Source organism: Dromiciops gliroides, chromosome 2, assembly GCF_019393635.1.
Source record: "Dromiciops gliroides isolate mDroGli1 chromosome 2, mDroGli1.pri, whole genome shotgun sequence".
In the NCBI taxonomy this organism is placed as follows: domain Eukaryota; kingdom Metazoa; phylum Chordata; class Mammalia; order Microbiotheria; family Microbiotheriidae; genus Dromiciops; species Dromiciops gliroides.
In genome coordinates, this window is record NC_057862.1 from 134,792,030 (window position 1) to 134,864,118 (window position 72,089).

The window sequence follows — 72,089 nt, forward strand, 5'->3', positions numbered from 1 at the left end:
AGAAAAAGGAACATAGGTCAGCACTGCTGTAACACAATCTACTAGTTGGGGACCCTAAGCTAACAATTGGCTTATGTCTACACACACAAATGGTTTTAACTATATTCTTGTATTTATTTTAATTTATTTGAATATTGAATAGGTACTCAATAAATATTTGTCGAGTTGATTGAACTATCTGATTAACCTACACTTTTATGTATCTGTACATTATTCAAATGAAATATAGATGTAGTCTTAATATATTTAAGTGCAAACCGCTGTTGATCTCATTCACCCTCTATTCCTACCTGTAAGTAATTTAGTGGTAGCAATAAGTGTTTCTCTTGTGACTGGAGAAATCATTGCAGAATGCATGCCCTCTACTTCCTTATATCTCTGTGAGATCCTGGGCAAATTACATAATTTTTCATTGACCTAGACAGCCTTATAAGACCATAAATTGCAATCACTCAGTTAACTAGTATTTATTAAGTGCCTACTGTGAGAAAATAATGGGATTCTGGGGGACCCAGAGGCTCTACCCCCCCACTTGAGGACCTAACTCCAGAGCCTTGCCTGACCTTTCTTAAGGCCAGCCCAGAGTCAATAGAATTTCAAAGGAAGTTAATTCACCTTAAGACCACCCTCAAGTCATGTAAATCAATGGACTTGAATGTTACTGGCCAATTAGCTTGGAACAAGGTGGAGTGACCCACCTCTACCTGAGATAGGTTAAAAACCCTTGAGAGGGATCTGTCACTCTGTTCTCTCCTTTGGCACACTTCCCTCTCCCAGGCTGTCCTCTGGCTTTTGCTCTCTATCCTAGGTATGTACCATGTACTCTCATTTTCTCTAACATTTAGTATGCTTTAATAAATGCTTAATGTCCAAAACTGGTGCAGTAGCCTCTAATTTCTAAGTAACAATATATTGGAAACCCCAGCTAAATTCCCTAAAACTTGGGACAGAGATAGACACTCCCATAAAATTTCAAACAACATACTACTGTGTGTCAGGTACCATGGACACTGGGGCTACAAAGAAAAGGTAATTTTTTTGAGGGGGGGGGGCAATGAGGGTTAAGTTACTTGCCCAGAGTCACACATCTAGTAAGTGTCAAGTGTCTGAGACAAGATTTGAACTCAGGTCCTCCTGAATCCAGGGCTGTTGCTTTATCGACTGTGAGAAAAGAGAATTTAAAAATATGGTGACTGATCTGCATTTGTCAAGGCATTTCTTTACTAGGAATAATCTATATCAATGAAATCACAGGTTCAGACTTCAACAAAAAGGAAAATACGAGTTGATATTTATAGAATGTTTCTCTCTACTCACACAGCTAGCACCTTAGTTCAGGGCCCTAATCGCTTCTTTCTTAGATTACTACAATGGCTTGCTAATTGGTTTCTCTGCCCTGTGTCTTACCAAGCCAGGCCAGGTCATCCTAAACACTGTTGCCAAAATGGTTTTAAATGCAGATCTGACCATGTCACTACATTACCCAATAAATTCCAATGGCTCCCTATTGTTTCTAGGATCAAATATAAACTCCTTAGACATTTAAACTCTTCCCAACCTGGTCTCAATCTATTTTTTCTAGCCTCCTCATATGTTGCCCCTATACTATTCCCTCACCCTTACTCTGCCATCCAGATAATGTGACCTTCTCTCTGTTTCTCATACAGGACACTCTATTTCAGGTTTCCACCCCTTCACAACAAAGGGCCTCGATGCTTGGAATGCACTCGCTCCTCACCACACCTCATAGAATCCTTTTCTTTTAAGGCACAGCACAAGCATCTGCTCTATTATTCTTCTTTTCCCATGGATGAGTTCTCTCCAGGGCCTTCATTCTGGAAAAGACCCAGACTGGCCCAGCCTCATTCCCCTTCTGGCTGTGTTCCTGACTTTAAAGACTTTAACAGCCTGCTTCTGCTACAGCCTCATTCTGGAACCCTCTGTAGTACTTGGGTGCTCCTAATCTTGAAACATTCACCTTCCATGACAGCCCCCTACTCCCCTTGGCAAGTTCCTCTGCGAGTCTCCATTTCTGAGAGGTGCCCAAGCTGGCTAATCTTTATAATTTTCCTGGCTATGCTTCTGACTTTCTGCACTTCAACCCCCTGGCCCCACACTGGGGTACCTTCATCCTCTCTACCTCCTTCTCTCTCTCTCTCTCTCTCTCTCTCTCTCTCTCTCTCTCTCTCTCTCTCTCTCTCTCTCTCTCTCTCTCTCTCTCTCTCTGTGATACCCAAAGGCCCCACCTGAGATTAATTTAGAACTGATTGAATTAAGTGAGACTGTTTGAGAGTGATTGACTTAGCCAATTAACCTACTTAAAGTTAATTCAATTAAATCCACACCTGGCTGACTCCCAGGAGGGAGTGTTCTCAGACGCTATGCACCATCACATCAAATAGGACCACCCTCAAGTCCAGTGAACCAATGGATTTGGATGACACTATCCAATCAGCCTAAAGCAGAGTGTAAGGACTGACTCTCCTCCAGACCTATAAAAAGCTTCCACACTTAGTTTCCTCAGGCATTTTGTGGTTGAAGCAGGCTTGTGGTAGAGGACTTGAGGAAGAACCCTGGAACTCTAGGCTAGATATGACTTTTCTTAACTTTCTGAACTGCACATATTCTCTTTTTACTAATACCTAGTAGTAGTAGTAGTTGGCCTCCACTAGTTCTGGACGACCATGGATCAGCGCCTTGAAGAGCCACAGGCCAAGTGTGGCTGTGCAGTCCAATATGGGAGCCACAGCTCCTGAATGACTTATAACCAGTAACTGCCACATCCCGTGTTGTATCTACCCCATGAGGAGTAGCTGGAGTGACCTCTCCAGGGTGCTGGCCTGGGCGAATCAATATGGAAAACAAGCTGTTGCCCATGTAGCAGGTTTTCCTTCTCTGTGACATTGGTGGATCCAAAGGAGAGGTAGAGCCAATACAGTTTGGCACCAGTGCCACCGCAGGAGTTGCCAGAGGGATGTAATATCCAACATCCAACTGCCTAAGGGACTCCGACTCCTGATTTTTCCTCAGGGTTAACTCCTGAAGTCTTTCCCATATATGGGTATAGCTGCAAGACAGCAGAGGTTTAAAATCAGGGTTTCCTTCCCCTAGGTGGGTTGCCTGCCAAGGCTATTGAGCCCCACCTGCCTAGTATGCTTTAATAAATACTTAATGCCCAAAGACTGATGCAAAGCTTCTAATTTAAGACAACCACACATTTAGATTTTAAACATCACTATATCTGTGTGTTTATGTGTGTGTGTATTATACAATACAGATGTTGTATATATGTGTATACTTACATGTTATATGTATATTGTAAGGGGATAAAATTCTGGCTATACTATCTAAAATCTAATGAGTGGTCGCCAATAAATTATAAGCTTTAGCAAGAGTACTTAAGTGTTTAAGTATTTATTAAAGAGCATTAGAACCAGAAAGAAAGGTAAAAATCTAACTATTTCTAAGAGATCCCATCATCTGACCCACCATGGTGAGGTCAGGAACCAAAAGAGGAAATAGCCCTCTGCCAGCGTCCACTTCCTACTTCGTGTCCTCCTCCCAGACATGGGAGGCTCCTCAAGTTGATTGGCTGGTAGCCTTGATAGATAGTACCCATGAGTAAACATCACTTCCTGACGTCAAGGACCTTGACCACATGGCTTGCCCTCAGACACCTTCTCCTCATGGCAGAGCTTTCCTACAGTAGCTCTCCAGCAGGTGGCATCATTCTAATCATTACAATATACATATTGTATATGTTCATTACATACTGTATGTCTATACATACATGTGTACATACACATGTATATGTGTGTATGTGTTATTTGAAGACAGAAACAGTCTTTCTTTTTGCTTGTTTTTGTAATGCCAGCACTTAGCATAATGCCTGGCACTTACTGCTTAATAAATGATTGTTAGCTAGCTACCTACCTCAAGTATCCTTTGCTACATGAAGCCCTTCCTGATCCCTCTAGCTGTCAGCACCCTCCTTCCTTTTATCTCTCTTATGCCTTCCTTCTACCTTATATTTAACTATATTCTATTCATTTGTATTCATTCCCCCTATATTTATTCTATGATATCACCTCAACCCCTTAAAATGTAAACACCTTGCAAGTCGCCATTGTTTTATTCTAATCTGTCTCCATAGTGCCTAGCACAATGTTGGAACATTAAGTGATGTTTCCTGACTAACTGATTAGGTTAGAAAAGATATGAGTTCATTAAAAACTAATACAATAGCTAACATTTGTATAGTGCTTACTCTGTGTCAGGAACTGTGCTAAGCATTTTACAAATACAGTATTATCTAATTTTATCCTCAAGATGACCCTGTGAGGTAGTGTCTGATACTATCTCCATTTTGTAGATAAGGAAACTGAGGCAAACAGAGGTTAAGTGCCCCAGGTCACATATTTAGTAAGTGTCTGAAACTGGATTTGAACTCAGGTATTCCTGATTGCAGATGAAGAGCTCTATCCACTGAACTATCAAAATAATCATACAGTTCAAGCTTTAATATATTCATGGATCTGTGGTCTCATTAATACAAGTGTGCCTTCCAAAGGTACATTCTCATCTTATACACTTCTTGTCCATGTCCTCCAATAAAACCTCAATAGAGGATGTACCTAATAACCTAAAAACCTAGCTCTGGGTCTTTTAGCATTCATCAAGTACTACTGCAACCCATGGGCTTTTCAAAGGATGACATAGTAAATTAGAAAGTTGCACCTGTAGTCAAGAAGACCTGGACTCCAATCCCACCTTAAACATTAATATTCTGTGTCTGTGGGCACCATTTACTTGCCCTATATCTCAATGTCCTCATTTGTAAAATGGAAACAATAGCACTCATCTCACAAAATTATTGTGAGTCTTAAATGAAGTAATGTATGCAAAGCATCTTTCAAATTTTAAAGTGAATAAAATAGATAAATCTCCCTCACTTTTGATCCATGACCGGCCCACTTTCTTTTCCACCTGTACATCACCTGAGTGGTATCTTTTTTGTCACTCATACATAAGTCATCATTAGGGGTACCCAACCCACAGCCTACTCATACTTGTCAAGTGTCTTTCCATTTCCCTTTGAGTCATCTTCAACTGTGTGCTGTGTTGTTCCATAATTCAAAAGCTGTAGAGCATCCCTTGAATATTTTTAATTAATAGTATAAAATTTAAAATTAAATCATATAAGATGGAATAGCAAGAAATAGTCCAGGAAGGATTTGTTTTTCCTAATTAATCTGTTCCCTCTTCCCACTAGATTGTGAGTTTCTTGAAGGCAGCAACCTCATCTCAAACCTCTTTATATCTAACTTAATAGCAATACAGTGCTTGAATATATAAGTGCTCATTCAATATCCTCTATTATTGCCAGCTAAATTTGAACTTTGTAAGATCTATTAGTTTTATTGCAATATACAAACCAACCAATTAATAGTTTCTTTAAAAATCAACCTTATCCCCCATAATTGTGGACCTTTCAGTCTATGAGTTACCACTTATGTTCTTTTCTTTCTTTCTTTCTTTCTTTCTTTCTTTCTTTCTTTCTTTCTTTCTTTCTTTCTTTCTAGTGGGGTAATGAGGGTTAAGTGACCTGCCCAAGGTCACACAGCTAGTAAGTGTCAAGTGTCTGAGGCCAGATTTGAACTCAAGTCCTCCTGAATACAGGGCCGGTGCTTTATGCCCTGCACCACCTAGCTGCCCCACTGTTTATGTTCTTTTAAGGTAGAACAGGAGTCAGAAAATTTTTCAAAAATGGGATGCCAAGGATCTGACCTTTATTTATATACCTTGGTAAATAGGAGAAGAGCATTCATTGAAACAGACCAGTTCTCAAAGATAACTAGAAGGGGAAAGAAAGGAAATACACCAACTTTCCTGAGACTATAGCAATGGCTTGATTTTTGAGAACAGCAGGAGGGAGATTGTGGGATGGAGATCAGTTTATATGATACTTACCTTTCCTGGAACAAACATCCCCCCAAAACAAAAAGAAATCAAACAGAACAAATCCCATGGGCTGTTGACCTATATGCAATAAAATGGTTTTTGCAAACTAGCAGCAGTTTTTTACAAATAGAAAATTTTATGTTGAATTATTAGTTTGCAAGGTGGAGTGGTAGAATGGATGTAAAGAATGCTATTCCTGGGGGCAGCTAGGTGGCACAGTAGATAAAGGAGGATCTGATTCAGGAGGACCTGAGTTCAAATCTGGCCTCAGACACTTGACACTTACTAGCTGTGTGACCTTGGGCAAGTCACTTAACCCTCAAAAAATGCTATTCCTCGAGACAGGGGACATGGGTTCAAATTCCGTCCCTGAAATTAGCTTATATTTTTAATTAAGCAAGTCACAATCACCTTGAAATTCAGTTTTTTAAACTGTTAAATGAAGATGAAAGTAAAAAATACCTGGGTTTGAGTCTTGCTTCAACAGATACTAGACATGACCCTAGGTAAGTGAGTTAATCTATCAGTGATCCAGCCATCTCTTTGAAGTCTTAACTTGTACAGCACTGACCTGCATTGGTAGAAATGTTTTTTTTTTTCCTTTGAGAGTTCCCTACACTGATGAAATTGCAGAAACAGTTTTGTAAAAGTGATAATAATAGCTGACATGTATAGAATGCTTTAAGAGTCATCAAATCTTCACAAGAACTTTGTAAGTTAGATACTATACAGTTATCCCTTCTACATCACAACTTTTCCCACTGAGGTTTTGCTATAATTTAAGAAAGTAAAAGGAAATTTGAGGGGAGTTTTGTGGGATCCAGAGACAATATGCAAAAGCTAGCAGACAACACAGAAAAAGTATTTTTACTTAACATTGACTTATATATAGCCTATGATCAAATACTTAATCCCAATTTTACAATAAAGTATTATAAATACCCCATAAAAGAAAAAGAAAAAAATTCAGACTTCTCTAGTACAAAGGGAGGGCCAAAAAATTTTACACAGATTTTACAGATCTCAGGGTACCATGCTCCTAATCTCCACAGTCTGGGGAGGATAATTGTATTTATTTTATTCTCATCTTACAGATAAGAAATCTGAGGTTGAAAGAGGTTAATGACTTGTCCATAGTCATGCAGCCAATAAGTAATACTTGCAATCTCTGCTTCAGAGGATTATTATGGAGAAAGTGCTTTATGAACCTGAAAGAATTGTATCAATATTAATTATCCAGATTCACATTGATATTACTACAATAAATAGTTATTTAATCTCCATTTGACTCCAAATTTGCTCCATCTGCCCCCTTTACATATCAACAGCTCACCACCATTATAAAAAGGATACCATCCTATTTCCTTCCTACTCTGACCATAAATTTGAATACACGTGAGAAGATAAAGTAGAGTTCATAGTTATTCCATTTCAAAGTGAGAGTGGACTTTACAGATCATGTAGTCCAACCCTTTTTGCAGGTGAGAAAAATGAAGTCCAGACTTGTGTAAGGTTATAGAAATGGTGAGTAGCCAAGCCAAAATTCAAGCTTAGCTTCTGTGATGCAAATTCAAAGTTGACTACTAGAAACAAAGATATCCTTGGGTAAGACAGTCCACAAAAGTAAGACTCCCAAATATTAGCCATGGAAGAAGTGAAGATTTGTAATGTTCAGCAAAATGATATGGTTATACATCAGACAGGTAGGCAAATATCCCAGGTATATTTTCTGTTGTGTTGAAATTGAGGCATCCAAAATTTTGACTACACTAAATTTTACCCTTTCCTTACTGTATACCACTAGACTGTCCTTAAGGTATCTGCTGAACATGTGAAAATTGTTTGTGTCTTTTATTCAATCACCTATTGGTATGAATGCAAAGGATAATTTGCAAGAGTATGGTTTGGCAAGAGATACCTGCTTAGACCTTCCTTCTAGATCACAATTCTAGGAAAGAACACCCTAATGGAGAGGGTAATTTAGCCTGAATTGCTCTTTAATCCCAGGGCATCTTTTGACTGCCTGACTGTCAAATGAAAATGTGTTTTTTCAGCTGCATGGTCTGTTGGGCTTTCATTAATCTACCATGTTTTAATATCCATTAGTGTGCATTAATCTAAAAGGATGGATTTGGGGCAGAGATCCCATTTCTCTTGTCTTTTCTAATTTTCCATTCTCAAAGGAAGTTTATATTTTCCCCTAGAATACTCCAAAGGGGATAAAGTTACTGAAACAGTGGTTGTCTGTCTATCTGATAGATTTGCCTCCCCACCCCCATCCCTTAGCTAGATGTGAAGAATTTCTTATTTTGGTGTCCCTGAAGAGTGTGCACATCTGTGCAACATAAAGCTGGGATATTCTCATCCTTTGTTGTCCATCAACAAAGCTTCCTACATCTAGTCTTGTGGTAATATTGGCAAGGTGGGCTATTTGTATATTGTCATTCTCCTGCTGTTATTCTGGGAACATTTATGCTTGTGCTCAGTACTAAGATCTGACCCATTTAAATAAGATAGTGCTCAGAATACAGCTTGGGAAGGCAAAATATTACATTTGGAAACTGCCTTGGACAATTAGAAAATTAAATATGATGATGATCAAAGAATGATTCCAATAAGATAATGCTCCATGGGAACTCCTAAATTCTCTGATCTGATTCATATATGCTTAAAGTCACATTTCACCAACTATTGAAAGAACATTACAACCTGGTGAGTCTCAACTTGCCTAAATAGAGAACAATTTCTCTGTTGGGTATTTCTCTCTCTAGAACTTACCCTGATTGTTAGAGGCTGAAAAAATCCATTCACAAAACTTCCTTTTTGGCAGAATTCAGAAATGGAATTCTTCCAGCCTATCTGCATATGCTAAACGCCCCCAAATAACTTTAATGCCATTTATTCTGTTTTAGAGTCTTTATCTGAGGAATTATAGGCCTCTATCATACCATAAATCATGTTAAATCTCTCATATTCAGATCACTTTCAGAGCAGATAATGCAGTCTGGCCCGAAAGAGGCCCAATGCACAATGTATTTTGAACATCCTTTCAGAAAACTACTTAACCTCTTGGCGGACATGAATTGCAAAAATATAAATTATCCCTTAGCTCACACTCTTCCCATGAGCATATATGGGAGAGATTCATGGAATACTATGCTTAGACTAATGGAAAAGTACGAGTAAATTTGGCACTGCAAAATGCCCTGTGTATGAGGGATTTTTCCTAGAAGGCTCTCTGACCATCTGAGATGCAGGTCCAATGATGCCATATGTTTTAAATCCACATCCATTTCTTCTGATCAACCTTCTGAGAAACAAAGTACTAAAGACTTGGAGAGATATAACCTTTTGACCTGAATTAGATTCAGGTAATTGCACAACATTGGTTTGACTTTGACCATTTGGCTCATGCATGAAAGCAACTTTCATTCCCATCAGAATTTTCTCTGGATTGGATCCTCTATTGTTCTGGTGGCAGGATCAGAGGGCGTTCCTCATTTTGGAAAAGGCTAGAAAGGCCCTACAAAATCCACACAAATGATGTACCTCACCACCCCATAACTAAGTAAAGTCACAATCACATGAGCATAAATATACCAGCATGACAGTCCCCATTGGTCTCCCCTCCAGGCCTGATTTTTTCAACAAAGTGTATAATTAACTGCTTCTTTCTTGGTTTGCACTGCAACCCTTGAAGGCCCCTCCATCTATGTTCAAAATGATGACATTGCTGTACTAAAAGTCTTTCATCACAATGGTTAAAGCCAAAAAGAAAAAAAAGAAAAAAAGGAAAACATATTGGCATGTTGGCACCTTATGCTGAACAATTTGTATATAAAATGCTGCAGAAAAGAAGCATATGTTCTTGATCCATAGTAACTGTAAAGTAAAACACATTATATTTAAGAACCAGTAAGGAATGTAAATGCTGAATATTAATATGCCCAAAGTCTCTATCATTTAAATTAGAAGCTAATATTCAATATGACTTCATTCTTTCCAAAATATCTGATAATAACATAAATCCAGAGAGGGCCAATTGCAACCCAATGGGGCCTTCCGCTTGTAAAATGAAAAATAATTATTGTTAGTTCATTCTCTGATAAAACCCATGTGTAGCAAGGCTGAAAGTAATCACTACAGCAAAGAATCATGCTGAAAATCATCAGGATGTTTTCTAAAAAGTCTCCTTAGACAATGCATACCAAAGTAGTTAACTGTGATATCTACCACCACTACTCACATTACATGTCAACCTCTAAAAAGTGTTCCCAAAAACAAAAACTTAAAAAAAAAAACACCTTTAGGTTGTGGAGTTTTTCTTTTCCTTTTTCTTTTTTTTTTCTGTTTTGCAAGGACAAAGCTGACAGGAATGTAGGACCTGTGTAGATATTTAAACAACACACATGACAGGGAAAGCCTTCAGCATATCCATGAAGAATAGGCCTTACAGCAACATTCACTATACAGATGAGCCCTCAAATTAGTACAGGAGACATGAGTACTAGAACCGTTGTGGCTGATGAAGAGACACATACACATATATACCTCTGCCACCGATCGCGCTGCAAGGGCATTCATCAAATTAAGTACCAAGAGGAACAACACCTCTGATATCTCTTCATTTGGGGCTCCAGTAAATGAGGCACTAGATTAGGCCTGACAGAGGCGTAATGCAGCCTGAGCTTTTCCTGGTGTAATTAATTGGAACTTCGCCAGCTTGACAAATTGGGATGATGAATCTATCTTGTATGAATAGGAAAAAAAATGCATAATCAGTCAAAGATTTAGTTAAGACAGCTTCTCTCTGACTGCCTGCCATAGCTAAATCCATTAAGGCAAGGAAACATCACTTTAAGAAAGGCAATGTCCTTCATATGTTCAATTTATAACTTTTTGTTCTTGAATTTAATGGAACAGTCAACCCGGATATGTTTGACATGGAGGGAAGAAAAAGGTTTCTTCTGTGATTTTAAAAAATAACCGAAGTTGACAATGACTTTTTGCCTACCATAAGAAATAAGTGTATTTTGGCAGATTTTATGCTTAATTTTAAGATATTCTAATAGGAATCATACTCCAAAATGTGCTTACACTACAGAGATGGTTTTATGATAAAAAGAAATTTATAATTTTTCAAGTTTTTTCACCCTTCCCTATACTTTATACTTTGCAGATTGTGATAGATTAACTAGTAGATGAGTTACCATTGCTTCTATAACTGATAGAATTTATATATATTACACATACACACACACACACACACACACACACACATACAAAACAGAAGTGGATAGCAGAATGGATTAAAAACCAGAATCCAACAATATGTTGTTTATAAGAAACGCACTTGAAACAGAGACACACACACAGAGTAAAAATAAGGGGCTGGAGTAGCATGTATTAGTCTTCATCTGAAGTTATTAGAAAAAAAAAAGCAGGGGAAACAATCATGATCTCAGACAAAGCAAAATCAAAGATAGACCTCCTTAAAAGAGATAGGCAGGGGGGCAGCTAGGTGGCTCAGTGGATAGAGAACTGGCCCTGGATTCAGGAGGTCCTGAGTTCAAATCCAGCCTCAGACACTTGACACTTACTAGCTGTGTGACCCTGGGCAAGTCACTTAACCCCAATTGCCCCACCCAAAAAAAAAAAAGAATCAATACATTAAAAGAGAGAGAGAGAGACAGGCAGGGAAACTACATTTTGCTAAAAGTTACCATCGATGGTGAAGTATTATCAGTACTAAACATATATGTACCAAATGGCATAGCATCCAAATTCTTAAAGGAAAAGTTAAATGAATTACAGGAGTAAATAGACAGTAAAACTATGATTGTGGGTCACCTCAACTTTCTCCTCTTAGAACTAGATAAAGTTAACCATTTAAAAAAAGCAAGAAAGAAGTTAAGGAGATTAACAAAATTTTAGAAAAGTTAGATATGACAAACCTCTGAAGAAAGCAATGGGAATAGAAAGTATATCTTTTTCTCAGATGTATATGGCACCTTCATAAAAATTGAATGTATTAGTGCATAAAAGACTCACAACCAAATGCAGAAAAGCAGAAATATTAAATGTATCCATTTTAGACCACAATGTAATAAAATTATATTCAATAAAGGGCCATGGAAACATAGATTAAAAATTAATTGAAAACTAAGCAGTCTAATTCTAAAGAATGAGTGGGTTAAATGGATAAAGCACCAGCCCTGGATTCAGAAGTACTGGAGTTCAAATCTGTGCTCAGATACTTGAAACTTACTAGCTGTGTGACCCTGGGCAAGTCACTTAACCTTCATTGCCCCGACCCCCCCTCAAAAAGAGTGGGTTAAAGAACAAATCATAGAAAAAATAATTTATTAAGGAGAATGACAACAATGAGAAAACATACTAAAAGTTATGGGATTTGACCAAAGCAGAGAAAAAGTAGATCAGTGAATTGGGCATGAAACTAAAAAAAAGAAAAAAGAAAAAAAACACACACACAAAATTTTAAAACCCTAAAAAAAAAGAAATTTTAAATCCCCAATTAAACACCAAATTGGAAATCCTAAAAATTAAAGTTGAGATTAATTAAATTTAAAGAAAATCATTAAACTAATAAGTAAAACTGGGAGCTGGTTTTATGGGAGCTATGGGGGGAGAACCATTACAATGGCTCATTTGATTTTAAAAGGAGAAAAAAGAAAACCAAATTACCATTATCAAAAATGAAAAAGGTGAATTCACCACCAATGAAGAAGAAATTAAAGAATTATTAGAAGCTATTTTGCCCAGTTATATTCCAATAAATCTGACAATCAGTGAAATAGATGAATATTTAGAAAATATAAATTGCCCACATTAACAGAAGAGAAAATAGAATACTTAAATAATTCCATCTTAGAAAAATAAATTGAACAAGCCATCAGTGAGCTTTCCAAGAAAAAAATCTACAGGCCCAGATGGATTCACAAATGAATTCCACCAAACATTTAAAAAAACAATTAATTCCAATACTATATAAACTGTTGGGGGAAATATACAAAGAATGAGCCCTACTAAATTCCTTTTATTACACAAATATAATGATGATACGTAAACCAAAAAGAGCAAAAACAGAGAAAGAAAACTATGATAAACCAATTTCCCCAATGACTATTCATATAAAAATTTTAAATAAAATCTTATCAAGAAGATTATAGCAATATATCACAAAGATCCCACACTCTGACCAGGAATGCAGGGCTGGTTCAATATTAGGAAAATTATCAACCTAATGGACCATATCAATAACAAAACCAACAAAAATCATATGATTATCTCAATATATGCAGAAAAATTGACAAAATACAACCCTCATTCCTATTAAAAACACGGGAAAGCAAAGGCATAAATAGAGCCTTCCTTAAAATGATAAGTAGTATTGATCTAAAACCAAGAGCAAGCATTATCTGTAAAATGGATAAGTTAGAAGTCTTTCCAGTAAGATCAGACGTGAAGCAAGGCTTACAATTTGGTGTTACTCAAGAAATGCTAGCGATAAATTCTATATCCCAAAGACATCCCCCAAAAGGTGAAAAGTATCTATTTGTACAAAAATATTTATAGCAGCTCTTTTTGTGGTGGCTAAAAATTGGAAATCGAAGGGATGCCCATCAGTTGTGGAATGGTTAAACAAGCTATGGTATATGATTGCAATGGAATATTATTGTGCTACAAGAAATGAGAAGGATGATTTCAGAAAAACCTGGAAAGACTTACATGAACTGATGCATAGTGAAGTGAACAGAACAAGGAGATGATCATACACAGTAACAACAAAATTATTTAAGAATTGTGAATGACTTAGCTATTCTCAGCAATGCAGTGATCCAAGAGAACCCAAAAGACTAATGATGAAGCATAGTATCTGCCTCCAGAAAAAACTGATATTGTTTGAATTTTGATTCAAACATGCTATTTTTCACTCTCTTTTTTTCATTTTTTTGTTTTATTTGAGTCTTTTTGCACAAAATAATGAATATGAAAATGTTTTCCATAGTTACAAATGTATAATCTATATCTAACCATCTCAAAGAAGGGTGAGGAGAGGGAGGGACAGAGAGATAGAATTTGGAACTAGAAATTTTAAATAAAAGTTTTTTAAAAGAAATGCTAGCTATAACAACACAACAAGGAAAACAAATTGAAGTAATTAGAATGGGTAATGAGGAAAGAAAACTACCAGTCTTTGCAGATGATATGATGGTATACTTAGAGAATCAACTAAAAAAACTATCTGAAATAATGAACTTCAGCAGAGTTGCAAGATCATCAGCATTTATATATTACCAACAAAATCCAGCAAGAAGACAGAAAGAGAAATTCCACCTAAAATAACTGAAACAGCATAATAAGTCTACATGCTAAGACAAACCCAGGAACTATATGAACACAATAACTTTTCACACAGATTGTCAGCTCTAAACAAATGGAGAAATATTCATTGCTCATGGGTGTGCTGAACTGATAATAAAATGACAATTCTAACCAAATTAATTTACATATTCAGTATCATAACAATCAAATTACCAAAAATAATTTTATAGTTAGAACAATTAATAACAAAATTCATCTGTAGGAACAAAAGGTCAAGAATATTGAGGGAATTGTTTTTTTTTTAATGTGAAGGAACATGATTTAGCAGTACCAGATCTCAAACTGTATTGCAAAAGCAGCAATTATCAAAACAATCTGCTACTAGCTAAAAAAAAAAAATAGAGTGGTGGATCAGTGAAATAGATTAGATACACAATGCACAGTGGTAAATAACCATAGTAATCTAGTATTTGACAAACACAAAGATCCAAGATTTGGGGACAAAAAATTTCTGGGAACACTAGAAAGCAGTTTGGCAAAACTAGGTATGGATCAAGATCTCACACTGTATACCAAGATAAGGTCAAAATGATTTAGCCATAAAGAGTGACATCATAAGCAAATTAGGGGAGCATGGAATAGTTCACCTGTCGGGTTTATGGAAAAGGGAAGACTTCATGGCCAAACAAGAGATATAGAACATTAAAGAAAAGAAAATGGATAATTTTTTCTATCAAATTTTTAAGTTTTGCAGAAACACAAGCAATGCAGCCAAGATTAGAAGGAAAGCAGGAAAATGGGGGAAATATTTTACAGCAAATTTCTCAGATAAAAGTCTTATTTTTTCAAATATATAGGAAACTAAGTCAAATTTACGAGAATAGGAGTAATTTCTCGTTGATAAATGGTCAAAGGATATGGACAGGCAGTTTTCAGAATAATAAATCAAAGATATCTAGAGTCAAATGCAAAAGTGCTCTAAATCATGATTGATTATAGAAATGCAAATTAAAACAACTTTGAGTTACCATCTCACACCTATCAGATTGGTTAATATGACAAAAATGAAAAATAACAAAACTAATGCACTATTGGTGGAACTGTGAACTGATTCAACTTTTCTAGAGAGCAATTTGGAACTCTGCCCAAAGCATTATAAAGCTGTGCATACCCTTTAGCCAGCAATATAACTTCTTGATCTGTACCCCAAAGAGTTCAAAGAAAAAAGAAAAGGACCTATATGTACAAAAATATTTATAGCACCTCCTTTTATGGTGACAAAGAATTGGAAATAAAGGGGATGTCCATCAATTAAGGAATGGTCAAACAAGTTGTGGTATATGATTGTGATGGAATACTTTTGTGTTATAAGAAATTAAAAGCATGATGCTTTCAGAAAAACCTGGGAAAACTTATATGAACTGGTGCAAAGTAAGATGATCAGAACCAGAAAAACATTGTACACAGAAATAGCAGTATTGTATGATGATCAGCCATGAATTACTTAGTTATTCTCAGCAACACAATGATCTAAGACAATTCCCAAGGACTTGTGGTAAAAAATGCTATCCACTTCCAGAGAAAGAACTAATAAGAGTCTGAATTCAGTTTGAAGCATACTTAAAAAAAAAAAACCTTTTATTATTCTTGGGGGGTTTTTTAGTATATGTTTTCTTTTGCGACATGGCTAATATGGAAGTGTTTTTCATGATTGCACATGTATAATCTAAATCAAATTGCTTGTTCTCTCAAGTAGGAGGAAGGGAGGTAAGGATGGAGAGAATTTGTAACTCAACATTTAAAAAAACAAATTTAAAAATATTTTTCCATGTAATTGAGAAAATACAAATTAAATGAGAAAAAATTTTAAATACACACAAATATATATATATATGTAAATGTTTGATGCTTCCAAGCTATGTCTACATGAAACACAGTTAAATTACTTCATCAATTTAATATATTCTGAGAGTCAAACCTGATAATTTAGACCCCCCAAATCCACTTTGGGATCTGGTTCATTGACACTGACCAAATTCATTAGCTATTTTAATTCTAGCCTATGCATACAGAGTCCCCAAAAAGTCAAGGAAAAGAAGATTTCAAAAAAACATCTGTTTTTACTATGCTATCTGTAGATAGTTTATGTTATTTAATTCTGTGTGTATGCCTACCAATTATCCATATGTGTTCTTTTCTACTTAAGTAACTAAGCTAATCTGTTTATGCCTACTCTTAAGAATGTTTCAAGAATGAAAGCTACCTGCAGCTTTCAAACGGAAAGTGATTTTGGCCATATTTGGGAGAACAGTTATTTCTCCTACCTCTTCAGTTACAGCTGATGGTGAGGGACTCAGTTTCAAACTGTGCACAACTCTCCTTCAGTTCAAGTACATTAAGGCTCTAAGAAATATGGTTAGTTTAAGATGATGCAAATATGAAGACCTTATACCCTATCTCATAGACAATTGGACACAAACCCTGCAATTCATACATTGAGTCATTTGCTCTTGGGCCCTAGCCAGTCTGACAGTTCCATTTAAATAAGCCACCTGCTGAGCTAGGAGTTTATAGAGCTAAGTGCTCTTGAAAGCATTAGCCAAAAAGTATATTGAACTTATTCAGTAAGGCGTGAAGTAAAAGGGTTTTGAAGCCCTGGAAGAGGGGTAGCCATATCGTGATCTGGACCTTTTGTGCAGGGGCAGTTCCTACATGGTTTTAAGTCTGTTGCTCTTTTGCCCCTCTACTTCTACTAGAAATGGCTTATTAAAAAACAACAAAAAAAGATATCTGTGTGAAACTCTGCTAAATACTACCTTGAAAATGGGCACTGCTGTCCTATAATTTGAATCACACCTTAGCTTCAAATAGTGAAATGCTTTTTCTTGCTGCCCATAAAAACTTTTATGCTCAGTGAAACTTAAAAAGTAGAAAGGTACCCAATTTTCCTTTTGACAGTCTTTTTATTGCCTTTTTATAAAGATGTACAGCTTGCCACAGGCACCCTTACTGACCAAGCAACACCTCCTTTACAGGGGGTGGGGCAGGAAAGGAGGGGGCCCTTCTCCACTGTGGAAAGCTATTTAGTTTACTATTAATGAAAGGTAAAACATTTTTTTGCTTGGGGGCCTAGAATTTACACTTAGTAACAATATAAACCTAGGGTTTTGACTTTTTATGATACTTTCAAATATCTGTGTGAATGGGAGACAGTCACAGCATTGGATGGCTAAAGTCCATAGATAGAGAAAATCACTACTAGATCACAAATTCCTTGAGGGCAGGGACTGGCTTTGTATCTTTCAGAGCCTAAAAACAGTGCTCCTAATTTAAAAGGTGTTTGATAAATGATTTCTTTTCATTGAATTGAAGGGTATATTAGGCTATCCTTCCAAGGAATTTGCTCTTAGGTCCCAAGAAAACAACACCTAGTTATTTTAAATCTTATCAAGGTCTCTGAACAGCAGGATTCTAGATTCCTGAGATCCCATAGTCTTCTCAGTATGTTGGACCTCCCTATATATCTGCACTAAACACAGTCTTTTCTATACACCCATCAACAATTATAAAAGGAGGGGCAGCTAGGTGGTACAGTGGCTAAAACACTGGCCCTGGAGTCAGGAGTACATGAGTTCAAATCCAGCCTCAGACACTTAACACTTACTAGCTGTGTGACCCTAGGCAAGTCACTTAACCCCAATTGCCTCACCAAAAAAAAAAAAAACAATTATAGAAGGAGCTAATATAGTTTGAAAAGCTGGATTTTCATTTTCAGTTTTTAGAAACTTAAAATTTAGTGCAAATCTATGATACAAATATATATCTATGCATATACACATATGTGCAGACATGTATTTGTACGTATCACATATGTATATTGCACACATGTGAATGTGTGTACATGTGTGTAGAAAGACCCAGACCAATTTATACTTTATATCTCATCCAACTACCCAAGCAGGCCATCTTGCAATGGCCTATAGAAAGTGATCTAGTACCCTGCTGACACAAGATGCATCCCTCTACTTTCTACCTTTTGCTGCTCAAGGCTTGGTAATCGAAACGATACTATCATTGCTTCAGGAAAATCATCTCACTGACATGCATCAACTTAGCATCCTTGTGACAACCCAAATCAAAAATCTATCTTGCTACACACACACACACACACACACACACACACACACACACACACACACATACACACACACACATACAGTCTCTACACCATAAGTTTCATGCCAGGGACTATCTCACTTTTGTATATGTATTCCCAACACTTATTACATTGCCTGCCACATAGTAAGTACTTTTCCCTTTATTTTATTCATTCATTCATTCTCCCTTCAATCTAGCCTAAACTGTCTAAATTTATCTGCTCTATACTCACCATTATTGCTTTATTTCCCATTCTCCTGTCAGAAGTCACCTATAACCACAACTCTCTCATCCTTTCCTCATTACTTTTCCTCATGCAATGAGCTGTGTGTCGGGAGGAGGGGATGGTTGGCAAAGGGTGTACATGAAGCTCTCTTCATATATCTGAAGAGTTATCATGAAGAAAACTTGCTCTGTTTGGTCCAAGAAGGTAAATCTCATTGCATTGGGGAAAGTACCCAAGAGGCAGTTTAAGTTTGATAGAAGGAAAAACGTTTTAACCATCAGAGCCATCCAGAAATTGAATGGGATACCTATCCCAAAAGTAAGTTCCCACTCACTTGAAGGTCACAAGCAAAGCCTCAATGACCACTTGTCAGGTGAATTGTAGTAGGGATTCTTTGGTGGCTATGGATTTGAGCTTGGGTGTGGATGGGACTAGTTCCTGGTCATTGAGGTTCCTTCCAACTCTGGAATTCCAGAATTCAAGAAGCATTCTACATTGTCACCTCACAGGTGACTTCTTCCCAGGCAAGCAGTATTGAAGGCTCTTAGATAGCCTGAGGATCATGTTGACATCCCCTGTCTTATTGCTTGTGCTTTGATTTAACTAATTCACCTAAATTCTTCACTTGTTATTTACTCAGGATCCTAGGTGTTTTGCCAAACTATGCTTTACCTGGTGTCTGGCCTATTCCTCACCTCTGGTGACCAAAAATTATCCAATTCACAGTGTACCAACCTAGGGTCTACACTAGACCCTAGTCAAGTACAAGATTGTACTTTCCTAGTGAGGTTTACTCTCTCGGTTTCAAACCTCATTGTGACATCTCCAGTCCTTCCATTTGTAAGTCCTAGAGGCCAGCATTTGTGTATTGAAAGTTCTTGGTCTTCCTAGTACTCCCCATCTCAGCCAGTTGGCATCAATCACCTGGCCCTACCTGTACCATTAGCAATGTTTCTTGCCACAGAGGATGCCTCTAAAAAACTTAAAGCTCCAGGAAGGAAGGAGGGAGAAGAAATAAAATAAGAAGATAAAAGGAGGGAGCTGCCTCGATGATGGTGGGGGTTGTACTCATTTTGATTTGTGATTGCCTATGCTTGCCTCCTGTGGTAAAAAAAAGTTTTTAACAGACAGTTAGTGAATACGGAAAGAAGCCAGTTTTTAAAGGACCACCCTTTCGGGGAGGAGACCGACGGCAGTGCATGGGCTACGCACGCCAGTCTGTCTGCTAAGCACTCCACTTCTGGGGCGCGAGCTTAAAAGGCAAGGAGAGAACGGAAGTGAGGTCTTTGATCGGCTCTCCTTGTCTGCTGGATGCACAGCACACACAGATGCTGACAGAGGTTGGACTCGGCCTGGCTCGCAGTAGCAGCACGTGTGCTTGATGCGGCTCTCCCCCTCAAAGGTGGCCTTGGGCTTTTGGTGAGTTTTATATGGAATATAGACTAAGCTTCGATTTAAGACTATTTTTTTTGTATTTATACTTTCCTATCCCTCTAATCAACATCACCTTGTAATCTCCAAACAATAAAGCTCTAACTAGAGATCAGAAGCTTCTTCCATTTACTAGTCTGGGAGATAAATAAGGGAAAGGCTACAAAGGGGAGGTTAATGCTCTAGTATCCAATTTGAAATCTCACACTCCTTACTGTAAGAGCCCTCAGATCTTGGACCTAATTTTGCTATTTTGATTTATCTTGATGATTGCTTGTCTGTCCTGACTCCTGTCACTGGTGCCTCATTCTGTCTTGGGTGCAGTCAAAGAAATCTAGGTGTACTTACAGGTTCTCTTCATCTTAGCTCCTACACTGACCAATGATCTCTCTTTTTGTTGTTGTTGTTGTTGGGTTTTGTAGGGCAATGGGGGTTAAGTGACTTGCCCAGGGTCACACAGCTAGTAAGTGCCAAGTGTCTGAGGCCGGATTTGAACTCAGGTACTCCTGAATCCAGGGCCGGTGCTTTATCCACTATGCCATCTAGCTGCCCCCCCAACCAATGATCTCTTGAAGCCTATGTTCTAGAGCCCAAATTTACATAGAACTTTATGGCTTATAAAATGCTTTCTCCTGCGAGGGAGAAATCATTTTCCCCATTTCACAAATGAAAAAATGAAGACTTGGGTTAAGTGACATCTTCAGTCACATAGTTAAGTATCAGAGCCTAGATTTGAATAAGGTTCCTTTCTGTGTACCTTAGGAAAAAAAAAACATCATATTCACCTCTTCAAACTACTTCGTTAGGTAAATGATTCAGGTTAGCATTCTTATTTTTCAGATAAGTATACTAACTTGAATTTCAATCAATCAACAAACATTTATTAAGCACCTACTATGTGCTAAATGCTGAGGATATGAAAAGAAGAAAAAGACAAGACAGTCCTTGCCCTCAAGGAGCTTACAATCTAATAGGGGAGGATAATGTGCAAACAAATATGTACAAAGCAAGTCATAACAGGATAAATAGGAAATAACAGAAGGAAGATGCTGGAACTGAAGGAATGGAGAAGGCTCCCTGTAGAAGGTGGGATTTTAGTTAAAGAACTTGCCTAAGATCATACAATTTATATTCAAACTTATAAGCCCTCCAATGTTGAACCTAGTTCTATCATCTGCTACATAATTTTTCTTCCCCAGTGGTCCTCTATCAATGTTTCCCCCTCCCAGTTAGCAGTTTTTTCTTTACCATCCTTGTTGATCTCAGGATCAACTTCTACACAGGTTTCAGAATTGTTGTTTTTCTGGTTTTTAGTAGATTTCCAAGATTCAAGAAAACAGTGATAATCTAGTATATGCATTAGTAAAAAAGCTTCATAGCTTTGAACTGCCCTAAGAAGCTACAGAGCAGTAGAGTAAATAAACCTTTCATTCCAATCACCCAATGGGGGTACTGAATTGCAGGCCTGTGGTTATTCACAGTCCTGACCTAGCACTTTTAATAGGGTTATTATGCTTTCCCACCAATACCTTCAAAAACCACTGACTTTTAACTTCCCAGAGCTCTGATCAAGTACACTGCCAAATGAAAAGAAAAAAAAATAGAATTCTCAGGGCCTGATTAGTTTATGAGATTTGCCTCAAAGTTGAGCCACAAAGAAGTTTTCTCACACTTAGAAAGCAGTCTCATGAGCTCACAAGCTGATTTATCTCTCTCCAGTGTATCTGCAAGCCAGAGGTACAATCAAATTGTACAATTTTGCCACTAACAGACTAACTCTGGAAGCTTCTTAAATAGCCCAATAGTCATCCAAGATGCAAATTTAAATCAGAGTTCTATGTAAAAACAGCTGAATTCTGATGCCAAAGCATTGCTTGTATAAATAACATTAATGTAAATTTGATATTCTCTCCAGAAAAAAAAAAGAATTACAATCTGACATCACAAATGCTGATATGGCTATGCACACCATGCTTGATAATATTCAGAGATTAGATCTGCGGAAATGCAAATCTAAAGTCATAATTCATGCTCACAAGGCACCTCTTAGGCAAAGGGGCTCAACATACTCCACAAACAAACAGCCCTGCCCAATTTTATCCAAGAGAACACTGACGCACAGTGTGGCTGAAGGTTCCCAAGCTCCTAGAGCTGATGACTAATGAGTAATAGCCCTAACATTCCTGACCCATGAGCCATGTCTACAGGAAGGAATGTGAAGCATCATTTTGCTCAAACTTTCTTTTCCCAGCTCTCAGTTCCTTCTCAAACCAGGGGAAGGAGAATGGAGGCAAAAAGCCAGAATGGGAAGAGGTTGAGGTCAGTATCTTAATAACAAAACTTAATATGACCCAGTCCATTAGCAAAAGTATTTCCATCAGCAACCACATTAGCGCTATAGCTTTAATATTCCAGTTATTAAACTGCAGAAAAGATTTTCAGGGGTGGGAATGGACAGAGAAAGGAGGCAGCACAGGAAAAGTTTTGGTTGCATTTACCAAATATTTCTTAAGCGTCTACAATGTGCCATGCACTATACTGGGTTCTGGGGAGACAAACATGAAAATGAAACTGTCCCTGTCTTCAAGGGACTTATACTCTCTTTGGGAAGAAGGGGAAGGGAAGGGAGAAATGCAAGGTACACAGCACAGAGACTACAACTCCAAATAACTGGGAACCCCAGCAAAGTCTGAGCTATGGTATTTGTGTATAAAAAGAACTTGAAGGCATGGGGGAAGACCAGTGCAAAGGCATGGAGATGGGAGATGTAGACTCTTGCATGAAGATTAAAGACAAGGCTAGTTTGGCTTGACCATAGAGGGAAGGAAAGGGAGTAATGTAGAATGATGCTAAGTGGGGGTCAAGTTTTTCAGGACTTTTAAAATCCAAACAGAGGAGTTTATATTTTATCCTAGAGGCAACCACCAGAGTTTATTGAGTAAAGGAGTGGCATGGTCAGATCTTCACCTAAGGAAGATTGCTTTGGCAGCTGTGAACAGGACGAACTGCTATATGTAGACACTTGAGTCAAGGAGACACTTTTAAAAAGCCATTGCAATAGTACAGGTGAGAGGTATTGAGTGCTTAAAGTAATGGCTGCTTGAACAAAGAGGGGTTGGACATGAGAGATGTTGTGAAGGTAAAAACATCATTTTTATCCTTATAATAACTCTGTGAGGTAAGTGTTACTGTTGTTGACAAAACTGAGGCAGATCGAGATTAAGTAACTTGTCCAGAGTCACCCAGTTAGTAGTTCTCTGAAGCTAAATTTAAAGTCAGGTCTTCCTGACTCTGAGACCTTATATAGGTAAGATGGTCTTCTGATAATAGATACCCCCTCCATCAAGTGGCAGTCCTTGAAGTACTTCCAGCTTGTGAGAAACTGTCAGAACCGCTCTTTCTCTCATCACCTTTGAGAATCCAGGATTGCCTCCACACCACAATGAGACAGAGTAGAATTTTAACTGATGGAGGCTGACTATAAAACTTGTTGCCCCAGATCTGTTCCATTTCTTACATTCCTTCTTTGCACTATTCCTTATACTTGGAATGGCCTCCTCTTCCCTTGCTTCTACCAGCTGCTCTCTTACCCAGACTCCTCCAGGAAGCTGTCTCTGATCTCATTAAGTAATAAGATATCCTCCCTTAGACCTCACACAGCTCTTGCTTTCTACCTCCTATATTGTATAAGCTTATCATAATCATTATTTTGCATGCATGTGTCATATCCCTTTACCAGATGGTGAATACAATGAAAATAGGGAAACTTGTATTGTTCAATCTGTCTCCCCTGTCAGTCATATCCCAAACTGCACTAGCTAGGGGACTCATCCCAATGAGGTCAAATCCAAGTGTACATTTTCCCATCCAGTCCATATGGATTTGTTGTCTTTAATGTAGTGCTTTGCACAGAGTGTCCGCTTAATAACTTTGTTGGAATTAAAGTTCTAGAAGCTTCTCCCAAAGCTTCTACATAGAATTGCAACTCATTCAGGACCTGGCAATTAGAGATGGGTACACCCATTGGTCCAGGTAGTCTTTCACTAGAAGAAGCAGCTGGGGCAAATCATCATTTATATATTACAGAGTTCCCATTACTGAACACTCCCACAGGATTTTCCTGTGCTGACAAGTTTTTCAGCTAAAATTGAACACCTAATTTTTCATGGCAACACACACACACACACACAAACACAAAGAGTTTGCAAGATCCTACTAGATTCAGTTTCTAAACAAGACCTACAGCCTATCGCCATCTAGAGTCCATGTGCTATGGAGGAAAGAAAACTAGATTTGGAGATAGAAGACCTGGTTCAGCTTTGCTACTTGCTGACTATTCAATTCATCTCTAGAGAGCTTACTTTCCTCATTTGTAAAACGAGATGGGGAATGTAGACTACATACTCTCTTAGGTCCCTTCCAACTCTCAATCTTGAGCTCGACTTCCCCAGAATCCAAGTTGGAAAGGGCCATTTGGTCTAACCAATACCTAAACAAAGATCCTCACTACAACATGTGATAAGTGATCATCTAGATTTTAGTTTATCTAGATTTTTATTGAAGACATAGTGTAAGGGAACCCCTTACTTCTTAAGGTGCCCCCATTCCACTTTTGTCAACTCAAATTGCCTACACTTTTGCATTTGTTCAATAATCCTTTGTGTGGATTTACATATTAAAGATGCTGGAAGGGGCAGCTAGGTGGCACAGTGGATAGAACACTGGCCCTGGAGTCAGGAAGACCTGAGTTCAAATCTGGCCTCAGACATTTGACATGTACTAGCTGCGTGACCCTAGGCAAGTCACTTAACACCAATTGCCTCACCAAAAATAAATAAATATATAAATATATAAATAAATGAATGAATAAAAAGATGCTGGGAAAGTCACTCAACCACTTTGGGTCTCATTGTCTTCATCTATAAAATGGGAGACCTGGACTAAATGATCTCATTTCTGATATTTATTTTCCTTGTTGCCTTGGTAATTCACTCAACCTCCTTGTGTCTCAGTTTCCTCATCTATAAAGGGGGTTGTACTAGACTGTGGAAAGCTTAAAAATCCAAACAGAGGGGTATGAGCGAAAGTGAGCAATTAGAGCTTCTTGAGCAGGGGAGTTACATGCTCATTCCAAGTCAACTATGTAATACCAAACTGCACACTGGCGCAGCATGTTTGAAGGAGAAATTATTGACTATGAATGCTCAATTTGCCTAGTAGGGAACAAAAATGTCACTTGTGTCTGAAACCATCTGAAATGTATTTTGTTTAATATTAACAGAGGCATGACTTTGTTCTCCCATCCCTTGCTATTTCTTTTCAAAATAATTTCACACTTTTGGGAGCTTCCATCTTTGAAAATTCTTGCCTCCTCCAAGAATATGCAGATAAAGCCCAGTTATGTGAGAAACCCCATTCTTTCCCTCCAATATGACTCAACTACTCTATGACCTGAGGAAAATGCATCCATCTCTTCACTATGAACTTTTCTGAATTTTCCATCTGTGGTGTTGGTTTAATCATGTGCTCAGTCTTCTACTAGGAATAGAATTGAGACCATATATTCATCTCACAGGCTGCCAGATAGCAGATGGTAATGTTAAGTCACCAGTAGGTCAGTCTTGCCTTGAACTAGACACCAAAAAAATAAAAGCATCTGGGTTTAATAACCAATCCTCCAAAGTCTCTTCTTTAGTGCCCAACCACCATGCCATCCTTAGATTTTTCTTCCCTACCTTGCTATTTGATTAACATGTCTATCAAATATACTTTTAAAAAACAGTCATTGTAGTTTTGTATATTCTTGGCTATTCTTTAAAAAAATAAGCCATACAAGTAAGACAATGAAATTTTTCTTTCAATTTTCAATGACTTTTCAATGTTTTTTTTATCCTCAAAAAATCTTCCAATGAGAACCAAAAGCTCTAAAAACCCAAACTTTTCAGACTTTCTGCACATAAGATTTAGAGGGCAACAGAACTTTTTTTTAATGGTTGCAACACAGATTGCTTATTTTTCATGGTTCTTTTCCAATGAAAACCAGAAACAAATATCTAGAGAGGAATGCTTTATCATTAAGCATAGGGACTGTTCTTTTTTTTTTTTCTTTAATGAACATTTTTCAATTAAATAATTTACTATGCACTGAACATTAAACAACAAAGCCAATTCAATATACTTTACAACTATTTACATTTGAAAAATGGATTTCTGCATACAAAATGTCCCTAACAGCTTATTAGTTCCTTCCTCTGTGTACCCTTCCCTTTCTTTTTAGTTAGTTGTAGGCTGTGTGTATAGTATCCTGGTTTTGCCTCATATTATTCGTTTCCAAAATTTCTTTATAGCCCTCATATTTATCATTTTAAATTGCATTATGGTATTCTATTACTCAATATACCATGCTTTATTCAGACATCCTATAACTTCTAAACTTTTAAGTTGTTTCCAGTTTTTTTCATCATTCAAAATTACAAATAATGTTCAAGAACTTTTTTGAGACAAAGGTAATGAAATATACAACTAAATGTCAAAAGCAGCTACTGATTTCAAGGTCATTATTTGTGTATTTATGCTTTCCCCCCCCCCAAATCTACTAATCCATGTTAAAAACCCAATGACCTTAGATATAACTATAAACCCCTCTAAATATCTGACCTGAAAAATATGAAATATAGGGAATAAAGTCTGAATTACCCTTTAAAATCCAGAAGTGATGGAGCCCAATAGGCTAAGCAACAGCACCAGAAAAAGAAGCAAAAGTTATTCATCAGACATATATAGGCTGTTATTGTGTCCAGGAAAGAAAATAAAGAGTCCAAAATTGTATAAGTCCAAGTACCGGCTTCATTACTTACCTTTTTGTCCCAGTCAATTATATTCTCTGGTCTTCAATTTCAGCATCTAATAAAGGGAGCAATAATATTTGTGAGTTTAACTCATGTGATTGTTACGAGGACTCCCCAAGCTAATGGATACATAGTACTACAGTTACATTTGTAACTACAGAGTTACATTTGTAACTACAGAGTACTTATAAAGGTCAGGTGTCATACTAGATTTAAAGCTCTATGTGTAAATATGGGCTCTGCTACTTATTTTCAGTGCCCTTAGACAAGTCATGGGGAAGTAGTGTGGTCTGGTGGATAGAGCACTAGCTCTGAATTCAAAGAACCTAGATTCTAATCCCTCCTCTAATTCTTGCTACATGTGTTACTTTGAGTGAATTACTTAATCTCTCTGGTCCTCAGTTTCTTCATCTGTAAAATAAGGAAGCTAAATGAAGTTATCTCTGATATCTCTTCTACCTCTAAATCTCATGATACCATGCCAGCCCCAAAGTGCACTAACCAAATACAGCTTTGTATTTTCCCATTCAACTTCTATGCCTTCAGACTACTTCCCAGGAATCAGGAGAAAAAGAGGCAGTTCTTTGTGCTGAGAATATTCCCATATATACCCTTTCCTTTCATCTTGTCCAGAGACAAGATTTCTTCTTTCTCTGTTTAAATCATCCATTCTATGCAAGGATGATCAATGGTGTGCATCTCACCACAGTCATGTTCCTATTAGAGGAGACCCTGCTCCAATAAATTATTAGTATGTGCAGAATACATTAAAATGAATTATAGTAGCAATCAGATTCCCAGTGGCTTGGCAAGCCCCTTCCATCTTGGGTGACAGCCTAGTTCCCTTGAGCTTGGCAGAAGGGAGTACCAAAAACTTAGCCCACTAACTTTGTAGGAACTGAAGCAACAATTTTGCCATTACAACAAAAGGAAGACACCAAACTACTCAAGGAAATTTCCTTAAGTTCTTGCTACAACAGTTTAACATCCAAAGCATCAGAGATCATTATGCCTTAGATAACACAGTTGTAGTGTCTATCCACCCATGGTACAGTGTTTTATTACAGGCCATTGAAAATAATTAGTTGGTGACCCAGAAAACTGATATATAAAATCATTTTAATCACCAATATGGCTTTCAATTATACAGTGTAAACTTATTAACCTTTTTACTGCTGAGATTTGATTTATGGAATTTAGCTACATTAACATTATGGGAGAAGATAAAAAGTGTATTATATTATGTGTTGGGATTAACAACAGATAGCCGTTTTTCTGCCCATTGTGAAGACTTATAAGGCAGTGACAGACTTCTAGCAATTCCCTGAGGATACATTTGTTTCTTGGATTCATTCAGAAGAGATTCAGTGAGCACTTCCATTGACTATAGCACTTTCCAAGCATACCTTGACAGAGCCCATTAACTGGAAAGGCGGCAAAGAACCATAGAGAGAATATTCTAGAGTCACACACTGAGCTCTGACCCCTGAATAGGACCTTAGCCAATTCATTTCATTTCTGTAGTTTCTTCATCTGCAAAGTGAAAACGCTGGACTAGATAATCCCTGTATTTCCTCCTGGCTCTAAATCTATGATCCTCCAAAAACATGACATTTGATGAAATACTATTAAAACCATAGAATTCCAGAGGAGGGGCATAATATGCCAATTATCCAATATCTCTTATGGAATAAAACAGTACACCCCCTCACAGGGTAGTTGTGAGGATTCAATGAGATCTTGCGTGTAAAATGTGCTTTGTAAATCCTTGGGTGCTATATACATTTTAATGGTTCCATATATCTGTGATCTCACTGATATGAAGATGTGGTACAAATTACACTCCATACGATGCCCTGACCTTCTGGGTATCTCCTACAAATGTTCTCCCACAAATCCTCCATTTGGGCACACCTAGCACAATAGGCTCTAGATCTCTTCACATCATATGGACAGAAGTGTTGCATTGAGCCTGCCTGTAAGTTTTCCTTTGCTCTCACTCTCTGAGCATTCTGAATCCTTTTCTAATCATTTTATTCTGATTATATCCCTTTTTTATGCTTCTCTTGCATAATTCCTTATTTATAATGTGTTATAAACTGTCTACTCCTACCATGCACCTCTCCATTGACCATTAGGTGACCCACAACTTTAATTTTCCGGAGACAGTGGTTTTCTATGATTAAAAACTATGCTGTATCACCCTTAGAATATCAATTTTTTAGAAAATGGGCCTTCATTTCAGGAAGAAATTTGAGGTCATTAAAAGGACTAAGCAATTTCCCAAATAGCATCCAACCCACTATCACCCTCCAATTCAATTGTGGTCCCAGTTCATTATGTGTCCTTAATGCCTGTCCAAAATATATGTGCTGATGAAAAAGCTCTATGGACTATTCACCCAATTGCTTTTCTGAGTTGGGACATTAGGCATCCTTTATCCACTTGGTTTTTGTTGTGTGGCTGGTTAGTCCCAACTCTTTTGAGTCTGCAATGTTCTAGGGCTTAATGCCAACATCATCATTTCATCTGAAGGGAATCTCTCCTTCCTTTGCACACTGCAATGGAACCCTTCCACCACAGTGACAAATACCTTTGTTGATGTTATATCTCCTTGGTTCTTGCCTCACTTGATATTAATAACCGTTGAACTGTTATCTCTCATTGTTTTCTAAGATTTTGATAGATACCAGGAGATAACTTGTTGCGTGAAAAAGCCTTTAAAATAGAATTTTGCTCAAACAAATCCAATGCTTTAAAAATCACTAACAATCAATAAGCCCAGTGGGATATTGTATTGTCTAGATCCTTCAATAAATTTTGTAACTATAATCATGTGGTCTTCTGGATAGTTGCTGTTGTTGAGTAGTTTCAGTCATGTCCAACTCTCCATGACCCCATTTGGGGTTTTCTTGGCAAAGATACTGGAATAGTTTGTCATTTCCTTGTCCAACTCATTTTATAGATGAAGAAACTGAGGCAAACAGGGTTAATTGACTTTCCCAGAGCCACACAGCTAGTAAGAGTTTGTGGTCACATTTGAACTCAGGTTTTCCTGACTCCAGGCCCAGCATTCTATCCACTGTAGTGCCGAGCTGCCATCTGCTACAGAGTAGCATTTGCAAGGAGTTGTCTACTCTTTTATCAACATCCAAGATGCCCTAAGTACATGTACAGAGTATGTTAACAAAATATTTGTAGAGATGGGAAAATAAGTACATGGACTAGTCATTATTTAAGTTATCTTTTCCCATAATAAAAACAAGATCTGTGAGGTTTTCCTAATGTTTGTTTTCTATCTTTCTTTAAGATACTATAAGACTCTATCCCTTAATGCATGCTTTCCACTCATCTGTCTTCTTTCTCTGTGTAGGAAAATGGATATGTATGTGAATAAATGAACAAATAAAAGGAAAAAAGCATTTAATAAGCACTGTGCCAAGTACTATGCTAAGCTGTAGATGTACAAACAGAAAATTAATATAAGACTCACATTTTAATTGGAGGAGAGAATAAAAATAAGAGAGTTCAAAGGCATTGTAGTTGGAAGGACTCATTGATTTTAATGGTGTAGCTGCAGGGTAGATGGCAAGTCCCAGGGGTCATTAGGGAGCATTGGCAAGTAATAGGGCAAGATCTAGGCATCTGAAAAGGTAGAGGGATAGGGAAGTGGCCCTTGTAGCCATAGTCCAGGGAAATAAAACTTCTAGAGATGTGACCTGACAATATTCTCTATAGTTACTGAAAATCCCACCTCCTCAGCAAGCATAAATATTGAAGACTTGGAAAAGAAAGCTCTGGCACTATCAAATAGTTCAGTATAATAAACTGATATGATTTTATTAATGGAAATGATACAAAAAGCACTACTATCTGATTTTCTACTGTATTGTAAGAACCATGGAATTGTGCCATTTTACTTGCCACTGAAATATATGAGTTATCTCCCCAATTTGAATATGAGCTCTTTGAGAGCAGGGTCTCTCTTGTTTTTCTGTAAGTATACCCAGAGCTAAGTACATAATAAATATTTAATAAATGCTTTTTAATATATTCATTCATTTAAGATGTTAAGGGGTGTTATGCCAAAGAGTATAGAAGTGGAGCAGATAGTAAAGCCCAGTGATCTTCCATCTCAAATGAAAGATTTTAATGTTTAACTTCCTGCTCACCCAAGTAACAAAGTTTGGGGAGGGAAAAGTAAAAGAGCCCAAACCTCCACAATGGGGAAAGGAGCACTGGCCAGGAGGATTGAAGTAGAACAATGTAATATTTTATTTGAACCTCATACCAACACTTTATTGTAGATATTTTTTCTCATTTACTGATGCAATGACTAAGGTTTAGAATGGTTGTAACCTGCCCATGTTGGTTGGAGATAGAATCCAAAGGTGGATTTTTATCACTCCAAAATTTGCCTTTTTCTATAAGAACTATGTTGCCATTCTACGAGTAATAAATGACATTTATATAGTACTTTTAAATTTTCAAAGTGTTTTATACATGAATCTCACTTTTTCCTCATAACAACTCTGTGAAGTAGGTAATGACATTATCCCTATTTAATAAATGTTAAAACAGAAGCTGAGAGAGAGTGGGTTACTTGCCCAGAGGGACAGTACTAGGTTTGGGGGTAGGATTTGTACCCAGATCTTTCTGCCATCAAGTCCAATGCTGTACAATACTTCTTATATGTGAAGGAGTTACAATTTCCATCAACAAATGGAGTAACATCACCAAGGCAATAATGGCTGCTTCAATTAGTGGAGGAAAAAGTCAGAATCAACTAAAAGCTAAAGATGGTTACAGAGGAATGGCAAGAAGCATATCGATCCAGGGCATGACAATCCTACATATAAATGGAAAAGGTGTTTGGGGATGGGAGAAGCCAACTTAAAGGCCCTGTCTCACCAAGATGATCACCTTCAGCCTTCATTAGTACATTTAACAACCACAAATAATGCAAAGCACTATTCTACAGAAGGCAAGATGATTACTAAGGTCAAGTTTGGACAGAGAAAGCCTCACCCAGGAGGTCAACATTTTGAAGAAAGAGTAGACTTAAATAATTAGAGTCAAGGTAGAATATTCCAGAGAGGAAAATATAGCCTTAAACTCCCAATCAAAAAGACCTGGGTTCAAGTTCTGCCTCAAACATTTACCTACTCTGTGACCCTAAGCAAGTCATTTAATTTGTCTGGGTCTCAGCTGCCTATCTGTAAAATAAGGAGATTGGATTCAGTGATATTCAAGGTTACTTCCAGATCTAAATTTATGATCTATGATCCTAATTTAAAGATGGATAACTGTCATAAAGAACTAAATAAGTTTTTACTTATAGTTAGATGGACAAATTTTTGGTTAGGGATGGAGTGAGAGCAGGCAGAACATACCCATCTTTTCTAGGTAATACTATTACTGAATGGGTGGGCAACTAGGTGGTACAGTATCTAGAGCACCAGGCCTGGAGTTAGGAAGACTCATTTTTCTGAGTTTAAATCTGGCCTCAGACACTCACAAGATGTGTGACTATGGGTAAGCCAATGTGATAAAATAATGGGATTTAGCAGATGCTCAAAGGCCCACCTGGAAATTAATCTAAACTGATTGAATTAAGTGAGAGTGATTGATTGCTGATTAGCCTACTTCAGGTTAACTAGATTTTAATCACACCTGGCTAGCCCTTAAGTCTTGTTCTCAGAAGCTAAGGACTTTGAACTTAACTCTCAAGACCACCTTCAAGTCCAGTGAACCAATGGATTTTGATGATGCCTACCAATCAGCTTGAAGAAGTGTGTAAGGATCACCTATGCTCCCGACCTATAAAAAGCTTCCGCACTCAGTTTGGGGGGGGGAGTTCGTGATTGAAGCAGGCTTGTGGCATAGGACTTGAGGAAAAACCCAACCCAGCTGGAACTCTAGGCTAGATAGGCCTTTGCTTAACTTTCTGAACTCCATGTGAATGCTTGGTTTGCTTTAATAAATGCTTAATGCCCAAAGACTGGTGCTAAAGCTTCTAATTTAAGGCAACCAAATATTTAAATTTTAAATGACACACCACTTAACCCTGTTCACCTCAGTTTCTTCATCTGTAAAATAAGCTGGAGAAGAAAATGGTAGGTAAACCACTCCAGTATCTTTGCCAGAAAAACCCCAAATGGGACCATGAAGAGTCAGACACAACTGAAATGACTCAACAACAATAACATTACTGAATAAGAGGTCTCAGAACACAGCACTCTCCCCTGGGATATATGGAAGCTTCCCAAAATGACCTTCATAAGAGGAGCTGCTTTAAAGGTCACTGAACTTAAAATACTAACATCTCAAGAATGGCATGGTATAGCGCCAGAGTAATAGGATCATAGATTCAGAGCTAAAAGAAACACCATAGGTTCTCTAGTTGAACCTTCTTATTTTATAGATGAGGAAACTTGAGCCAAGAAAGGCTAAATGATTTGTGCAAGGTCATACAGGGAATAAGGATTTGAATTGAAGTTCTCTGGTACCAAATCTAGTGTCTTCCACAATCCTGCTATTTATCTCTGGTGTTTGATCCATAATAGGGCAGCCAACTTAAATACACTCATTGACTGATACTGAGGAAGAGTATCCCTATTAATTTAGTGTATGACTATTTTTGTGAATGGTTGAGGTAGACCAGAGACAGACATCACATGAAATTCAAGGAGACTGAGGAACTTGAAGGAAAAGATGTTCAGAAGCAGAAGAGATTGGGTTAGAATAGAGGAGTTAGCAAGCCAGGTACTGAATTTACTGGGAAGGAGAAGGAATGAACTGAAGGTCCACAGAAAAAAGGAACAGGACTCTGGAAAGGATAGAATGGACTTGATTGTCATCCAGTAACCTTCTCTAAAATTTACTCTTCTTTTATTCCCCCAGTTCTATTCTGACTTCATTCCCTCATTTCTATACTTCCCATCATTCGCATAAGTACAGGATTACCAACTCCCTCGCCACCATTTTTACTGGTCTTAAATATTACTTTGAATTGTAATAGATTGGGTAGCAGCAAGAATGAATGAGTGGCTAAGCAATACTCTTTTTCAAGAGATCATCACAGCCATGAGAGACACATTTCTGCACTGGTCAGTTTACGTTGAGGTTTTCTTTGAGGAAAGAAAGTCATCTTATTAAATTCTAGAGGGATTATTCTCCCCACATGTTCTAGAATCCTTAAATAGACATTGCTTCTATTCATCACTGGCCTATTCATGAAGCATTTTCAGGTTCATAGAATTGCTAGACTATTCTCATTCTCGTGGCAAAGCCTCTAAGAGCCTGGGGGGCACATTGAGACATTAGAGTAGGATATAACAGTAGCATCCCAGTGATGGACCATATAGCTTGCCTAGAGACCAGTCTAGCTAAATTCAGAGAGACTTATCACCAGGTTGGCTACAGTGTGATTAAATTTTTTTTAGCAATAATAACAAGCAAAGTCACAGTGACTGTCACAGAGAGAATGTGATCAGAGTCAGTAGAAAGAGTACATTCATTAAGAAAATTAGAGATCCTTGGAGTATTGATGTAAATATCCTTTCTAATAAGTCCATCATATTTTCTTATTATTCATTGGCTTAGACATAATTTTCTGTTCCTATTTCTCAATGCTTTAGTGATGAGCACAATTTCAATCACATCAAAAATAATTTAAAAAAAAACAGAGCTACATCAAAGAATACTCTGGTCGACTTTAAACTTCAAGGAGAATGGATGGACTCTTCTCTTAAATAGTCTGTTTTTAATGAAATGCATAAGAGAAGGCTGTAAAGAGTCACTAGTTCCATTCCATGTTCTATCACAATGAGCAGTAGTCACTTTTCTGTCAATTTCAATTCTCCTCCTTGTTATGATATGACATGATATGATATGATATGATATATAATACAATACAGTACAATATAATACAATACAACACAATATATAACTACCTGCCTCCATAATATTTTATCATTTGTCCATCTGAAATCATCAAGCAAATAATGCATTGAGGCCTGTTCATGCTTACAATTCATGCTTACAGTTTTATGGCTTACAGATAGCCATAAAACAACAAAAAAGCAAGGCAATATATAATAGGTGCTTAGCAAGGATATTAGTTTGAGGACAAGAATCATTAAGACTGGCAGAGCTAGGTCTAGAACCCAAGTACCCTGAGTCTAAGTACAATGCCCTAATTAGCTATGCAATATTGAACAAATCAAGTCCTCAGACTAATATGGAAATGTTTTACATAATAACTCATTTTTAAACTATATCTGCCTTATCACCTCAAGTAGGGGAGAGGGGAGGGAAGGAATGTAGGAAAGATAGAATTTGGAATGTTTATTAAAAATAAAAATAAAAACAAATCAAGTCCTCTGGTCCTCAGTGTCTTCATCTCTCAAATGAATGGGTGAAACTAGATGATCATGGGATCAGAGATATAGAGTTAGAACGAAATTCAGAGGTCATCTAATCCATCCCTCTCATACAGTTGAGAAAACTGAAACCCAGGGAAGCTAAGTAAGTGACTTGCCCAAAGTCACCCACAGGCATCAATTTCAAAGGTACTCAGGCCTTCTGACTAAGGAGCCATAATCAATGTTCTTTTGTACTCTACCACACTCTAAAGTTCATCTATAAACTAAAAGGACATTTATTGTCACTTATGAAACTGGAAAACCCCTTTTTAGCAACCTATATATTGTGTATATTTTCCATGGGTTCTATTCCCTAGAACTATAGTGAGATTTTAGGCAACCCTTGAGGAATTGACATTAGGTTCACATTTATAGTGCTTTACAGAATGCTTTACAAAAACCTTTACAGCTTACAAAATAATTAGTACTTAGTACAAAGTACTTAATACTTTCTCTGAGAGAGATAGTACAAGTATTGTTTGCTTCATTTTTCAAATAATAATTTACTATGAGGAGAAAGGGCATAAGCCAATGAAACTGCATTTTTTTATTTTTATTTTTTGCAGGACAATGAGGGTTAAGTGACTTAAACAAGGTCACACAGCTAGTAAGTGTCAAGCCTCTGAGGCCAGATTTAAACTCAGGTCCTCCTGAATCCAGAGCCAGTGTTTTATCCATTGTGCCTCCTAGCTGTCCCTGAAACTGTCTTTATTAATAATCCTCTCAACTAATATCTCTCCCCAACATACAGTCCTGATTCCAAGGTGATCCCAGGCATCCCATCAAGACTCTAGGCCAGGCACATCATGAAACATCTACAGATAGCACAAGAGCCCCCAAATCATTAGGAATCAGGAGTGGGAGCCCAAGTTCAGGCCAAAGCAGGTGCCCTAAGTGAGGATGGCTAGGATGGAAAGTGCCTTCACCCATGTTATCCATTTCCCCCATGCTGCTTCCAACATCTATCCTGAAGAAGCATTTATATTTGTTTCCCTTATTTCTTCACCACTCTCTATTATAGGAAACTTCCTGACATCTCAATCCTGATGCTTTTCCTCTCTCTCTTCCTTCTACTGAGAGAGCATTTTCCAATGTTACCAGTTTCCCAGTGTTACCAAATCATGACATTATTGAACCTTAATGGTCATTTAGTCTGCCTGCTATGTGAATTTAAAGGCTCGATCCTTATTCTTCATTGTGGAATCTGAACTGTTGACCACATGCTTTCAATTTTTCTCTAGGGCTCATCTTCCTCTTCCCATTCCCTAAATGAGAACATTTCTCACAGCTCCATCTTTGACCTCCTTTCTCTTCTCTTTCTGCATTCTTTCCCTTGGACACTACAGCTACTCCCATGGCTTCAATTATCATCTTGATGCAGTTGACTTTTAAATCTATATATTTAGCCTGAATCTCTCTCCAAAATTCCAGTGGGGAATTTTCAACTGCCTACTAAACAATTTCATTTGTATGTCCTGTGAGGATCTCAAATTTAACATATCTAAAACCAAACTCACCAAGCCTTCCTCTGACACTCACTATTTCTTTTGATGGAAGTATGATTCTCCCAATCTTAAAAGCTTTAAATCTCAGGTCCATCCTGTTTTAACATATTATTTTATTTTTTCAATGAACAGATATTTAGTTTCTCTCCTTTCAACCTTCCCCACTGGAAAAAGAAAAGCACAATCTTTATAACAAACATTTGTAGTCTGTCCAAAAGTTGTCAACTCTTATCGATTGTTCCATCCTAGTTTTTTCTGGGATTTATCCATACTTTTCCATTCCCATTGCCACCATCTTGTTCAAAATCTTATCATCTCATATCTGAATAACTTCAAAAACTTCAGCTTCCAATCTCCTCTACTCCAAACTATCTTATAAATAATATGTATACATATATGTATAATATATATATATATGATTAACATTTCATTAAAAACCACTTCATTTGTACATATCTATAGCCTCTTGAAAAACTTACTATGATTTCCTCTTGCCTATAAATAAAGACCAAACATTTAACCCTCATATTCATGACTGCTCCCCCAAAGTGTTGCTGACCTCTTTACTTCTATAACCTTTTTTTTTAACGTGATGTAAGGAAAAGGCAGGAGTTCAAATCTTCTTCCCAGACATACTACCTATGTGATTTTGGACAAGTTGCTTAATTTCTTTTCCTTATTTGAAAAATGAGGTTAATAAGACATGCACTACCTACCTCACTAGGTTATGGTTATGATCAAATGAGAGTGAAAGAAAAGTGCTTTGTAGTCACAAAGCTCTACATAAGCATGATCTATTTATTATTTTCAGATGTGGGCTGTTTCCTTAAAAGCAAATATGATGGGTCATTTGGATTTATAAGTTTTTCTTTAGTCGAGCAGGATGCATTCATTTGACATCTCTTTATTAAGTACCTGCTATGTGCAATGTAGTACTAGGTGAGACTCAAATAAGAAAACTGGTCACAGGATGACAGAATGATAGAGCTCAAAGGGATGGGAGATATCTAATTTGTCTTCATTCAACAGACGAGGAAACTGAGACCTAGAGACATTAAGAGATTTGCCCTAAGACACATAACCTAGTTCCTCTAACTTCTAATCCACTGCTCCTTCCACTCGACCTCATTTTCTTTGCATCGATTCCTAACTTAATATTCTCACCCTACCTGCTCAGAAGTTAACAGCCTTTTCAGGATCACTCCTGAAACTTTGTTATTACTAGCACATCCTCTTATTCACTAAGCTAAAGGTGTTAAACTATGACCATGGAAAAGCTAAGAATGAAAGCCAGCACAGTATCTGAGATTTCCCTGGCTTTCTATTTGATAAATACATTCTATTTCCCATTTTTAAACAAAATCTTTCTTCTGACATCCATTTGCCACCAACCACAAGGCTGAGAATGGACAAACTTTGCTTTTCTAGTTACTTCAAGTAGCCTTCCCTGTCTGTAAAGAAGGGATAAGGAGGCCCTGAGAATCTCCAGGACAAAAATTCCAAGTGCCCACCTTTCCCTTTATTCAGCTCTCATTCTCCATAAAGTTCCATACACACTGCTCCTTCACTCATTCTCTAGCTATTAATAATGGCACCAGCATGTATGACGCACATGACTTCAAAGTGTATTCTATGAAACAAGAGGAATAAAAATCAATGACGCCACATAATCCAGTCAGGGTCTTACTCTACTCACAAATCTTCATTTGTTCAGCTGGGAAAATTATGAACTGTCTAGAAATAATACAGTAAAGACGGTCAATGACAATTACAACATAAAGACTCTAATATCGACTGTGATATGAATCTGGAATGTTCTATTCTACTGGAGATCATTTATTAAAATTTCTGGTAACACTTTGCAATAAGTGGACATCATTTAGGGCTCAATTACATTGAGATTCCTCTGGAAATATATATTAAATGCAGAACTTCTGCATTAATACCAGGAGAATTTCTTGAAATTGATGTTATTGCAATGAATACCATATGAATACCAAGTAGCTAACTTATGTCTTCAGTGTTCTTAGGCTGGGCCAGTTTTTGCCTCCCCCATTCCCATCATCTCCATTTCAGAAGAGCTTTTATGAAGACATGAATTATACACACAGTGGCGATTTAGTTACTTGTAGTCTAGATTAGAGAAGGCTCTTCTATTGATAAATTAATTGAGACATATTGTATAACAATATTAAAATCACAGACCCCAAAAAGGCAATTCATTTTCAAAGAGTAATACATCTGTGTTAAAGGGGAAATCTGCAAAAAAGGCGGGGGGGGAACAGATGATTTTCAAATGAAGCACTAAAAGCATTTTTAATAGCACTAACTTTTGATGGACTTACTGGAGCGAGGAGGTTTCAGTGGCTCAGCTAAAGAATTAGGACCTGCCTAGTCCAAGTTTAGATACAGGCTGCTAATGTCTGTGACTTGTCTTATGTGAGATAAAGACAGGTTCCTATTAATCTGTCTCTGCACAAATCACCAGATCTTGAAATGAGTGACTTGCTGGGTCATTTTTTAAGGGAACCAAGAAAAGCAAACTTTGCTATGTGAAGAAATGAAAAACAGAGGGCAATATTTCAAATTCAAACTTCATAAGCTTTTCAAGAAAAAAATCAAAATGATGAGTCTTCCCTAGAATGGGGTTTTCAGTCCTAGAATAATGAAGAGAAGTTAGATATGAAATTCACTATAGGAGTGGGTTCAAAAAGATAGAAAATTAATGGAACCCCAAAGGATCTCTTTGAACAAAGCTCACCCAAAAGCATCATAAGGCTCAATGAAACATCATTCAGCAATTTAACTTGTAACCAGAGTGTTTAATAACATAAGATCATTATAGTTCCATGAAATGAAATAATTCAAAAAGTCAAATGAGGGAAGCAAAGAGAAAAGAGAGAAGAATACTTGAAAGACTCTCAGAAAGAAAGATGATTAAAGTGGTCACATTGAATTCATCAACCTCAGATGCAGAAATGTCTCTTTTTAAGAAATCTATTATTTCATTATTACCAGATATTTACAGAGTACTCATAAAGAGAAAAAGCACAATATGAATTATTATTCCCTTAAAGAACCTACAATAAAATAGAGCAGACAATAAAGAAATCTGCAATCATTTAAAATATGTATAAATATAGGGAATGAATAGATACATGAGTGTCCTTTTAGAAGGACAAGTGAACTGGATGAATCAATTTTTAGGGCTTTTTAGTATATATTGGGGAAAGGTTTTTGGAAGAAAGCTTATGTATATTGTGATAAAATAGTAAATCCCAAATGCATTCATCTTTTACAAAGACATTTGGTGGATTCGTTTGGTCTCACAAGAGATGATTTAAGTCAAGAAAGCGCATTTCAAACAAACAAACAAGCAAAAAATACAACACACCTGTTGAAATGTAAGATCACATATACTAAAGTGATGCTAGGCCTGGGATCGTTTTGATGAAATGTGAGAAAAACAAGATTTTATTTCCAAGGCTTGCTTCTCCTTGAACTAGTTATGCTTGGAATCCCATAAGATTACTCCCAAATTATTAAAGAAGGCACCCAAATTCTTGTATTCCAAATACACGAGCAGGTCCAATATCTGTACTTAGTTGACTGATCCACAAACATTAATTCACACATAATTCTCATAGCTAAACAAAGCAAATGAAAGTTGTATCCCAGTAGGATGAATGGAAACCAACAGTGTTAAAGAATGAAATATGTGTTGAGTCCCAAAAGAAGTTCATTACATGAAGGACACATTATCCCCTTCTCTTCCCATGATTCAGCACAGCTAGTAGTCATTCCTAATTGGTTTAAAGCTTAGAATGAAATATTAGGATAACAAAGCATGTGATGACACAGCTGTATTCCTCTGGGAGGCTTGAGACTAATCTGAGTAGGAAAGAGACAGGTGGAGACAGAGGGAGCAGGTGGAAATGGGTTGCAAATATACTATAACTTTTAAAATAATGGGATATTTTCCCCTACAGGTTTGTTGTACTTCATCACTTATTTAATATGGAAACTACAAAAGGAGAAATAAAGTTTTGTGCCTCTTCAGATTTCATACATAAATGTAAATATTTTGTCCCATAACTGCAATCATTTCCAATGAAAAACCCAAATCTGGACTTGGAGGACAATGTTATGGCATAGGAACTGGAAGGCAGTAGATTTAAGGAAAGTATTAACAATTAGTCCCTGGAGAATATCCATTTTCCTTCAAGCTTTATAATAAATACAAAAGGACATACAGCTCTCTTCTTAGAGATCATACCGAGATCATATATAACTGAGACATAAAATAGGTTCCTTTTAGGAAAGTAAAAATAAAACATCCCCAATATATAGATCTCATTTTATTTTGCAGAATTAATCACCAGTGATGAGCAGTGCAGCTGAAACCACAAAAACTCAATACAGGTCATGTTTCACTATGCACAGAATCAGTAACAATAACAACAATAATAAGAGTAACAATTATAATAATGCTTAAGTAGCACTTTGTTTGCAAAATGCTTTAAGTGCTCAGTAGTCAAGGGGCTGGGGAGTTCTAGCACCTCTGGTGTAAGGATTTGCTGAGCCCTTTTCAGGGTGCTCATTCAGCTTTGGTGTCTACCTCTCCTTAACTCTCACCTGTGACTCCAAGAAGCTGTAGCATGCACATTGGCTACACTCTGGGCAGGTGGGCTAAGCCAGGTTGAGGGTAATAACAGGTCTAACATCCATCCATGAATTAGGGGGATATCTACCCCAAGCATATGAAGACTTCTCCCAGTGGAATGGGTGGATGAAAACAATTTGTTCCAAGGGTCATGAAGGCAGTTGAAGCAGGCATGGAAACAGGAGCACTTAGAGCTCGGTCACGCATCAAGGACACCAAGGTCATCCACCGCATCCCAGGGCACCACCAGGCATCCTGACTTTTGTCTTACCACTGGGCTTCACTGACTATGAAAGAGAGAGTGAGGCAGACAAGTTTGTCCAACTCTGCCTCAGTTATAGCCAATTCATGGGCAAGCCAAGACATTACCCTACTATGTGATTAGTCCTCTTCCAAATGAAGGACAAATAACAAGTCAAAGGGCTTAGAATCTGACTTCTGCTTCACGTGAGAGTATTAGCTGAATCATTTACAGTAACGCTAATAACAATACCCGGCATTTACACAGTGTTTAATTTTTACAAGGTGTCTTCCAAACATCATATCATTTTATCCTCATGAAAGCCCTGGGAGGCAAGTGTTATTATTATCCACCCTTTACAGATGACACACAGAAGTTCATTGACTTGACCAAGGCCAGATGGGACATTTTAGGTGTGTGAGGCCTGATTTGAACTCATGTTTTCCTGACTCCATGCCCAGTGTTCTATCCACTGCATCACTTAGCTTCCTACATATAGAATCCTCTTGGCTCTCCATAGAAAGGCACTCAACAGATGTCTGTTTGCATGTGTATTTTGCTTTTGGTACTAATAAAGTCATTATTCTAAAAAGAAAGTGAGAGACTCCCGGAGTCATTAAATCTCCAAGTTGGAAAAGATCTTAGAGATGATATAGTCTATCTTACAACCAAGATGGTGCTGGAACCAGCACAAAGAGCCAATTGTTAAATGTTCAATGTGAGTATTTCTACTTTGGAAATGGGAAATTCTACAGATTATTGCTTGACTTATTGTTCTACTGAATGTCAAGAGTAGAGGTGTCAAACTCATGGTCAGAGAGGATTCCAAGCTGCTACAAAACTGAGCAATCAAAACAGATTAAAATGTAATTGGAAAGTGTTTAACAAAATAAATTAAAATATTATACACAAATAATAATGCTAATTTGTGGTTTTTAAGCCAATGTGGAGCTTTGACAATACTATTCTAGAGTTTCTAGACTTAATGCAGATTAAACTTAAAAGAACATCTTGCATAATTTTTTCCAGATAGCCAGTTGTTAAATATGTATCAGCAGGCCCTGCCTACAAACCAATGAAAAACAATTTTCTTGATAAATTACCTAGCCCCTAGTTGAACACATGATGGGGAGGTCACTGCTCTATAAGGCAGCTTGTTCTATTGTGACAGGTCTGAATCATTAGAAAATTGAGCCAAAATTGACCAGCCTCATTTCAACTTAGTGGTTCTTTTTGGGGGGGACTAACAGCACAGGAATCTTTCTAAATCCTTGCCAGGAGAAATCAAGGTACAAGGGGATTGCAAATGTAAGTGCCATCCAATTAAGGGAGACCCAGGAATGGGCTTGTGATAGCAGAGGTTAAATTTTAGACAATTTGTGGCACAGCCAGGACACTTAAAGGGCACACCCTTCAAAGACCACTGTTCTAACTTCTGCTCACTGCTCTTAATTCTGGAAAGACTTTAAAAATGTCTGCTCTTGCTCTTTCACTCTCTTTGGTCCCGGAAGCAGGAGGAAGATGAAGGGAACATCTTCGTTTGCTAAGCACCAGAATAGACGCACACTTTGTGCCATACCATCTTCAGAAGTCAACCTGCAGCAAATGAGGGTATCCTGCTAAACGCAAGAGAAAGTATAATTGGAGTGCAAAGGCTAAACGACGCAACACCACGGGTAATGGTCGAATGATGAACCTAAAAATTGTCTACCGCTGATTCAGGAATGGATTTCGTGAAGGAACAACACCTAAATCCAAGAGAGCAGCTGTTGCAGCATCTAGTTCATCTTGAGGATTCAACTGTGTTAAAATAAATGTCCTGAATAAAAAAAAATTAAAAAATATAAATAAAATAAATGTCTGTTTTCTCTCCCACATGACAACCTTACACATATTTTTTTTTTTGGCAGGGCAGTGAGGGTTAAGTGACTTGCCCAGGGTCACACAGCTAGTAAGTGTCAAGTGTCTGAGGCTGGGTTTGAACTCAGGTCCTTCTGAATCCAGAGCCGGTACTTTATCCACTGCACCACCTAGCTGCCCCAAGAAAGGAAACTACATCTTTTTTTTTCTTTTTCTTTTCTCTTTCTTTCTTTTCTTTTTTTTTTTTTTTTTTTGTGAGACAATTGGGGTTAAGTGACTTGCCTAGGATCACACGGCTAGTAAATGTTGTATCTGAGGCCACATTTGAACTCAGGTCCTTCTGACTCCAGGCCCAGTGCTCTATCCACTGTGCCACCTAGCTGCCCCTTTTACACATCTTTTTAAAATAATATTTGTCATTCACCAACCATCCTCAAGTCTTCTCTTCTGCAGGTTTCAAAGTAATTGAGTAGGTTGATCCTGCACAGAAGGTAAAGGAAATTGGAGAGTGTTTCTGATTTCTGTGGCAGTGTCTGATTCCCTGGTTAACCATTTAGGTTTCACTATGTGGAAATTGGTGGTGTTAAAAAAAACTATTAAGCCTTTGATACTGAATGAATAGTTTATAGGACATTGGACTTGGAGTCAGAAGGACCTGGATTCAAATTCTACTTCAAACACTACCTCTATGACTCTGAGCAGATCACTAAGAACCTTTTGGTGCTTCAGTTTCTTCACCTGAAAATTAGAGAGGGGGGTGATGCTTCATGACCTCTAAAATCCCTTTTAGCTCTAAATCTAACATCCTATGACTATAGTGCAAGAACCATGCTAATAGTAATTCAATTAAATGGACATTTGCCAAATATATGAATGTAATGCAATATAATTTAATGAATGATGTAATAATGTGCTGTGAGAAAAGGTGAATATTATAAATACAGAGAAATATTGAAAAATTTATGTGAACTGATACAGAATGAAGTAAGCAGAGTCAAGAAAACAATATACACAATAACTAAAATGCAAAAAGAAAGAAACACAAAATAATTGAAACTGAATGTTTCAGTATTAGAAAGAATAAGCATAGATCTAAAGAAGAGATATGAGAACATACCTGCCTTCCCCTCCAGCAACCTCTTAACTAAGGTGGGAGGTCCATGAGTGCAGGACATTGCATACATTTTCAGATTTTTCTGATGTATTGATCAGTTCTACTGATTTTCTTCTTTTTCTTTTCTTTAAAAACATAATAAAATGTTATAAGGGATAGCACCCTGGTAGAGGGATCAGGATAGATATTGTGAGAAATTCAGATGATGTAAAAACAAAATATATCAATACAAATTTATTTTTAAAAAAGAAGCAAAATGACACCTAAATTTTTGTAAAGTGCCTGCTCTACACAGGTATACCTGTGTTATACACTAAGGCAGATACAGAAATGACATAAGACTCTACAGGAACTGTGCTCTCGAGAATTGGACAATTATCAGAGACTCTCAGTGGTGATAGAAGACTTCAACTAACTGGGCGTCTATCTCTGGTCTCCTACCATTAAAAGCTTAGCATCTAAGAAATTCTTCACTTGCCTTAATTGTGACAATTTCATCTCTTGGAAGGTAGAGGATATAATGAGGGAAACTGCTACTTCAGACATGATTTTTGACAGAGAAGAAAGACTTCACTGGTGAAGTGGAAGCAATGGGAAAGTGAGAGAAAGTAACCAAATCATTCTAGAGTTTGTAATAATCCAGGAAGGTGGATATAGTCAGACATAGCATATATTTCATAAAATCAGGTTTCAAAAAGTATGTATTGTAAGATAGGTATGATTCCATGACCAAAGATTCTAAAAGGAAAAATAGCTCATAGGAATAGAGAGATTCTTTTTGGGTTTTTTTTTTGGGGGGGGGTGAGGCAGTTGGGGTTAAGTGACTTGCCCAAGGTCACACAGCTAGTGTTAAGTGTCTGAGGTCAGATTTGAACTCAGGTCCTCCTGAATCCAGGGCCGGTGCTCTATCCACTGTGCCACGTAGCTGCCCCAGCAGAGATTCTTTAAAAACAAACAAAAAACTCCTAACATCCTAAAGATTTTAAATAAGGGAATAAACTTGTTTATAAGGGAATTTGATCTAAAGTTAAGTGAAAAGGTAGACTCTTGCCGTTTTAATGGTGCTCACATCTACACACCCCGATGGTATTGGAGTCAGAAGACATGATCTTGAGTTCTAGCTTGAAGAAGAAAAATGAAAGGTAGATTGGAGTTAAATTGAGGAGCACCTTGAATTCCAACCCAAAATTGTCTGTGCAACAAACAATCGAAAATCTTTAAAAGGTTCTGAGTTGAAGAGTGATATTACCAATTTGAGGCATTAGGAAGATTGTTTTGACAGCTATATAAAGATTGACCCAGAGAAGAGAGAAACTAGAGGTGGAGAGACCTGTAGACCATTCTAAGAATCCAGCCAAACTATAATGAGAGATTGAATTAGGATAATGGTGTTAAGAGGAGAAAGGGTGAAACAGATGGGAGAGATATAACAGAGGCTGAATCAACATGACTTGGAAACTAATTAGATATGATGTGTGAGGGAGGGAAAAGAGTCAAAGATGACTCAGAGGTCCTGAGACCTTGTGTCTTATAAAAATTCTGTATTATTTTTTTTTACTAAAATAACTTTGCAGTCTAATTCTAATTTGAGGTTGATACATATTTTCATGCTTAAAGCTGTGATCTATTCCAGTGTATCATTTTTCAGTATGAAGCATACTATCTTGTTAGAAAATTCTAAAAGTTTGCCTAGATATTAGGAATGCCATTATCATGAAAGGAAAAGGAAAAAAGTATCAAAAAGGGGGGTGGAGTTATCCATGTCAAATACTGCGGAGAGTAAAGAAGGAGTACTGAAAAGAAGATACTAAACCACTGGACTTAGTATTTGGTAACTAATGCCCTAGGTTTTAACTCAGTGGTGTCACATTTTGTCAACTGACAAAAATCAATGAACTTTTAGTCACTCCCCATAGGGAAATATCTATAGTACAATATTTCCAACATTCAAAGTAATTCCTTCATTTTCATCACCACCACCAATAGCATTTACTCCAAATTTCCTTTTTTTTTTTTACAGGGCAATGAGTGTTAAGTGACTTGCCCAAGGTCACACAGCTATTAAGTGATAAGTGTCCGAGGCTGGATTTGAACTCAGGTCCTACTGAATCCAGGGCCAGTGCTCTATCCACTGTGCCACCTAGCTGCCCCCAGAGTTATTTCTTTTTATATTGAATGATATATCCTCATTTAGTTGTTTGGTCAAGAGAAATGTATTGTTTTTCTCTAGCTTTTTCCAATACAGCATGCCAGTTTTCCCCCAAAACACCTCCTGTATATGTGGTTCTGCATGGACTAAATATTGCTGAAATGAACATAGCCTTTCTTACTTGGTAGGACTTGCTGGAGTTTGAGGTCTACTGGCACAGGGAGTATCAGGTCAAGGAATAGGAAGAGGGGCTAAATTTATGATTTCTTTCATATCCAAGGTGGACAAATGTTGCAAAAGAATATCAAGGTCAATAGTTTTAAACACCTAGACTGAGAGGGAGTTCTTCACCTTTTTTGTGTGTGGTGGGACTCTTTGGCGGTCTGGTAAAACCTATGGTCTCCTCAGAAGAAAGTTTCTGAATACACAAAATAATATACATGGATTACAAAGGAAGCCAACTAAATTGAAATATATTCTCTTACAATCTGTATGTGTGTTCACATACACACACACACACACACACACACACACACACACATATATATATATATATATATATATATATATATATTGTAAGGGGCTAAAATTCTAGCCATATGTGTGTGTATATGTGCATGTGTGTGTAAATAAACATACGCACACACCCCAAATTCATGTACTCCAGGTTAAGAATAGTTTAACTATTACCAACATGGTCCTCTATCAGAGACAATGCAGATATTTGAAAAGATGCATGTTTTGCTTTTAATTCTCAGTGCACTATTAGTCATTCAGTCTACATCTATTGAGCTCTTACAGTGTCAACACTATCCCAGGAACTGTAAGAGCTCACTGTAATTATCCCACTCAGGCTATGTTTACATGAGCTGACTGTTCTAACCATATTTGGCTTTAAATGTTTTTCCTCCTTCCTTCCATATTGCTTGTTTACCCGATAACCAGGAAACAAATCAGAATCACTTGGAACCAAATAATACAGCATTCCAGTGTCAAGAGAGCTAATTTGAAAAATTCTTTTGGCTAAACCAATATAATAAAAATGACAATACTATCTAAATTAATTTACTTATTCAGTGCCATACCAATCAGACTACCAAAGGATTACTTTAATAGAGCTAGAAAAAATAATAACACAATTCATCTTAAGGAACAAAAGGTTAGGAATCTCAAGGGAATTAATGGAAAGGGGGAAGGAAGGGAATATAGAAGTACCAGCTCTCAAACCACACTACAAAGTAATAAGCATCAAAACAATTTGGTACTAGTTTAAAAATATGGAGATTGATCAGTGGAACAGATTAGGCATATGCTATAAAGAAGCAAATTAATACTAGTATTTGATAAACCTATTAGGGTAATAATTCACTTTTTGACCAAAAACCTATTGGGAATACTGGAAAGTAATCTGGTAGAAACTAGGTCTACATTAGCATTTCACACATAGGACTGAGACAGAAAGGGTGGCATCCCAAATGAGTTAGAAAATATGGGTAGAGGAAGAGCTTATTATCAAATAAGAAATATAGAAGAACACAGAAAATAAAATAGATAATTTTGATAGCATAACATTTAAAAGCTTTCACACAAAATCAATGCAGGTAAATTAGAAGAGAAACAGTCAAGTGGGAAAAAATCATTGCAGTAAGTTTCTCTGATAAACTTCTCATATTTAGGATACATAGGGAACTGTGTCAAATTTATAAGAATAAGCCCTTACCCAATTGATAAATGGTTAGAGGATATGAATAAGCAGTTTTCAGAGAAAGAAATCTAAGCTATCAATAGTCATATAAAAATATTCCAAATCACTAATATAGAGAGAAATTATTTTTCTGGGCAAATCACTTAATCTCCCTTGCCTCATTTTCCTCATCTGTAAAATGAAGTTGGACAAGATGGCCTCTGAAATCCCTTTCACCTCTAGCTCTATGATGCTATGACTGATCCAATCTTCATTTTCTACAGGAGATGAAGAAAAGGAGGCTTAGATAAGGTAATTGACTCAACTATATCCATAGTAAGTAGTAATACACATAGTATTTATATAATGCTTAAGGTTTGTAAAGTGTATCATATACATTATCTCATATGATCAATAATAATCCTATGAAGTAGGAGCTATTATTATCTCCATTTTACAGATGAAAAATTGGAGCTCAGAGAGGTTGTACACAGGATCCCTTTAGCTATTAAATGTCAGAAGAAAGATTTGAAACTAGCTCTTGCTGATTCTATCCAGTGCTCTATCCTTCATGCCATGTTTGCCTTCCAAGATCCCTTGCAGCTCCTAATCTGATGATCTGATGGTCTCATCCTGCTCCCTCCTATGTCATATATTTGTTCAGTCTATACTAAATTCCTAGAATGGAGTCTTGTTATATCTCCAACTGTTGAAATCCTCCTCCTTACTCAAAACCCATTGTAGTTTACTGAGTCAATAGTCTCCTCCAGGAGCCCTGCCTAATTTCCCATATAAAGGAACTGAGTACTCTGTGGAGACAAATGCATTATGACCTCTGTAGGAATGCTTTTCTACAAAGTCTGTCCCTGATGTGGAATCATGGAAGTGGCCCTAGGTTCTCAAATGATAAACCAACAGAGTGAAATCTCTGGCCAATTCTACCATGCTGGAGAGCAGAGGCTATGTCTTCTTTCTTACCTGTAGGCTGATCAAATGGTAATGAATTTTTAAACTATAGCAAACCTCAAAACAAGGAAAAATTCAAAATGGTCTTTAACTCTGTTCATTTCCCTTCTGTTTACGCATTGATGGCAACAGGAAGATAGAAAAGGGAGGTAAACATAGCATAGCTTTTTAGATTGCCTATAAAACTCAATCTATTTGCCAGTATTCTAAATATGAGAGTCTTTCACAGTGAATAGGTAGAAGACATGCTACTAAGAGAATTAAATCATATCAATCTTAAGAATTTTAGTATAAATGAAACCAAAAGTCAAAGGAAAGTTGTAGCTAAATGGAAGGATAGCTTAGACATTCCCTTCAAATCAGTTTGGTCCATAGAAGCCCTAAGAATCCTTATTCCAACTTTGCCTCAGAATAAGTCTACATCTCTTTTTGGGGTTCTAAGTTTTCACCTGAGGATCGGTGGCTAATTCCCTAATGCCATCAGATTAAGCCATCATTGGTATGCTTCTCATCAAGATTATCAAATGAGAATCAGTAAAGTTGGCTTTAGTTTGCTTTTAGAAAGTAATATTTGCGGGGCAGCTAGGTGGTGCAGTGGATAGAGCACTGGCCCTGGAGTCAGGAGGACCTGAGTTCAGATCCGGCCTCAGACACTTAACACTTACTGGCTGTGTGACCCTGGGTAAGTCACTTAACCCCAATTGCCTCACAAAAACAAAAACAAAAACAAAAACAAAAAAAGAAAAGAAAGTAATATTTGCTAAGAGCAGTCATTACAAAATATCCCTTCAAAAGTCTATGACACACCTCTCCACCAAAACAGATTCCAGGAGAAAAAGGTCTGGATCTTAGAGATCTGTTAGGGACAAACTTAGTATGAGGAGTTAATTGGGCGGCTCGCCATAATATAGGGGTTCAGAAAATAATGGGGGACCTCTGGGTCCAGACTTTCCCCTTCTCCAAACTGCCTCTTTTCCAGTTATGCCTCCCAGACTAATAAGAAAGGAGATTAACAGCATCTTTTTCACAAACAAATCAGGTTTTATTAATGGTAACAAAATTTGCAACACAAGTGCAGTTAATAAAGCCAGAGGCAATGAGAAAGGGGATAGAGATAGTTAGAATCTAAATGTCTAAGGGTAAAAAGGCCCCCAGGTACCTCGAATAAGCTCTACCTCCTCAGCTACTGTTGCTGGAAGCAACAGCTTTGCAGTGTCTCCTGATCAGGTCTAAATATCAACTACACCAGCCCCTCTCTCTCTCAACCGTCCTCCTCTGGCTCTCTCTGAGAGTACTCTCTCCCCTTTCCTGCCTCTCTCACAGGAAGGGTGGCCCTATAGCCAGGCTGAGTCTCCAATTGGTTTAACATACCCCCTCAGTTGTCCCCATTATAATTTGCCCAGGTCCATGTGGGCATAGGGGGACTCCAGATGGAGTTTAGGTACTTAGGTTTGATACTTCAATTCAACAAATGTTCTTTGTGTTGTTTGTTCTATAATCTCTTAAAGTACACACCCACCTTATCTTAGGCTTTTAAAGCTTGCATCTTTTCAGTCTGACCATGATGAAGCAAAGATGGGGTTATAAAAACTCCAAATCACAGTTAATTTCTTACAGATCACATGTGCCAAAGAGATAACTCAGAGCTTCTGGTTGTTGAAAGTCCTTTTCTCTCATTTCTGGCATATATAAGTTGTTCCCTTTAGGTCTAGTTGAGTTGCTTTGTTGAGCTTCTTGGACCTGTGAATATATGCCCAGTATGTCCTTGACTTCCAAAGTAGACACTACCATCAACTATCAAAGGATACCACCAAGCCACTGGTAGGAAGATGGGAACATGGGAATCCACCATCCTTTGGACCTTTTGAAGCTTGAAAGTTCATCTTCCAACCAAAGATGATAGATGAGGAGGGGACCTAGGACAAGGACTTTTTTTTCTCTTCCCCTACAATGTAATTTTTCATCAGACAGTTTTACTGAAAAGCCATGCTTGCTCCAACATCTCAAGTGATTTTGGTTCTTAACTAGGTTGATTATTTGTACATAAACCCTATAGCATGACCAAGTTCCTTCACCTATCTGAACAGGATTACTGTGCAATGTCACCTGACTTCAAAGAAAATGTCACTCTGACTCTAAAGCCTATGATTGAGATTGATTGGGTATCATATCACATACTTTAAGTGGGGTGGAAGGACTTGGTTGAGTAAATCAGTTACACCCCTAAAGTGACAAATAAAGGTCAATGAAGTTAATTTTCTATTCTATTCAAAGGCCATGGAAAGAACCATTTCTAGGGATATCTAGTAATCATCAAATGCTCATTATAAGTCTTTGAAAAAGACTATCATTAAATTGATTTCAGCTTATATGTAAAAATATATCTATTCCAGAACATGAGGTAATAGCAAAATTCTGAAGAGAACTTGATTGGATCTTCCCAATAAAACTGACATGTATAACAGAGGTAATTAGAAGAATTCCCTGATTTTCTGTACTAAAGCACCTCTGGTAGCATTGAGAATGTTCTAGCCTCACTGTGGGACATGTGTTCTAGAACCTTGGGGAAAAGCATGTGTTTTGCTGAAATGACACAACTCTTTAATACATTCCTATGACTGGGGGAAGGAGGGAATGGAGTTTATGTTGTACATGATTGGATTCTGAGCTAGGAACATTCACCCAGTGTGTGAGGTCTAAAAAGAAGTGAGGGAAAATAACTCTGCATCTTTTGGGGACACTTCCAGTATTTTCTTTCTCTTATATTTCCAGGAAAAAAGGGATTCCATTATCCTACCTCTTCCTGAGGCAATAGCAGCACCAAGAAACATGGCAGTAGGAACACATGCCTGCCTGGGTAACCATGAGCCCTTGGATACTTTCTTCAACTTTTGTGTTTTCTTCTCTGAGCACAGGTCAGCCACCACTGATGATGAGATATGAACTTTCCATTTTCTTGCCAGTAATCTCATAGGTTAAGAGTCTCAAAGTTCCAGAGTTGAGTATCAGTTAACCAGAAGTTTCTTAGAAAAGAGAATTCTGCAATCTTTCTCCTGAGTCCTAATGCCATATCACCAACTGCCTATTAGACATTTCAAAATTAATATGTCTAAAAAAGAAGCTATTATAACCCCTTACCCCATCCCACTTTTAAGCTTGCCTAATTCTGTTAAAGACACAACAGTCAATTTCATCATAGAGGTTTACAATGTTGTAGCCATCCTCTGCTCCAGTGGTCTCCAAACTTTCTTGATTGAGAAAACTTAAGAGTAAAAAATGTGTATATGAATGCCCGTGTGTTTCTTATTTTTAGACATAAACATATACCACAATGCTAACATTATTAGAAAACTGAAAAAAATAATTTTTAAAAGTATAAGCTAGAGATGAATATTTAAAATATTTTATTTTAACATTACAAACCCTTTTGCTATCCTTAAAATATCTTTTAAATGAGCAATATGATTTGGTGTACTTTTTATTTTTTATAAATCTTGGTTAAACTATTTTTATGCAATGACTGGATCTGGTTCTAAGTTCAGTTTATGCTAATTCTCAGTTTTAATGTCTACCATAGCTGGAAAAAACTCACAAAGATATCTAGATACAAATGGAAGAAATGCATCATTAGCTGCACTTACTAAGTCATGACACTCATTTTTTAATTCAATTCACCAATTATACAAAAGTTTTTCCTGATATTTGGATAGTAAACCTATATCTTGAGGAGGGGTGGGAGAATACACAAGGGGTTGGTGGCAAGGTCAGATCACAGATCTGGAAGGAAGGGACAGCAACAGGGCATATGTCAAGATGTCAGGGTAGAATCTGATTTCCTTCTTATAGATGGGCTTCTCCATTTGATTCTAAACTGGCAGGTAGATTTGTGGTGATATTGGGAGCAGGGTTGAATATCTAAGAGATTTCTGTGCTTGGCTACTTGAACTCAAAGGCCACTGGCGACAGCAGCCCTACACCTCTCATCTCTTGCTAATGGCTGCTTCTCCCTCTACTGATTGTGCTGTGCTTGTACTTCTCAGGCTTTTCTTGCTGAACTTACTCCCAGCCCCCAGTTCAACTCCTTTATTCCAATGGGGAAAGAGGAAGTAACAGAAGAGCCCAGGAAACAACACAGAACTCTCTCTCCTGTTCCCATATGGAACAGAGGCATAGGACATAGGAGGTGTTGCTCCTCTGGGGTGAAGAGAGGGCAAGGCACTGAGCAAATGCTTCCCTAAGGACAGTGACAGGAAGCTGATTATCCATCATGGTCCACTCTGAGCTCAGTCAGGAGGAAGTCCCAGTAGTACTTCTCTCATTTATATTATTTTTAAGAGCACCCTCTTTGGAGACATGTGTTCTAGGCCTCACTCTCCCTTGCCCCACATATACAATCACTTGCTAAGTCTTGTGAATTTTTCTAACACAATATCTCTCACAGCTTTCTCTCCACTCACATGGTTACTATGCTAACTCAGGGACTCATGATCTCTTGCCTTGATTCCATGCCTTGAGTCCCTTTCCACTCCATTCCCATCTGAACACCTACCAAAGTGATATAATGATATTTCTAAAACATAGGTCTAATAATGTTGCTTCCTTGAGTTCAATAAATTCCTATGACTCCCTATTGCCTCTAGGATGAAATACAGACTCAACTGTCTAGCATTTAAAGCCTTCACAACCTGATTCCAACTTGCCTTTCCAAGTTTATTATTTATACTCTCCTTTACTCATTCTTCAATCTAGTCCAAACTGGCATTCCTATTACTCCTCACACATGGCATTTCATCACCTTTCTCCATACCTTTGGATATGCTGTCCTTCATGCCAGCAATTCTTTCCCTGAACACCTCCAACTCCTAAAAACCCCACTGTTGTTTTAGATGTGTCTGACACTTTGTGATCCCACTTGGGGTTTTCTTGATAAATATACTGGAATGGTTTGCCATTTCTTTCTCCAACTCATTTTACAGATGAGGAACGGAGGCAAACAAGGGTAAATGACTTGCCCAAAGTCCCACAGTTAAGTAAATGTCTTAGGCCATATTTGAACTTGGGTCTTCCTGATTCCAGGCCTGGCACTCTACCCACTGTGCTTTCCTTAAAACCCCTAGTTTCTTTAAATCTTTCAATATGAGAGAGTTTTTCAAATGTCTTAATATGAAGCCACTCACCAAAATTGTCTTAATTTATTTTGTTTATATTTTTGCATGTTTAATTGTTCAAGTGTGGTCATCTTGAATGGAATGTAGTAAGCTCCATGACTGTAAAGACCTTCTTCCTTTGTTTCTCTATATCTCTATAGCTTAGAATAGTATCTAGCTCATACATTTATTAAATACTGGTTGACTAATTGAAGTTAAGAGGCAATTTAAGGCTTGAATATGAGGAAGAAAATCCCTAACAATTAGAGATATCAAGTCATTCAAACAGGCTGTCTTGAGAAGAAATGGGTTTACCCTCATTCATTCCTTTCTTTAAGCAGAGACTAAATAATCACTTATAGGATATGTTATATTGGGGATTCTTTTTCATGTATGGGTTAGGCCAGGTAACCTCTGAGATTTCTTTCATTTCTAAAATTTTGAAATTCTTTGATACTTATCTTTTATATAGATTTTATAGTTTAATCAAGATGGACTGCTTACCATTGCCCAAAGTTACAGCTTGTTCCCCTGCTTCCATACCTCTGTACATGTTATACTACTTTTAAATACATTTTTAAAAGGAAAAGTTGAATTTCCTTTTAAGCCCTCTTTAAAGGACCACCAGATTTTGATTTAGAAGGCCTGTGTTCAAATCCCTGATAGGTCATTTGCTACCTATGGGACCTTACACAAGTCCCAATCTCCCAAGGTTTCCTTCATAGATAAAATGAGGTAATTTCATATACATATTGTGGTAAAATAATGGAATTTGGCAAATGCCCAGTGGTCTGACTTGATTGACTTAGTAGCGTTTGAATTGGGTGTGAATGAGAAACTACTAAGTGCCCACTTAATGTGATTAGATCTTGAGCAACACCTGGCATAACCTGTTAAGCCTAGTCTAACCCTGAGAAGGAATGTCCTCAGAGGCTGTGGACTGCATCATCAACAGGAAACCAATCTCAGTCACACTACTTGAAGGACCTCCCCTTTGGGGGAGGGAGAAAAAGGTAGAAAAGGGGACCCCAACAGGAAGTAGCAGACACACACTTCCTCTCCTTCTCTGGCCTTTGTGGAGCTGCCAGAGCAGATAAGAGAGAGGTTTTTCCAGGCAGTTTGTCCTGTGGGCCCTGGCTGCATTGCTGTTTCCCATTGAAACTATGGACCCCAGGTGGTAAGTTACTAAAACAAGTCCAATTCTTTAAATTAGCTGAGCCGGAAGCAAGTTTGGGGATTGTATAAGCTTTTCTTAGAGTTAGGGGGATTATCCATTTTCCTTTTTCTCTATTCCCTTGTCCTTGACTTTATTAATTTCACCTTTGCTGTGTATTTTATTCCCATTAATAAAACCTGAATCATTTGTGGAAAAGAGGCTGTTAAGCTCCTTTCTTATTGGCCTGGGAGGAATATCTAAAAAGGCAGTTCGGAGGGGAGAAAATTTTGGACTTAGAGGTCCCTCATAATTTTCTGAACCCCAATATAACAGCAAGCCACCCAATTAACTTTCCACATATTAAATTTGGCCCCTACAGTTTGGCAAGCAAAGCCAGGAACTAATGAATCTGGTGTGGATCTCTTTAACTCACCCATATCTTGGCCACAAGCCAGCTAATCTGGTGGACCTTTTTAACCCTCCCCTCTTTGCTCATGCACAAAGAGAGTGAAGGGCGTACTGTAATCTGGGAGGCCTAGGGTGGGTGTTGATAATAGGGCCTGTTTCAATTCTTTTAGAGCTGAGAGATATTGGGTTTCCAGCTGCAAAGGCTCTGGAACATTATTTTTTGTTAAGGATATCAGGGGTTTAGTGAGCTCCCCAAAAGAAGGGATCCACTGTCTGTAGTACCCCATAGCTCCCAAAATGGCTCTTAACTGATTCTTAGTAGTGGGGGCAGAAAGTTGTTGAATGGCCTGGACTTACTTAGGAGAGACAGAGCGAGTTCCAGCAGCCAGAATGAAGCCTAAATATTCTACCTGGGGCAAACACCATTGTACATTTGACTTAGAAACCTTGTGGCCTCTCTTGTGTAGCTCTAATAATAAGTGATGGCTATCTTCCTGACAGGTTTCAGCATTAGGGGAGGCTAAAAGTAAGTCATCAACATATTGTACTAAAGTGGAGCCTTTAAAGGTAATGGAGGCCAGATCCTGCTGTAAAATTTGGGAAAATAATGTAGGACTGTCTACAGAGCCCTGTGGGAGTCTAGTCCAGGTCCACTGTGTGTTTTACCAGGTGAAAGCAAATAAATATTGGAAGTCCTCATGCACTGGTATACATATATACATGTTCAAATATAGGTTCCTTCATATATAAAATGAGGTAACTGGACTCACTTTTCTCTAAGGTCCATTACACTTCTATATCCTAGGGGAAAAAGTTCTATGATTTTCCCCCATGACAACCTTCTTCCTCTATACAAGTGAGTTCTTGAGCTAAATATTTATTCTCTTCTTTTGATTGGCTGATGGAAACTTGCCTCCTCTACTGGGCAACTTAACACTTGGAATACAGTATAAAGACAGGTTTGGCATAGAGTAAGGCTTTGTTGCTTCAGATTTTCTTTGTTTTTCAAAGAACAGGAGTGACCTCCAAGGGGAGGTTTATCATCTGCTCTCAAAATTCAAGATTAGAGGATCAATATATCTTAAATGATTATAGAAAGTATTGATATTAGCAATCATGTGCCGAACATAAATTGCTAACTAGAGACAGCATGAGATTAATAACAAAATCATTTAGATGAATAACCAATTGCTTAAGTTTATAATTTCTTATTATAACAAATATTTTTTTTTCAGTTTTCACAATAAATCCTGCCTGCCCCGCTTAATTCACCTGGAATCCAGAGACTTGGGTTCAAGTCCTTACTCTGCCAAGCATTAACCATGAGACACTGGGCAAGTTGGTCAATCATTCTGGGCCTGAATTCCTCCATCTGTAAAATGAGTATTGGACTAAATCAGAGCAGTCAGCCATGTGGCTCATGGGTTGAATGTAACCCCCAGTACTACCAAGTGCAATCTGAACCAGATTAAAATGTAATTGAGATATATATAACAAAATTAATTAAGTACAGTAAAACATAGATAATATTACATTGTAAAACTAAGTTGGTATGAGACTCAAAGGGATCTTTATGTATGGATTAGTGACCCCCATTTCTATTTGAGCTTGACACCACTGAACTAAATGATAGCCAAGGTCCCTTCCAGCAACATAATACAATCCAATAAACGTTTCTAAGTCTCTTGACATCTAGACCAATGATCTTTCCAAATGAATTCAGAGAGTGTTACAGTTGCAGAAATCTATGACTTCAATTCAACAGGCATTTTATTGAGCGTCTCCCATGTATAAAGCACTGTGATATACTGGGGATACAAAGATAGGGATGAAAAATAATCCCAGACCTAAAGCAGCTCACATTCTACTAGGCACTATTCTTATGACTATATGAATCTACAACTCTTCCCCTTACAGCAGCCCATTCAGAACCCTCAGCCATCCCTCAACCCCAATCACTCTTCACCCATTTATTCAAACTAAGAGTTTTATTTATGTTCATGTTTTTCTTGTGGAATATGTTTCATTCCAAACTTTCCTTTTTCCCTCCTCATGGATCAGACTAGTCTTAAATACAGGTATTTCTCATCTGCCATTTATCCTGAATTACTATAAAAACAGCTCAAGATAACTGCCTCTGAAACTTCCATTTTTTAAAAACTGTTTCTTGGGCCAATTACTCATCCTCTTGTCACTGACAATTTTCTCACAAAGCCTTCCTTCCCAAGCTAGTCCCATAGGCTACTCTATTGAGCATGAATATGAGGAAATCCTACTCAAAATTATAGGATCATACACACACACACACGCACATGCTAGAAGCACTCCTAAGAGGTCATCTTGTTTGTTATGTCAAGCCATGAGAAGGAGTAGAACAGTTATTGTTAAATAGGGAAAGAACTAAGAGTGACACTGACTCACATATCAAGGTCAGCTCATTTCATTTTTCTATTACTAACTATTCTTAAATAAAGGTGGGGATTTCACAGCATTCTGTCTCAGACAAGAATCTTTAAGCTAGACCACACAGACCAATAAACTTGTCATGGTTCTTCTGACAAAAAAGAAAACAAATGCTCCCAGAGGACCATAGACTCCTGACAATACATAAAAACTAACAGGATCCTATTGGGCAATATGGATGATGTCCAGAGCCAGTAGTAACCGAAGCCTTTGATCTTGAGTACAATACATGAAATTCATTCATCAAATTAGAAAAGATAGGTTATCTTGGCTGTAGGATATTTTTTGAGTCTTATGATCCTGTTAGGCAGCTGCACTACAATCACTTTCTACTTCCAGTGCCAATACACATGGAGATAATAACCATTAATGGACAGGACATAGCTGCTGGATATTTGAGCTTTTAGAGAGGTCATCTCCGAGGGCATGTGGATGAGGCCCCAGATGAGGAAGACTCTAATGAAAGGAATTTAAGAATAGGTAGGGCCTGAGCAAGCTAATGGATGACCCGGATGCCCCAATATACACACCGCAGGAGACAATAGGAATGATCTCTCCAGTGGAGATACAATTCAAATCCATCCAGAGGTTCTAACATTAGCCACAAACATGGACAAAGAGGGTTTCTGCACAGATGAGAATGTTAAGAACCTGCAGCTATTTTAATAGATTTTGGTTATTTACAACCCTAGGTACAAAATCACTTCAGCTCTTTAGGGATCAGGTTCTTCAGGGATGTACATGTTGTTCAAGGAGGTATGAGGGCTTGCCAAGCCCTTTTCAGCATGGAGCATTCACCTTTAGTGTCTACCTAGCACTCAACTCTCACCTGTGCCTCTAAGAAGCTGTAGTATTGTGCAGCCACAACCCAGAAAACCATCTCAATCCCTAGTGAGTTAATGGGGTATCTATCCCAAGCAGATGAGAACATTTTTTTCCAATGGCCATGAAGGTGGCTGAAGCAAGTGCTGTGGAGTGCTTTGTCAGACATCAAAGATGCCAAGGTCATCCACTGCACCCCAGGCCATCATCAGGCAACCTGACTTTTGCCTTGCCACTGTACTTAACTGACTCTGGAAAAGAGAGTGAGGCTGATGATTGGGGGCAACTCTGCCTCACTTAAATTCAATTCATGTATGAGTCAATACATCAGCTCTGATGTTATTGGTCCTCTGTGAAAATGAACAAACCAATAAACAGCAACTGTTTTACATAATGTTTCAAGGCATGCTAAGTGCTTCATATACATTATGTCATTTGATCTTTATGTTAACCCTAGGAAGTAGTTCCTCCAATTATTAGTATTTCTATTTACAGGGAACACCAAGAATGCCAAAGGTGGGGTCCAAACCCAGGCCTCACCTAACTCCAAGTGCAGTACTCTTTCTGCTACATCATAACTGCATCTCTGATGTGCCTTCTAGTACTCTGAGTTTTTTTCATACCAATATTGAAAAGTGAGACTTACCTCTGCTACTCCCAAGGAAAAAAGGTCAAAGTTCTCTCTAGTTTCTCATTCAAGTAGTTTTTTTTTTCCCTAGAGGTATCCATGGTCCTAGCTCCACTTTCTGTCAAACCTGCCTAACCAGCTAACACTGCCTTACTTCAGAGATAGACTACTCACCTAGATTCTTATCTGTCTGACCTGTTATCCCTGTTGTGACCTTCTGCCCCTATTCCTTCCATAATTATAGTTTTAGTTTTGATAGAATCCCAAAGCAAAGAACCATGTAATCTCTAATGTAAGAGGAGATATCACAGTTCAACTAGCCTAGCTCATAATCAGACAAGAATCTTGACCTCCCATGATGAGGAACTCACTACCTCATAAGGAACTAATAGCTCTAATTGTTAAAAAAAATTCTTTACATCAGCCTAAATTTCCTTCTTTGTAGTTTTTCCTCAATCACTGCAGGTTCTGCTCTTTGGGGATAAGAAGAACAAGTCAAAAAAGTCAATAATCCCTCTTTCACATTGTAGCCTGTCTTTTTTTTTTTTGCATAGCAATGAGGGTTAAGTGACTTGCCCAGGGTAACATAGCTAGTAAGTATCAAGTGTCTGAGGCCAGATTTTAATTCAGGTACTCCTGAATCCAGGGCTGGTGCTTTAATCTACTGAAACACCTAGCTGCCCCCTGTAGCCTGTCTTCTTGAAGTCAACTGATAAGTCTTCTCTTCTGCAAAATAAATGTCTTAACTCTTTTAATCAGTCCTCAAATGTCATGATCTCAAAGCCCTTCACTATTCTGGTTTCCTACCAGTTTATCAATGTCTTTTCTAAAATGTGTACTCAGAACTGAATGTGATTCTCCGGATGAGGTATAGTAGGTTTCCAGATCATAGCAGAGGAGGATTATTACTTTTGATTCATATTTATTTAATGTAGATATAATTTAAATTATATTCATAGTTATTTTCTTTCTTACATTTTCTTAACTGATGCATCATACAATTTACTATTGTTGAGTTTGTGGTTAACTCACATCCCCAGATTTTTTTTAGGCGAATTCCTATCTATCTAAAATTCTCCATCTTATAATTCTTAAATTGATTTTTGAACCAAGTGTAAGACTCATTTATTGCTGATAAATTTCATCTCATTCAATTCAGCCAATATTTTAATCAAAACCTCATAAAATTTTAACTTTGTTATTCATTGTGTTGGTTATTCCTCTCAGCTTTGTGCCAAACTCAAATTTAGTAAGTATGCTATCTATGCTTTTATGCAAGTCATTTATAAAACTGTTACATAGTACAGAGCCAAGCACAGAATGCCAAGGTATTCTTTCCAAATTGTCCTCAAACCAATAACTGCTATTTTTTTGGTCCAAACATTCAACTAGTTCTTACCACATTTCATCAAAATCTTTTCTCTATGACTCTGAGACCAGACCTTTAAGCACATTATTTTCTTCCTGGTGAAGAACTCCTACCAATATGGCTTCAGGAGTCACCTAAGACATTTTAACTTCAGGATTTAGAGCTGAAAGACCCCTTGAAGATTATCTAATACAACCTTTTCTTTTAACATGTATTATTATTCACAAATGTTAAGTCACTTTAGTTGTGGCCAATTCTTCATGACCCTATTTTAATGGGGTCTTCTTGGCAAAGATACTAGCATATTTTGCCATTTCCTTCTCTAAATTTCCTCATCTTTCACAAATATTCTATTCCAATTTGGGATTCATTGCAATTAAGTGATCTGCCCAAGGTCACAACACAGTAAATCATAGTTCCAGTATCTGAACCCAGTTCTTCTAACTCCAAATCCAGTGCTGTTTTTGCTATGCCATCTTAATTATTAAATTAAATGACCAGTAGACATTATACCTGGCAGAAAGGCCCACATTGCATTGGGTATCCCCCTCTCTAGTATATGATTTTGTGTTGAGTTTTTTGAAATGTTGATTTATCAATAAATATACAGATTAGCATTCTAGTCTCATTTCAGTCTTGATCAATATATGTTTGGCAATGACAGAAATGTGATGTAGGTGAGGGGAATTAATGGAAGGGGTTTCTCAAACTAAAGGTGTTTGCTCTGAATTGCATGACAATCATAGGAGTGTACAGTGTTTCCAGCATCTACTAGGCCCTTAACAACACCAGAAACCTAGATGATGGGGACTTGATCTAATGGAAATAGGTCCAAATCCCACCTCAAACCCCTCATGGTACCCCAGAACTCTAAGCAGAGATGTAGCCAACCTATCTTTGAGAGAGTGAGCCAGAGCCAGAATGTGTCACACTACATAAAAAAATGAGACTAGATGATCTAAAACATATTTTTTGGCTCTAAATTTCTATTATGTATTATCTATTTAACACCAGTGGAAGATATCTGAAGAGGTGAATTAAGCACAAGTTTATCCCTGATTCTACATAAAGTCAGGACTTCAAATATTTCTCAACCCTCTATGGAGCAATGCTGTGTGAAGAAAGGATACTTAATCTTTGCCCACTCATGCACATATGTGTGTGTGCGCACACACACCCCTTTCAAGTGGAGGATTCAGAAAGTATTAACAGATAATAAACCATGTGGGGCAATTCAACTAAGGGAATTATCGAGAACCAAGAGACAATTAAAGAAAGAATGAACTTTGGGGAATTCCAGGTTGTAGGAAAATGAAGCCAAGGAAGGCTTCAGAATTGTATTTACCCTAGTCTAGAATTGTGTTGCAAGCTCTAAATGCATTCTTTGATTGAGTGTCTTTATCCTCCAGAACCATGATAGAGAACCAGTTCCTGGGAAATTTAACCAGTGATGCTGGGTGCTAGAAATTGAAGAGGGCTGTAGATGGATAACTGTGCTTTCATTCATTTATTCAACAAGCATTTCTTAAGTGCCCATTAGATGCTACAGTGTTAGACCCTGGGAATACAAAGACCAAGGTAAAACAGTCCTTGTCCTCACAGAATCCACATTCTTTTGGGGGAAATAGGAAAGGGCAGAAGAGCAACTGCAAAAAGCACTGATACCAACTGGACACTGGAGAAAACCACAACAAAGAGCAATATTGAGAAATATTTGCTGGGAACTGAGGAGAATTGTAAGAGGTATACTGTGTATTCTCTGTAGGACTCTTACTCAGGACATGTGGGAAATGCCTGAGATTACATGGAACATTGGGGAAGATTACTATTTTCTATGGACTCTAGCATTAGCATTATTTGGGTTCCTTTGCCTATAAATAAATGAACTCCTTTTTTGATTTTGTAAAGCCTGTGCTCCTAGGAGGAGCTGGTGAAGGCACGCTGGATGGTGTCAGATAAAATGTTTCAAATTACCAAACATGAGGACAGTGTGATAAATACCCCAAGCTATCTCCTAGGTTTATAGTTCTTGAGAGCCATAGAAAGACAGATAGGATATATTTGTGATTTCCTCAAACTAGATTAAAGATGGTCTGAATGATCATCTTTGGTGTCACAAAGCCAATCAACTAAGAATGAATATTCCCATTAGTAGGATCAGTCCCACTTTGTCCAAAGCCAGAAGACTCGACAGCATTCCATATCCTCTTTCTTATCCATGCCTCCTTGCCTCTGAATGGTCACAGGAGTCAAACAGACTTTGAGACATTACTATGACACATAAGCATTCTCATCTTAGCAAGAACTGAGTGCCTATTAAAAATGTTCTTGGCAAACCACAAGCCAAGAAGATGTTTTTAATCTAAGACATTATATCCTGGAAGGAAAAAAAAGCTTCAGATGCAAGCATGTCCCATTTTTAAAAAATCATAATCCTCCAACCAACTGTGGGATTCCTCTAATTGCTATTTCTTTGCATGTTTTATATTCACAATGTAGTTCTATTGTTCCTATGTCACTTCCAATGAAATCATGCTGGAATAAAGACACAGCATCTTTGAATCTTTTCATCCTGCTGTGAACTTTAGGCTTAATCCTTTAGGGCACTCTTGTCTGGTAAGCTTTAATTTATATTAAATTTTCTCAAAGAAAAGCCAAAATGGTCAAGGCAAGATAGCACCAGATCCTGTCTTTCATAAATTAATAAGCATCACCAACTGCCTTTCTTGACCCTTTAAACCCTGTGAAATTAATATAAGTAGACAACTAAAGCGCATTTGGCCCCTGAAGAGCCTCGGAAGTTCACTTAAGCAATCCAAGTTTCCTTAAAGTTTTATAAGCCAGCTTTTAGAGCAAGTCCTTTGTACTTATTACTGGTGACAGTGAGCATTACAGCAGCCAATGAACCTTTACTGACTTACGACCCCAATATGGTAGAGCACTGTTATCAAGGGAAATATCAGAATCAAAGCTTATATATTACATTGAGGTCCTGACTCTTGGAAAAGCCCCCTGTAGACCCTTCAGAGTATGTCTGTGAAATAAACGGCTAATACTGTGAGACATTCTACTGACAATGGTCAGATATTATTGCTTATTTAACCACTTTCAACTATACTACCCCCTCTAAAAGCTCAGGTTCCCAAAGAAAAAAAATCTTTTATGCCCCCCAATTCTTTTACAATAAAACCATATTTACAGCAAATATAGTAGCTGGAAACACATGCAACTTGCAACTTTCCTTTAGGAAGCTAGGAATATGTTGTCTCTCTCCTAAACGATTAAGGGACTTGAATTATTAAATAGGGGCTGATAGAAAAGGTATAGAGGACAAGACCTTCCTCTAGACATCGGCACTGGTTGAACTCTCATTTAGCAATGACTGGCAAAAGATTCAAGCTCACAAGTACATTCTTAGTGGAATTAATCACATCATTACTGAAATATTAACCTCTCCTCTAAATTTGATCACTGGGATTGGCACATTAACCTTTATGTGACTTAAAAGATTCCTTTTCGATAAGTGTTATGTTTTCCTTTTGTTCAAAAGCACATAAGAACTGTCTCTAGCCACAATTATCAAAGCTTAAGGATTGTTTTCCTTGCCTGGAATGTTAAAGTTAATGGTGGTCAATGACCTAAGACATCTGAAGGACCAGGAGAAGGGAGGGAAGGAAGGAACTTGGAGTTCCTTTTGTATACAAAGGAAATACTAATGATTATTTTGTGCTGAGTCATCCACACTCCCCTACCTGCTCTCTCCTGTGTCATCTGTTTGGGGGTTGATAGTCTGCGAGCACTAAATCAAGGATCAGATTCTCAAATATTGTGTTCCAAAACAACTAAGTGCTAAGAAGAATACTTCAAAGGAGGATTTTTCTGTCATAAACTTGCCTTCCAGTCTGGTGAAGCAGAAGAACCCCTTATCAAAATTATATTTTCTTAAGTAATTTAAGAAAATGCTAAATTTCAGGTAGAGGTTTGTGAAAATAAAGATGTATGTTTTTCCATCCAAGTTCATGGGTACCCGAAATATCTCCTTAGACAAGAAGGTCTATGAATCCCACATTAAGAAGCATTGCTATAAATCAAAAGGGACCTGAGAGACCTAGTCTAATCCTGATCATTTTATAGATGAGAAAACTGAGGTCCAGGGAGTAAAGTGACTCATCCAAGGTCATACTGGTAAATGTAAGTAGAACTCAATACAATAATCAGGATTATCAATGTTGTGATAAAATAATGGGATTTAGCAGATACTCAAAGACCCACTTGTAGATTAATCTAGACTGATTGAATCAAGTGAGAGTGATTGATTGCTGATTAGCCTAATTCAAGTTAACTGGATTGTAATCAAACCTGGCTAGCCCTTAAGAAGGTATTGTTCTCAGAAGCTAGACTGTGAACTCAACTTGAGAACACCTTCAAAGCCAATGGACTTGGATGATGCCAACCAATCAGCTTGAAGCAGCATGTAAGGAACGCCCCTGTTCCAGACCTATAAAAAGCTTCCACAATCAGCTTGCTGGAGAGTTACTGATTAAAGCAAGCTCATGGCAGAGGACTTGAAGAAGAACCCAACCAGGCTGGAATTCTATGCGAGATAGGCCTTTTCTTAACTTTCTGAACTCCATGCGAATACCTGTATGCTTTAATAAATGTTTAATGCCCAAAGACTGGTGCTGAAGCTTCTAATTTAAGGCAACCACAATTTAGATTTTAAACATCACAATGTTCACCAAGCATTTGAACAGAACATCCAGTGCTTTTCTATGTACATTATATCTGTCCCCTATTAAAACCTGAGAGAGAGAGAAAAGATAGATAAATAGAGACAGAGAAAGAGACAGAGACAGATTAGTTGTAGTATACTAAAGAGTGAGGAGTATTCTCACTCATGGAAGGTGTACCCATGGGAAGGAGATGCCCAGATCTCATTCAACTAGAAAGTAAGATTGTAGGGAAAAAAGGTAACTGAGTGCAAAACCTCTTTAAGCCTGGATTCCATCTTATCCCCAATTCCAGTGATTTGGAGAACAAGCAGTTCCTCCCTATTCATAGATTATTAGATTGTGTGATTTCATAGAGTGCTGGCCTCCCCTCCCCTGGGCCTGGAACTTGTGCCATATCAGGGAGACCTTTCCATGAGCCAGCATCACCACCTCATTGTCTTCTGCCACTTTATTGACTTGATTCCTTGGTTAAAGTTTTCCACTCTACTCCTAGCACAACCAAGAAGACTATTACCTCTTATATTAACACTCTAACAGGTGTGATTTTCCAATCCCAGCAACCAAGCACTGTCTCCACCACACCTCAACTTAATAAAAGCATGTCAACACCTGAGCCTTCACCATCACTCAGAATTGCAGCAACTCCATGACTTTGAGATTCTACTGACTATAAATTCCTACACTTCTATCAGTATCATTTTCTCACTCCTTAAAACTCTTCTTTGTCCTTATCAGGTCTTCCCACACTATGATTTTATTTCCCTCCATACATAGGCTTGATCCCTTAGTATACCACTATGGTGTTTCACTGTGCCCTACCCTAGAAACACTTTGCCCCATGACCTTCTCTTATTCTCATCCCAAGAATCCCCAGTCCTGGGTAAATAATACCAACCCTCTAGTTTCTTTTCCTGGGTTGGATAATTCTCAGTATTACAAGAAAGTCACAAAATGAAGTTCATTTCACCTACAATAAACCCATGGCATTAGCATCCTCTCATTGTTTTTCAGCAACTCCTTAGTGATTCCCTATCTCATGCCCCATAGCATCTGTTCCAAAATCTTCTTGCCTGTAATATCTCTATGACGAAATTTGAAACAGATAACCTAACTTCCTGCTTCACCGAAGAAATCGAAAGTATCTGAAATGAATTCTCTCAATTCTTCTCTTCCATCCCTCAGTATAACTGTCTACTCTCCCTTCAGGTCTTAGAAAAGGGAGGACAAGTATACATAAGGACTGTGTAGAGAGAGAAAAAAATAAGTGAGCCAAGGGCAGATCTTTCAAGAACAACCTAATTTAACAGTCAAGAAAAGGATAAAGAGCACCCTTGAAGGATACATAAAGAGCCAATGGAGACTTCTGGGTCACACAACCAGTAATATGGAGGACTCCATATTCTCAATCCTTGTCAAAATAAGAATTATGGATATGGTAAGGTAATTACAACTGTCTCCTTGGTCTAAGATACTAAGGACTCTAAGGAGGTAATATCCTGATGACTTAATAGCAGGGAAAGCTAATATCTAAACCCTAGTATGTTCACTTAGTATGCCCTCCCTCACCATCACCCATTCTGTGGGTAGGGCTGCACGTCTTGACTCACAGGCCCAAGAAGGGAATGTAATAATGTATACCAAAGAGCAAAAGAACTCAAGATGCAATCCAAAGTGACATACCCTTGACCCTAATAACAATAAAAAAGTAGTCAACAAAAGAGAAGAATTTGAAGCATTCTTGGAAAAGAAGAAAAAAATCAGCCAACCAGATGAATGCTTTGCTTTGCAAACACAACAGACAACAGAAATACAGCAGAAAGGTAAACAAATAGAGGAACCTGGGAAAGCACAAATGAAAAAATTAACCCAAGCAAAAAGAGAGAGCAATTGTTTAAAAACACTAAATGGATAGAAACAGCAGCAGCAACAACAACCGCATAACAATTAAGTGACCTTTTAGAGATTTTGTTCTAAAAGTTCATAAGGAAACAAGGATGAAAGAGAAATGTAAATAGAAAGGGTAAGAGAAGAATCCTCATAATGCCCTGCCTAGTGGTAAGTCAATGTTTTCTTTTATTTTGTTGTGGAACTAAACTGAAGAATGAAAAGACACATAAAAGTTGAGAGAGAAGGAAGAACATAAAAGGGAATGTGTGATGTAATCTCATCAAGTAGATCATAAACAAGAAGGTAAAAATAACTCCTGTAATATGTCAGGAAGATGAGAACCTATAGGAGAATGAGTAAGTGGCAAGGGGAAAATTGAAGCAGAGGGAAAGAGGGAAATCTCAATTCAGTGGTGGAGGTCTCACTGAAGAACAGTCCCTTAGGGGAAAAGAGATAATCTCTAATGGGAGATAAGGTCTTTGCAATAGATTTAGTCTGCAGGGATTCAATGTTATATTGTGCTTTCTTGAAGAGCATCCTGCTGCAGAAGAGGAATCAGAGTTTCTACGAATAACTGATATAGAGAAAGGTGCAAAGACACACATACAACATATAGAGAAGAGACTTCATAGCAAATGGAAGGAAAGTGATCTTGAGGAAGGCAGAAGGTAGTGATGAACCACACAATCAAGGCTACAGGAAAATATCTATCTTGGTTCTCTCCTGCCATTATCTCTTTGTCATGTAAAAACAATACTTCTAAGAGTGAAACACAACAGAAGAGAGAGGAGATAGGGTAAGATCTACAAGGCAATAACTCAGAAACTGTTTAGAATATTAAACTCAAAACAGGTATCTTAAAAGCTTTAAATCTATGATGAATGCATGAACTAAAAAGAAATACGTACAAGGATAATGAATCAAAGAATAAAGCCCTAGAATAACAGAAAGAGAAAGGAATTAATAATAAGGAAAAAAATTTTTTAGGAAAAAATGAATGAAAATGAGAGGTACTAACAAAACAAACTGAAGAAGGGAAGAAAGGGGATTTTGTTCAACTACTTAACAGAGAGAAAAATGCAGGGGGAAGAGTTAGATAACTAGAAAAATGAAGAAAGAAAAGGTAATACGTAAAATTCTAAAACTAGGGAAAGGAGTAATGAATGGGAGGAGGAGACTGAGGGTAAGGGAATGAGAGTTTGTGGGAATAGGAAAAAAAGAAACAAAGAGAGTACTGTTTTTGCAAAGAAAAATAACCCTAATTCAGAAAAATATAATATTAGAGGCAAATGAAGGAAAACATATACCTGTCATAATTTTGAATACTAATGGATTAAACAATCCAATAAAACAAAAAAGGGTAACAGAATGGATAAGAATAAGGAAATAATAATAATAAGGGAAGCAGTTAAATGGGAAAAAATCTTTGCATCAAATTTCTCAGATAATGATTTGGTTGTTATTTGAGAAATCCAATGCAAAGGTTTTTCCCATTTGACCACTTTCCTTATTACACACACACACACACACACACACACACACACACACACACACACACACATACTTGGTACTGATAGAAAAAGAGGAAATTTCTTATCATATGCCTTATCCAAGTTAATTATGGCAGTAGCAGAGGATAAAGTGCACATTTCTCATATGAATAAATTAATAAATGAAAAAACATTTACTAAACTCTATGTGGCATTGTGTTAAGAGCTAGAGATACTTTTTTTTAAATCCTGCCCTCAAGGATTTTATAGTCCAATAAAAAAGATGACATGAATAGGGACACCCTTGCTCCTCTTCTTCTGGATTTAAGGATCAAGGGTGTTACTCCTCTCTCTCTACATGGCTAACACTCTTCAGTAAGCACATGTCTCTCTCCAAATAACTCTGATGCTGAGTTATCCAGTATTCCCATTATCTCACTAGAACATTGAATTCTGGGTTTATGCTACCCAGGAACTTCTTCCTGCCTCTATCTCCTACCCATTCAGGTGACTAGGTTTCAGACCCTCAACACTGTACACAAGACACAAGAAATTGAGGATCATGAGTTTCTACCTCTTAGCTAAGTGCCTCTTCTTTCCATTCCTCTCCATGGTTATCATGTTTTAGGCCAGAAGGTTATATTACTGCTTCTTGGAGGCTGAAGTCAGGAACCCAGAGTCTAAAAATACCTGTAGGCCTCCATTATGGAGGAACCATGCCATTTTGATGTGTATCGGTCCCAAGGCAACTATTCTTAACTTTCTTCACTCCCCAACACCCTACAACTCTTCATTATCCATCAGTGGTTCCACCTGGTTTTGATTCCTTGAGCATTATGCCTTCCTCCGGATAAGCTTATCACCTGAAATCTCAACACCATGCAGGTTGACTCAGCTTTTGTACTTATAACCTTCTCCACACCCTTAGTGACTTCTCCCCTGTGACTGGGAGCAGGGTTGCAGGGCAGATCAATAAACTCCCCCTAAAACCTTCCTATAGATGGTTTAGACTGGACTAAAGTCCATTCTCAGCAATATATGCCAAAATGGGTGGTTGGATTTAGGGAGTCAGGTCCATAATTGAAGACTCCCTTTTATAGCCCCACAAAAATAAGTGGTTCCTCCTATAACAATTTAAGTGAAATAACTTATTCTTACTCATTGACACCTATCCTCTATGAGTTGCCAGGGAGTATGTCCTAATAGAAATAATAATAGCTAGCATTACATAGCACTTTAAAGTGTGCAAAGTGCTTTACAAACATCATCACAACAACTTTAGGAGGTTGGTGCTATTATTATCCCAATTTTACAGATGAAGAAACTGAGGCAGCAGATACTGGTTAAGGGATTTGACCAGAGTCACAGGGCTAGTAACTAGCACCTGCATACTAAAGCTTAGCACAGTGCCTGGCACAAACTAAGTGCTTGATAAATGCTTGTTGACTGACTATAGTTCTATCTGTGACTGCATTCTGTGTTGTAGAAGGGGGAAAAAGAACAACAAACATTTGTGGCCATTTTCTTTCTGCCCTCTCCTTTTATTTAGTTCATTGTTAACTCTATTTGCACAATTCCTTCTGTACAGATGAATACTAGATGAATGAGAAGACTTGAGAAAGGAATATTAATTTGTTTTCCACCTTTTCCCACAGAGAGTTCAAAGGCTACATTGCTGATGAATGAGTGTCTTTGCAGCTCCTGTATTCATTTAAGCTGCTGACATTTCTTTGTTTTGGTTCCTCAGATCAGAAAAACTCATTTAGTCTGGAAAAGTCTTAGAACTCAGATCCAAGAAACTAAGGCCTTCAGCAAATAATGTTTCATTAGCCAGCAGGAAAAGAAAAGACTCTTTTACCTGTCCCTCAAAGGTTAAACCACATTGAGAATAATCTAGTCTTACAAGCACAAGGCTTCCTATGATGAATGAAAACTATCTTGGGCTTTTTCCCCCCTAAATGGTCAATAAGCAGTTGGCATCTTTGAAGCTCATCTGGACTGGGATGACTGTCATTTGTACCTGTACTAATCTTTTCCTTATGCTGAATGACCCAGACAGCACTGAAATCATCATGAAACAGAAGTCAAAAGAATGAGGTGAAGACATGGGGTATCTGTGAAACTCAAGGTGATAAAACCTTTCCTAGATACTTGGGGGAGGTTTTAGTTATTTTTGTTTTAATTTTTTAAATTTCTATTATCTATTTCTATGATATGACTGTTCTGATTCATTTCAGAGCCCTGGGAACTGGTCAGAATCACTCAGCACAAAGTTTGAATTGCTGCTGACTGGTTAGAATAAATGCTCCAGTTAAGAAGCACATTAATGCCACATCTTCAGTCAAAAATGCTGCACTTAGGGAAATTACATTTGGGTAGAAGAGCATAATTATATCTGATACATCCCC